Source organism: Geotrypetes seraphini, chromosome 6 (assembly GCF_902459505.1).
Source record: "Geotrypetes seraphini chromosome 6, aGeoSer1.1, whole genome shotgun sequence".
Classification (NCBI taxonomy): Eukaryota; Metazoa; Chordata; class Amphibia; order Gymnophiona; family Dermophiidae; genus Geotrypetes; species Geotrypetes seraphini.
This window is the reverse complement of record NC_047089.1, coordinates 103,042,192-103,114,280: the sequence shown is the minus strand read 5'-3', so window position 1 is coordinate 103,114,280 and position 72,089 is coordinate 103,042,192.

Genomic DNA, 72,089 nt, shown 5'->3' with positions numbered 1-72,089 from the left:
CACGATCATCGTCCCCATCTCTACACTGTCAACTGAAACCAGACACTTCATCTCATCAATCATCAACCACATAGAACAATGGTCAACAAACTCCAAACTAAAGCTAAACCCGAAAAAAAACAAGATATTTATGGCCTCCCCAACAAACAAACCAACAGAATCAGCTATCAACCTAAATGGAATGGACTTCCCATTAACCCTACCATCAAAATCCTAGGAGTTACCCTAGATCAGTAACTGACAATCGAAGCCCATACCAACATCCTAATCAAAAAAAGCTTCCAGTTATTATGGAAACTATGCACACTAAAACCATACTTCGATTTCACATCATTCAGACTGTTAGTCCAGTCTCTAGTCTTGAGCTCACTGGACAACTGCAACATAATCTACCTAGGATTTCACAAAAAAACCATCAAGAAACTGAGACTCATCCAGAACACATCCATCTGACTAATCTTTGGCTTGAAAAAATCTGAAACATCACACCATACTACAAGAAACTTCACTGGCCAGAATAATCTTCACAAGGCCAGAATAATCTTCAAATATGCTTCAAGACCCTCCTCGGCACTGCACCCACCTACCTCCTGAAACCCTACAAGACAAACTCTGCCTTTCTCGCAGAACATTGCTCTTCACATTTCCTTCTCCCAAAGGATGTAAATGCAAAAGATTCCTCAACAGGACACTCTTCTTTCAAGCAGGGATTTGGAACAATACCTTAAGCGACCTAATCCTGAATGCACTAACATACCATTCATTCAGAAAATCACTAAAAACCCAATTATTCAACAAATGTATCTGATCCTTCAATTCCGCTCATCTCTTACCTCTTCATACACGCTCCTTCTTCCTACCCTACCACTCCGTTCACTCAACTGTCTTCCACACCTTCCTAAATCTAACTGATGTAACCTCGCTGTCCTTACGCCATCTCTTGTTGTATACTGTCTTGAACTGAAAAGACATGATGGGATATAAATAAAGCTATAATTATGATGAGAGTCCAGGAATCATTGCCACAAATTCACAGGCATGGTCATCAACATTTATCCTGCTCCAGGAGCCAGCACTCGAATCTGCCCACTGGAAGCTAGAAAGAGTATCTGCAATTTCATAAAAATGCCCAGGCACATGCTGCACTCCCAATGTCAAATTCAAATAAAGTCAAGACTAAACCACCAAGTGCACCAATTCCACTAAAAGGGGGCAACACATAGGCTGCTTTGTTCAAAGTCACAACCACAGCAGCATTATCAGAAAATAAAAGCAACCTCCTATTCCACAAGTGCTCCTCCCACAGCTCAAGAGCCACCCAAACAGGAAAAAGTTCAAGTAAAGCCACATTTGTACACCATCTTTTAGCCCACCACCAATTTGGTCAAGCCTCTGCAAATCAGGCATCCTGAAAATAAATTCACAAACACACACACAGCATCAGTAAATAAATGCACATGGGTAAAAGATATTGGAGGTTGAGGTCACACACATGGCATTAAAGATTGCCAAAAAGCCTGCTACAAATGCAAATCTTCCCATACCCTCCTAGGGATTGAGTAGGATAGGCTACATATCCTACTTAACAGAGAATGACCACCAGAGATTTACACAAGTATTATGAAATTTCTCTTTTATTTAGCAATTTAAATGATATTAAGCAATTTAAATGACATTAAGCCAATTATAAATTGCATGCAACAAATATATTCTGTATATAGTTGTGCCAGGGGGATGTCTCTCTAAATCTCAGAGCTGACTATCTCAATTCTGTACTGCTGTGCTGTTTTATATTTTTTTGATGTGTCCCTGCCTAGTACAGACTGAATTTTTTTTTTGCTTACTGGAATTTTCTAGTTTCACATTTCTCTATTACCTAAACTTGTTCTATAGTAATATTTTAATTTCATTAACTTTGTTTCCATAGTTACCAACTTATCTACTTTTCCAGAGCACCTGGATTCTCATAAGATCTGTTTGCATTTCCTCAGGTGTTTTCAAGTGTTCTAAATCATTGTCATCTCTGTACTTTGATTCCCTTACACACTATTGGTCTTTTTGCTTACCTCTGTCAGTAACTAATTACGTTTCTTAAATTTTCATTGTGCTCATGTCAATGCTCTCAGAACTCCATTGTTCTCTCATCACAAATTTCAGGAGCTCACTATACCTCACCCAGCTCTATTGACTTACTTTCTTACAGCATGATCTCTTGCTAGTTTTTCTTTCTTACAGCATGATCACTTGCTAGCCCCTCAGGATGTGAATATGATAATGCTTCTTCATGAACAACAAGTAATAGGAAATAAACCATCCCATTGGAATCACTCATGAAGCAAAATTAAAATGACCAAACAAAGATTGTATTTCACCCACAGTTAAGTTTCACTTATGAAGCACCAATTCAGTTTCTGCTTTCATTGCAAAACTGTGGAAAAGGCCTCAAAATAAGCACAAGATACTGAGTACCCCATGGGCATACAGTTATCAAAATAAAATTGCCCATCAAAGTAAAAGCCCAGCAGGTAAAAAGACTGGGGGTGTACCAAGAACAGACAAAAGGCAGACTCAATGTTTGTCTTTGCCATCAGTGCATCTCTACCAAAGCTCCACAACATTTCAATGGCCTGATTAAAAGATGTATAATGCACTGAACACAAATGGGGGTCAACAAAAAAATTCATGCTCTGACCTAGGAAGTAAGACAAATTATGAATTAACCAATACTTACCAGGCTCCTTCTTTGTTACCACACCCATAGGGGATATAACCAAATTCTCAAATGGAGGAGCCTGGAAAGGTCATGCACTTTTGTCTAACTGAATTTCCTTAGCTAGCTTAACCTACACCACATCTGCATGAATATGAGCTGAAGATATATTACTGCACTGATGAAAAAGTAAAGAACCCTGAAATGGTATAATTTATCCTTCCATAAAACCATACCACAGTAAGGATGCATCCTTCAGATTGGGATACTGCAACTGCAAAGTTGTTAAATTAACAAGAGATGGTGCTTTGCCTATGCACTCCAGAGATAATTGGCCAGGGTGCCTTAAGGCCTTCCCATGCTCCCTCTCAGTGGACAGCTGGGTATGTCCTATTGCACTGGTTATATAGATGCCAGAATCAACACCCAAGGCAGTCACAAGGCCTGTGTTAAACTGGAAACAGGAGCGACCAAAAATGTCCTCCATTGTCCACTTTGAAATCCCACAATCACAGATCACCCCGTAACCATGACTCCTGGTTGCCCATTAGTCTGTGCCTAGAATTACATGTATGAAGCACCCCCAAATACACACAAAACCCCAGAGGAGACTGCACCTGAAAAAAACCAAAGAACCCCCTGAAGTCATATCAGACAACGAAAGATCAACACCGTGAGAACGGGCTACTGGGCTTGATGGATCATTGGTCTGACTCAGTAAAGCTATTCTTATGTTCCTGAAAACCTCAAACTGATCTTTAGCTAAAGTGTGCTGAAAATGCTCATCATAATTCAGCCATGCCCAGTCCCCATAAGACCATTAGGCTCTCAAAATTAAATCTCCATAATGTAAAAGCCCAGTTTCACATAAGAACATAATAATTGCCGCTGCTAGGTCATACCAGTGGTCCATCATGCCCAGCAGTCCGCTCATGCGGACCAGTGCCCTGAAACTAGCTTTACCTGAGTACATTCTGCTTCAGCAGGAACTTGTCTAACTTTATCTTGAATCCCCGGAGGAGCATTCTAGTTTTCCACCAATCTCTGGGTGAAGAAGAACTTCCTTACGTTTGTACGGCATCTATCCCCTTTTAACTTTGGAGAGTGCCCTCTCATTCTCTCTACTTTGGAGAGGTTGAACAACCTGTCTATCTACTAAGTCTATTTCCTTCATTATCTTGAATGTTTTGATCATGCCCCTCTCAGCAGTGGCGTACCAAGGGGGGAGGGGGAGGTCCACCCTGGGTGCAAGCCCTAAGGGGGTGTACAGCTGGCCACCCTCCAGTGTTCTCCCTAGGGCAGTGGTTGGGCTCGTGAGCCACATGCGACTCTTTAGCCACTTGAGTGCGGCTCGCAGCTCGTCTACAGCAAGGGTGCCCAACCTGCTTCCCTTCTCACTGCTCTCCCCCAAGCCACCGCCACCATCAGGAACAGGTCGGATCTCTCTGCTTCTCTTCCCCGCAGGGCCGACCAACTCTTGCCACCTGACATCAATTATGACATCAGAGAGGACGTTCCGTGCCAGCCAATCGCTGCCTGGCTGGCCCAGAATGTCCTCTTCGATGTCAGAATTGATGGGTGGCGAGAGTTGCTCAGCCCTGCGGGGAAGAGAAGCAGGGAGAACTTGGCGCCGGTCTGTTTCCGATGGCAGCAGTGGCATCCTATTCCCCAGCGGTGGTAGCAGCATGTTTCCCAATGGCGGTGGCATGGGGGAGGGCAGGGAGAAAGAAAAAATGAAAGGGGGGGAGACAGGGAGCCAGAAAGAAAGAAAAGGGGCAGGGTGAAACAAAGAAAGAAAGAAATGGGGAATGGAGAGAGAGAGAAAGACAGACATTGAGAAAGATAGGGGGCATGGAGAAAGAAAGAAAGAAGGGGCAGGGTGAAACAAAGAAAGAAATGGGTCAAGGAGAAAGAGAGAAAGACAGACATAGAGCAAGAAAGGGGGCATGGAGAGAGAAAGAAAGAAGGGGGCAGGGTAAAATAAAGAAAAAGTTTGGGGAGGGAATGAGGTCTGGAGGAGAGGAAGCATACAGGAGGCTGAAAGAAGGGAAGAAATATTGGATGCACAGTCAGAAGAATAAAGTGCAACCAGAGACTGATGAAATGACCAAACAAAAGTGGAAAAAATGATTTTATTTTCAATTTAGTGATCAAAATGTGTCCGTTTTGAGAATTTATATATGCTGTCTATATTTTGCACTATGGCCTCATTTTACTAAACTGCAATAGCGTTTTTTAGCGCAGGGAGCCTATAAGCATCGAGAGCAGCATGGGGCATTCAGGGCAGCACTATCGCAGTTTAGTAAAAAGGGATGGGGCATATTTGTCTATTTTTGTATAGTTGTTACTGAGGTAACATTGCATAAAGTCATCTGCCTTGAACTCTTTGAAAACCCACGAAATATAAATGATAATTAACATTTTCTCTGCGTACAGTGTGTTTTTCATTTTTAAAATTTTATTGGTAAATTATTGGTAAATTATTTTGGTAAATTATTTTGATTTGGCCACGAAGGTAAGGGGGAGGGAGGGAGGGGAGCTGCTGAAAGACATCTAGTAATCCTTGCAGGCTTGACTGTGCAAGGAATTATTTTTGTAAAATCATGTTTTGTTATGCGACTGGCATTATTTAGACTTTAATTTCTATGAATAGAATGAAAATGATATAAAATTACTTGCTTGTTTTTATGTGCGTGCACTTAAGGAAAGTGGAGTGTGGGCTGAGGACACTGAAGGGAAATGGGGAAGAGAGAGTGGGGAGAAGGAACACCATGGAAGGAAGAGGAAAGAGATGCCAAGACCATGGGAGGAAAGGAAAGGAGCTACCAGACCATGGAGGGGGGGAGAGATGTCAGGGGGGAGGGGGAGGAGGCAGATGCCAGACCAGGTGGAAGGAAGGAGAGAAAGGAAGGAGAAAAGATGCTAGATAATACAGTGGGAGGGGGAGACGGAAGGAGAGGAGATAGATGTCAGGGCATGGAGGGAAGGAAGGGAAACTAAAGGAGACATGGCCAGACCAGAAGGAAAGAAAGGAGAGGAGGTGCCAGAGGGAGAGATAGGAGGGAGATGCCAGGGCATGGGGGGAGAGAAGGGAAGGAAATAGAGATGCCAGACCATGGGGTGGAGTGGGAAGGAAGAAAGGAAAGGAGAAGAGAGAGATGCCAGAGCATAGGGAAGGGGGTGAAGCCAAAATGAATCATGTACAAAGGAGAGAAAGGGCAAAGGATATACAGTTTATTGAAAGGACATAGAAAGAGGGAAGATGCCATATGGAACAGAGAGAGGGTGGACAGTGGATGCAAGGGGCAGAGAGAGGGTGGACAGTAGATGGAAGGGGTAGAGAGAGAGAGAGAGCACAAGCTGGGTGGAAGGGGCAAAGAGAAGGCAGATGTTGCATGGAAGGGAGAGAGGACAAACACTGTATAGAAAGAAGAGAGCAAAGAGAAGTTAATTAAAGCAGAAACGACAAAAGGTAGAAAGATTTTTTGTTGCTTTACTTAGAATCAAGTAGCATTGTAACTGTATTGATAAAATTTTATAAACAGGAAATGGAAATAAGGCAATTTTTTTGACTAAACCCTCTTTTCCTCAGGTCAGGACAGGATACCATAACAGTACTTTTCTGAAGAAAGATTTGGCCTCTGAAAGCTAATTGAAAAATGGATTAGTCCAATAAAATGGTATTTTATTTCTCATTATTTGTTTTATTTTTATTTGTTAATTTGTAAAGTGGTGATTGTTATATATTAGTTTTTTCAAATTTACATCTACTGTCTTTATATTTTGCACAGTATTAGAGTTCATGTGTTACTGTTTTTGTGGTGTTGCATTGTATGCAGAGTCTGGTTTCTTGGCGGTTCAGTTTAACTTTTGTCTACATATTTCTATTTTTAGTTTGTGATTATTCCAAGGGCGAAGCGAGGGTGTATCTCTGTTCTGTATGTATGAAAAGAACATAGCTTTCAGTTGGCTTTGATTGCAGGATCAATTGACTGTGCGGGATCTGTTTAGTTTTTCAATGTATGTGTTGGTGTTCTAGTGCTCACTGCAGTGTTTAAGATGCTGCCTTTTCCTAGGTACACTCTTGTGTGATATGTGGATTGTTACTAAAAATCATATTTTTCATATAGATGGAGGGGGTGTCAAAAAATGATGGGCCCCGGGTGTCACATATGCTAGATGCCATTGCCTCCCAGCCTCCTCTTTTCAAGCAAGAAGAGGCCCAGTTTCTCTAATCTCTCACTGTATGGAAACTTCTACAGCCCCTTAACCATTTTAGTCACTCTTCTCTGGACCCTTTCGAGTTGTACCGTGTCCTTCTTCATGTATGGCGGCCAGTGCTGGATGCAGTATTCCAGGTGGGGGCATACTATGGCCCGGTACAGCGGCATGATAACCTTCTCTGATATGCTTGTGATCCCTTTTTTAATCATTCCTAACATTCTATTCGCCCTTTTCGCAGCCGTCGCACATTGCGCGGACGGCTTCATTGACTTGTCGACCAGTACTCCCAGGTCTCTTTCCGGGGCGGTCTCTCCGAGTACTGCACCAGACATCCTGTATTTATGTATAAGATTTTTGTTACCGACATGCATCACCTTACACTTAACCATGTTAAACTTCATTTGCTATGTCACGGCCCATTTCTCAAGCATGTTTATGTCACGTTGCAGGTCTTCGCAATCCTAGAGCAAACAGACCAGCCAGATATATCGGACTTTTGGTCACTTATTTCTCAACTAGGCTACTTCAAACCCCCGCCCATCAAAACCCACCAAAGAGGTCATCAGTTAGACCTGGTGACATTCTCCGCCAAAGAACAAACCAACCCCAAATTCTACTGGAAACAAGATAGCTGGACAGACTCCATATGGTCTGACCACAAACTATATAGCTTCTCCATTCACTGCCAATAAAAAACCACCAAAAACAGCAAAAAAAGAAACACCAAAACTCACACCACTAGAGGTAAGATCGACCTGGTCGAATTCTGATCCCACTATGAAACTATCACAAAACAAAACGAAGAAACGGATCAACTTATGACTTCCTGGATCAAAGACAGCACAAACATTCTAAATGAAATAGCCCCCATAAAAACCCATAGAATTAGATCTCCAAATCAGGAGGGATGGTTCGATTCAGAGCTACTACTAGTAAAGAGGGACCTTAGAAAATCAGAAAGACTATGGATTAAATCTGGAACCCAGGAGCACAGAGTAGCATGGAGACTCAAACTAAAAAACTACAAAAACCTCACCAAGGAAAAACAAAAAAATTTCTATGCCCACAAAATTGGAAATGTCACAACTAACAGCAGTTAAACTTTAAACTGGTTAACGACCTCTACAACCTTGAAACACTCACTGATAACCGTGATAATGAATCCACATTAACCACTAACACCCTAGTAGACTTCTTTAACTCTAAGATACAGAAATTAAGATCATCGTTAACTGCCCCACCCAACCCCCACGGGGACTTTCAAATTCTTCCAGACACCGACAGGACTAAACCAGACCTAGGGTCCAGAACGGACCTAAGCTGGAATCAATTCACAACTATTGACTGGCATACCTTCAACAAATACTTCAACAAATATACCTTCTGCAGACTGGATACCTGCCCCCCCCAAACATTATGAAAACTGCTCCGATCCACTTCAAAGTCAATATGTTGGCATGGGTAAACCTCCTTCTAACCACAGGTAGTTTCCCAGCAGAACAGGGCCACATTTCGATAACCCCAATCATAAAAAACATGAAAGAACCATCCAATACCCCGTCCAATTACAGACCGATCCCAAGCATTCCGCTATTCACCAAAATAGCCGAAGGGGTTGTAAATACCGAACTCTCCACATACCTGGAAAAATTCAACATCTTAAATACAATCAATCAAGCTTTCGCTCTGACCACAGTACCGAAACCATCATAGCCTCTCTACTAGATCACCTACACACACTCTTTAGCCAGGGCTCCAGCGCCTTGATCCTGCAACTTGACCTGAGCAGTACATTCGACTTAGTCGACCACAACATTCTCTTAGACTGCCTTGCATACATCGGTATCTCTGGCCAGGTCCTCAACTGGTTCCATGGGTTCCTACAAAACAGATCATACAGGGTATTTAAGAATGACTCTTTCTCATACAGCTTTGATAACTCCTGTGGTGTTCCGCAGGGCTCCCCCCCCATCCCCCACCCTGTTTAATGTCTACCTTGCATCCCTGGGAAACCTCCTGCAAAGCCTCAAGCTAAAATTTTTCATCTACGCAGATGACATCACAATAGTCATCCCGCTATCCAGTTTTACACCAGAGTTTCTCACCTCCCTTTCAAGTACACTTAATCAGATAGAACTCTGGATGCTATCCTACAGACTAAAACTAAACCCCGACAAAACAAAATTCTTCCTAGCTACCCCCAAAGACAAAATCAAAGACACCACAATTCAAGTAAAAGGATCGACCTTCCCCCTCGAACAAACCTTAAAAATATTGGGAGTCACACTAGACAAACATCTATCCCTGGAGAAACACACTGATATTACAGTTAGGAAAAGTATCTCGGTGCTCTGGAAACTACGCACCATAAAAAAATATTTTGAAGGCACGTAATTCTGCCTGCTAGTACAATCCTCCATTCTTAGCATACCGCACTACTGTAATATCATTTACTTGAGCTCCACGAAGAAAACCATCAGAAGACTCAGAATGATCCAGAACACCGCTGTCTACTTCATATTCGGCCTGAAAAAATGGGGACATGTCACCCCTTTTTACCACAAACTTCATTGGCTACCATTAGAATCCAGAGTTTTATTCAAATTCACCTGTTTTTGTTACAAAACAGTATTTGGTCTATCCCCAAGCTACATCAACCCACACTTCTTCCTGAATCACAGAAACAAGAACTCCCACAGAATTCATCTGTTTGCCTTCCCCTCCCTAAAACTCTGTCACTCCAATAAATTCCTCAACAAAACCTTCGCCTTTCAGGCTGCCAAACTAAACCCATGGATAGCCCAAATGATCCTCGATGCCCCCCCTACCTCAGCCTCTTCCAAGGCCAGGACCCTTAATGCCCCCTCCTCAAAGAACCAAAACCTCCCTCCCCCCCTATTGTACCACTCTACCTCCCCCGACCCACTCTTTCTTACTCCTTCCAAACTCAACTACTCTGTTGCCTGCAACTCTGATCAATTGATACTGAACCGTTTGTAACTCTGTTTTAATTGATGTGAACTGCTTAGAACTCCCTGGGTATGGCGGTATACAAAAATAAAGTTATTATTATTATTATTATTCTGTGTCTTCACCACTCTTAATAACTTCATATCGTCTGTAAATTTAATCACTTCGCTCGTCATACCAATTTCCAGGTCATTTATAAATATGTTGAAGAGCATGTGTCCAAGCACCAAACCCTGCGACACACCACATGTGACTCTTTTCCAGTCTGAGTATTGTTCATTTACCCTCACTCTCTGTTTCCTATCCGCCAACCAGTTTTTAATCCACATGAGTATTTTATCCTCGATTCCATGGCTCACAATTTTTTGAAGTAGTCGTTCATGCTGGTATAGATATTTAAACCCAAAAGTCAGTTGAAAATTGTTCTTGACTCCTTACCCTTCTTCTTACCATCATCTCTATGCTCCTCCCCTTTTTTTCTATCTGATCCATCCTGTTCCCATTCCAATAAAGAAAAAACATCTGCCTTTCAAAACTTTTTGCTGTAACTTCTGAGACAATTGACAATCCAGTGAAGCAATCTCACATAATATGTGACCAACCTGAGAAAGCTGTGTCACAGACCCCGAGGACCTCATCAACACCAGCATTACCCCATTATACTGGTATTATCCTGTGTATGAATAGGAACCCAATTGAAGACGATGAAGAAGAAAGGGAACACAAAGAGTCCCACAAATCACAAGACTCCCATATCCACATTGGATCACGCACTGTAAACCCCTAATCCTCTTTTCCTGGTCTAAATGCTTGACAACATGCTGAAAACTCTTTAAAAAAATTATCTTGCAAGTACTTACCCAAAGATTTTCCCCCACCCGCATAGGAGTTGCCCCATCCCTTCACTATCCCCAGGAACCCTAAACCCAACAAATCAAACACACACTGGCCCAATACAACTGGTACCTGAGTGTTCCGCATCAACTTCCCTGCTCACACTGGTACTTGGATGCTGAGCATTAACCTCCCTGCCCACAGAAGAAGTGACGGCAGACCTCCTGGATGACTGGTGCTGGCCACAAAACCTCAGGAGTGACTGAAGTCCGCCTAGAAACCTGAGCACCAGCAGCAAGATGCTGACTCACTCTATAACCCTTAGAAGTCTTAGCAGCTGGACCTAAAGAACTGACTCCTTGAGCTCTACACTGTACTCCCACACCCTTTAACACCGGGTCTGAGGTATTAAAGGGTATATTAGGTGTTAAAGGGAGCACCAGGTCTGAGGTTTCTCTTCATTGGTGCATTTAACTGGCCCAACAACAAATTAAAACCCAAACTTCTAACAACAATCACCACCACAGAAACAAACCACACAACAAGCGTCACTGGCCCCCCAAATACACATGCCCTGACCCCAGAATCCATACAATGCAAGATAAAATGTACCTGAAGCACAAAGAAGAACACCATTCAGCTCCAGAGAACTGCAACTACAAGAAGACCTTGGCAGCCCAGGGAAAAACAGCACAATCAAGAAAACAGTAGGCCCCCCAAGCCTAATGATAATGCACCAATTGCGATGGCCACCATGCCATCAAGCAGCACAACTGTGAAGCAGCAAAACATCACTGTCACAAATGGCCGTCTGCTCTAAACTCCCACCACAAACAAAAAACACCTCCCAAGGAACCATGAAAACCAAATGTCGTGGCTATCCTTGGCTTTAAAGGCCAGCATGGGATGCCATCAGTAAAAGATATCAGAGCCTCTGACTGAAGGGGAAAAGGAAACAGACTGCCCTAACAACTGCTAAGCTAAGACAACACCCCAGCATGAAAACCACTCCTCCCCTTTGTGACAACCCCAAACAAAAACCAATCTAAAGGAAAAGGTGAACTACAGAACACAAATCACATTTCTTAAAACCCAACCTTTCCTACCAACCCAAACCTCTCAAGCCTACCACATCAGGTCCTACACCTTTCCACCACTCAACCCACTCAAAAACCAACTTACTCTTCTCCCACCTTCACTTCTTGCCCAAACTCACCACCAATTATATTCCCCCATACCTCCACCAACCACCACTGCTCCTTTCCTTGTCAACTCTACCTAATCTACCAATACCAGTGAATCCCCACTTCTTATTACCCTCACCCAATTGTAAACACCTTCTCATCTGATTCTTTTTCTGAAAACTTCACCCTCATTCCATTTCTCACCCCCCCTCCCATTTTACTCTATCACTCATCTGCTCAGTCATAATTATGAGCCCAGTACTTAGGTTGGTGGGCTTCTTTATATAAGCATAATTTTCACATTTATTCTGTGTTCATATAGCTAAGGTTAACCATTATTTACTTCTAATGTAATTATTGTAATTATTATAAACTCATGCTTGGTTGAAAAGCTGAATTAAGAATGAAACAAATATCATAGTAGATATGAAATTAACATTTTCTTTTTTTTCTAGTAGAAAGTATTTTCTTGTGTAGATACAACAAAATGAATGTTACACCATTAATTAGATGTTATTATTGACTACAGATTAATTACTAAAGTTCATGATTGATCTGCAGAAATATAATTTATAAAAATACAATTTTAATGCTGTGGAAAAGGATGTTCTTTTTTGTTTAGACTTGCAAGTTGCTAAGCAACAGAAAACCCCTTCAGCAGTTTCCAAAGTCCAATTTAAAGACACACAAATTAACCATTACTGGATCAATATTAAGTTTATGATTGATGTTTTCTATGATAGTTTATGACAAGTATGTCAGGGTAGAGAACTTATGAAAGAAAAATGAGTGATGATTAGAGATATTTTTGATGTTCATTGAAAGAGGAGTTGAGAACTGGGCATTTATTGGAATGGTTGGTAGAGAAGATGAAAAAAGAGACTTTTGTTTAATTGTAGTCCTTGGCTTTGTAGATTTTTCAACTTTTCCAAATACAAAATTAAAATAAAATCCTACAGAGTTAGAGACTTTCACTATTTCATTATTACTTCTTTGGCTTTAATAAACTATTTATTAAGCAAAGTTAACAGTTTAACTTGGGAATTACTGCACATTGCAAGCATAGGTCTGCACTAACAGTTAACAATGAGTTAACTGTTAAATCACTAATTCCTGTGATATACAGCAAATGTTGAAAATGTTATTTGGGGATATAGAACAGGCAGGGAATGAGCAGGGACTATGCCTTATGGCTAATGCAGAGTTATAACTGCATTGTGATTCTTCACACAGCAGATAATGCAGATTATTTAAGGCATATGTTCCCAACTTACAGTACATGCACCCCAAGGGGTACAAGAGAAAACAAGGTAACCAGTGCCTTTCCTCTCTGCCACTACTTGCTCACCTGTCAGGCTTCTGCTTTTCTGTGTCTGCAGCAGCAACAGAAAATGCACACCGTGTCTTTTCTCTCTCTGTCATTTACCTGTTCTATTGCCTGCTGCCTCCTAAAGGGACAACTAGAGCCAAAAGCAGTTCATACTGTAAAATGCTGTGGCCCCACACCTGGTTTCAATTTGCTAGCAGCCACAGAAATCCAGAAAGCAGTGAGTGAAGGGAATGAAAGTTTCTGCCCTACACCCTGAATTGACCACTTTGCTCATAAGAAGACAAGTGATTTTGCATGCCCTCAGGATGCACCCTCCACCTTGAGAATGCCCAAAAAAGATATTACTCACACTACCTTTTGTGCCTCTGGAACCAATTCCCTACCTACATAAGAATACGTATTAGAAGGTCTACTGAATTCAGGAAGGCAATAAAAACCCACCTCTTCCTCTGACCTTCTATGAGAGTGCACCAATTCCATATTGCATGCCATGTTTTGTCATACAATGTTCGACCACACTATGGTGCTCATTTTCAAATATCATAGGAACCTTTGAAAGTCTAAGTGCTTTGAAAATTCGCCTCTATGTCATACTAGAAACATAGAAACATGATGTCAGATAAAGGCCAAATAGCCCATCCAGTCTGCCCATCCACAGTAACCATTATCTCTACCTCTCTCTAAGAGATCCCACTTGCCTATCCAATGCTTTCTTGAAATTAGACACAGTCTTTGTCTCTACCACCTCTTCCGGGAGACTGTTCCACACATCTAACACCTTTTCTGTAAAAAAGTATTTCCTTAGATTACTCTTGAGCCTATTACCTTTTAACTTCATCCTATGCCCTCTCATTTCAGAGCTTTCTGTTTGCTGTCCTTGTCCTACTATACTATACCATACAACATATTTACCATACTATGTTTGCTATACTATGTCTGCCATGCTACGAACTCTCATATCATGTTTGCCACACAATGTTCTCCGTTCTATGTCTCCCATGCTATGTTTTGTCATGCATGCTTGCCTTACCATTTTTGCTAAGTTATGTCATACTATATTAGCTATGCTTTGTAATACTATGTTTTGCCGTGCTATGTTATGCCAAACTATATTTGCCATGCTGACTCACCATACCATGTTTTGTCATATTATGCTTTTTACCATACTTTGTTAACTATGTTTTGCCATCTTTATCAATGTTTGCCATGCTATATTTTAATATACTATGTTTGAGAATGTGGCACAGTGGTTAAAGCTGCAGCTTCAGCCCCCTGAGGTTTTGGGTTCAAATGTAACCCTGGGAAATCACCTAATCCCTCCATTTCCCCCACAAACATTAGATAAATTGTGAACCTGCCAGAATAGACAGGGAAAAATGCTTGAGTACATGAATAAATTCATGTAAACTATTCTGAACTTCCCTGGGAGAACAGTATAGAAAATTAAATAATTAAATGAGAGAGACACAGAAAAAGAAGATGCATGATGGATAGGAGACCCTAGCAAAAAAAATTAAGAGAATACAAAAGAAAGTACAAATACTTGAACCAATATGATTAAAAAAAAAATAAAATGACCAGACAAAAAGGTAGAAAAAGTCATGTTATTTTCTATTTCATGATTAGAATATGTCAGTTTTTGGAATGTTTGTTTGCCAATGCTGATTGGTGCTCAAGAGTACTCATTGAAAGTTGTTTTAATTAAGGCAGTACTTGCCTTGAAGAAGGTGGGGAACGCTCATTTAGGACAACCTCAAGAAAGCTTGCTTCATTGTAAATTACCTATTGTGCAACTGACACATAGTAACAAGTTTGGGTTTTTTAACTGCACAGCAGCCCTCTCAACAAAACTGTGAATACCACAAAATTAACATGGAGATTTTGTACTTATTATGTGTTAATTCAGGAAATTATCATGGAGTAAGTATAGAACCTTATTACATTTTAGTAAATAAAGGCTGTGCTTCCATCTCAACATTATACTTTAATTCATTTTTTCTATAAATTTTTCACCTTCATTTTCTTCTGGATTTTTCTGATTCAGTGAGGTTCTTTTACTATTTTGAGTGCATGATCTAACAACTTTGTATATTAGATGACTCTTTTCCACACATCTACCACCCTTTCTGTAAAAAAGTATTTACTCAGATTACTCTGGAGCCTCTTAACTTCAGCCTATTCTCTCTCGTTGCAGAGTTTCCTTTCAAATGAAAGAGACTTGCCTCATGCACACTTAAATTATGTAGGTATTTAAATGACTCTATCATATCTTCTCTTTCCCGCCTTTCCTCCAAAGTATATAAATTGAGATCTTTAAATCTGTCCCCATACGCCTTATCATGAAGACTACATACCATTTTAGTAGCTTTCCTCTGGACCGACTCCATGCTGAATGGCCCGAGCAGAATGGGTCATTCAGCGCGGCTCTCTGTGCTAAAAACTGCTAGCGCAGTTTGATCGAAGAGGCCCTGATATTTTAGATTTTCATCCAAGTTATATGATACTTCTTGGCAAACTTCAGCTGCCCCAGGTACATTAGATAGATTGTGAGCTTGCTAGGACAGACAGAGAAAAATGCTTACGTACCTGAATAAATTCATATAAACCGTTCTGAGTTCCCCTGGGAGAACAGTATAGAAAATTGAATGAATGAATGAATAAATAAACAGCACCTAACACATCAATTGGCAAGAACACCCCATAGTGTATCTACAAAGAGAAAGACAAAGGACATCCACAATGGCATGAACAGCTCAAATTACTGAGAAAAGGGGCAACTTGGCACAAATAATATGGACACCACAAACAACATAAGAGGGGAAAGGACATCAACAACTGTGACATGAACACGCCAAGGCGCAGAGGGGCTAATGTGATAAGCTGGTGCAGTAAAATGGTATGCAAATAATCTGTATTCAAAAACTGTGTGAAAAGAGAGGAAAGTGTGCCAGATTTCCATGGTAACATGCATACAGTTTATTGCCTCCTGTATTAACCAGAGAAAATAGATGTTTTGTGCAGAGATTGTAACATGACCTGGAGGAGTGTTGTATGTGTAAAAAAACAATGACAAATGTTTTTCTGCAAATTAAATTGTTATGGGTATAATATCTGTGTTGTTATTTTATCAATTATCATGACACCTTTGTCTTTTTATCTGTGCTGAGCATGCAGTTGCTCAGATTCTGACTCCCTTATAGCAATACAGAGTGGTTCTTTCAGGAAATTTCAGGATGTGTGGGAGCCATTTACAAAGTATTGTACTGATTAGATGGCACTTTATTTATTTATTTAATTTTTTTCCCCTTAAATTTACAAGTTCGATTGTGAGGGGAGAGAGAAGGGTAAATTTATGTTACATATTGTATAAGGTATTGATTATATGATAAGAAAGGGTGGGAAGGTGTTATTTTGTTTGAATAATTTGTTACACTTATTGTAAATTTGAAAATGAATAAAGAATTGGGAAAAAAAAGGAATACACATTCACATGGAGCTTAGATATCTTGCAGTGCATGCAGCTTGCTGTTTGGTTACTGCAGGACCTATCTACATTTAATCTGCATGCAAGAGATGACACTCTCTTAGGCTGCATAGGGAAGAAAAATCAGCTTTGCTCCCTGGGACATCAAAGTTTTGGCAAAACTGATTGTTGCCCATTTCTGGCAATTCGAGCAGCAGCATGCTCAAGACAGCCTTTGCCTCATTCTGATATAATTTCCTGGTCACGAGATCAGGAAGTGACATCAGAGGGACAGTGTGAGCAGTAGCTAGGAAATGTGGGAGTATGCGGGGGTCATGCATTGTGGGGAAAAATGCAGAGGGACAAAGCACAGTGATGCTGAGTGCCACTGCTCTAGGTGACTCCTTCCCTTGCTACATCATTGATGGGTTCCCTTTCTCCCTAGTAAATAGGTGTCAGTAAGGGCTTCCACACTAATGGCCATACACTAATTGGAAAATTAGCACATGACCATTAATGGAGGAAATAAGAAATGTGGCCATTTTACAGCCACATAAATTGGCCTCAGTACACATGAATTGCAGTCAATTATACTGCAGATCTTTCTACACTGCTCCTGTATAGTGCAATTATTGTCTCATGGAAGATAATGGGATAAAACATTTGTCAGTATACAACTTCCAGTCATGAAAAAGTTTAGTGGAAATTCATGTGGATCTATACAAGCACTGACAGTTTGAAACATGCAGCCCAGTCAATTCATTGTCTATGAAACCTTGTAAGTGAGAAAAAATCCAATGAAATGTATTCAAGCATTATTTCATGTCCAACTATAGCTAAAGCTTTCTTCTTACCATCTAATGCTAATAGTAAATTTTCTTTTCTCCATTTACAGGTTTCATTTACAATACACTTTCTAGTACATTCAATAAAACTATAAATATTGAAATGAGTATAGTGACAACAATCCTCAAACAACTGTAATCATCATAAACAAAATTATTTTCTGTCATGTAGCTGAAGTAAAGAAATTAAACACAAGTGGTTCTACGATAGCTATATATCACTCTGAACATGAGTGCAAAAATTATTTTGACACTTACAATTTTGACACAGAAGATTGATCAATATTTTTATAAACTCAGATATGAAGAAAATTAGTGTTTTATCTATTTATTTACCTCAGGAGCCACACAGTGACAACTTGAAGAGAGAAACAAATATATTTATGTACAGCAAATATCACTGAATAGCTATTAACAGCTTTGTATTCTGTGTTGCAATTAAGTATTTACCACATATCATCCCAGCTAGCGAAGAAACAATTGGCAATATGTGGGGACCGACTTTTATACTTCCATTAAACAACCGTAGGACTCCTCTAACAAAGTGGCATTACGAATTAGTGTCATGCCCATTTAATTCCTGTGGGCTTCTTTGAATTCAGTACATGCTAATCAGTAGTGCTACTTTTTAAAAGGAGCCCTTAGCTGGAGTGAATGAATGTAACAATGCTTCTTTTTTTATTCCAATAAACTCCAGCAAAAACTCACTGTTGCCTGACCCCTAATAACGGACACTCATTTACTGAAATTATTATGAAATACTAACTCAGGGGAAAAGATCTCAGAAGCTACGGGGCTGAATTTGCCCCGCAGCTATGAAGGGGAGCTTAGGTTGCTCACTGTCTCCACCGCCCCCCCCCCCCCCCTCCCATGCTTCTTCACTGGCCAGAAAAACCCCTATGCACAGCTTAAATTTACACTGGATTTTCAAATAATTCTAATGCAAAACTCGCAGTGTCAAAACAGTAATCCTCTATAATAAAATCCTAAGCGTGCATGCGCACTTAGGATGGTGTGTTCCCTGACAGCATGATGAGTCCCTCCATGGTGAATTCCATTTTCGAACATGGAGGCAGGGAACACACTGGCGACTCCCCCCTCCTGCCCTCACTCACCGCCAGACAAACCGCTGCCGCCGCTGATTACATAGGGGTCAGAATGGGGTGGGGGGGCACAGGGGCCATGGCCTCCCCAAAAATTGCCCCTCGTATAGGTGATCCAGTGGGGGAGAACCCCCACTTCTTCCGAGGCTGGGAGCTTTTCTATGAAGTTAAACATAGCAGGCGGATGAGCAGGCGGGAGGGAGGAGGGGGGAGTAGTAGATGCTGGCAGGGGTGCATTACAGAGTATCGACCATCAAGCACACTGGCAGATTGCTAGGTGTAGAAGGGAGGAGCATATAGGACTGGGGGAAGGGAGAGATATAGACAGAGGAAGTAAGAGAGGGAGAGATGGATAGGAGAGAAGCAGGGGGAAAGGAGAAATGGATGTGGAGGAGGCAAGATGGGAGAGGGAGAGAGATTCAGGGAGGGGACAGAAAGGGGAGGGAGAGATATGGACAGAGAAAGTAAGAGAGAGATAGATGGACAAGAGGTTTGTGCCGGTGGGCCAGAAGGGGTGCTGCTGGACAGGAGGAGCAGGAAAGAGGTGCTGCTAGACAAGGGGGGAGGTAAAAGGAAGGGAGAAGGCCTACTGCTGGACAGGGGGAGCAGGAAAGAGGTGCTGCTGGACAGGGGGGAGGTAAAATGAAGGGAGAAGGGCTGCTGCTGGACAGGGGGTGCAGGGAAGAGGTGCTGCTGGACAGGGGAGACGTAAAACGAAGGGAGAAGGGCTACTGCTGGACAGGAGGAGCAGGGAAGGGGTGCTGCTGGACATAGGGAAGATAAAAGAAAGGGAGAAGGACTACTGCTGGACAGGGGAAGCAGGCAAGGGGTGGTTGTGGGCAGCCGAGAAAAGAGAAAGATAGAAAGAAAGAAAGACAAACAGACAGAAAGTGGCCAAGGAGAGAGAGAGAAAGAAAGACAGACACACACATCTATTCTAGATGTAAAGGGCTTAAAGGCTAGTAATAATAATAATAGAAGAGCAAGCAAGGCTTATCTTATCTTTAAGTTAGACTAGACGCCTTAGATAATGCTTGCTCCTCCGTGTCTTCTCACTTCACCGACGATGGCCAACGTTTCATGATTCAACAAATCACTGTATCAGGGCTCTGCATAAAAGAAGACAAAAATTAAAGAAAAAATTTTCAAAGCAAACTTTTCCAAAGGTAACATTCACTACCTGAAGTGTAAGAGATGCTTAGGGGCTCATAATCTATATATATAAAATCGGAGGTATGTATGTGTGTGTGTATGTGTGTATGTGCCGCGATCACGCAAAAACGGCTTCACCGATTTGAACGAAACTTGGTATGCAGATCCCTCACTACCTGGGATGATATATTCTGGGGTCTCGCGGCCCACCTGAACAAGTGGGCGGAGCTACAAACAGAACATCAGATTTCACCCATTCATGTCAATGGAAAAAATGTAAAAAGCTGCCATTCTCACAGTAATTCAAAAACGGCTTGACCGATTAGAACGAACCTTGGTATGCAGATCCCTCACTACCTGGGGTGATATGTTCTGGGGGTCTCGCAGCCCACTTGCACATGTGGGCGGAGCTACAAACAGAACATCAGATTTCACCCATTCATGTCAATGGAAAAAATGTAAAAAGCTGCCATTCTCACAGTAATTCAAAAACGGCTTGACCGATTAGAACGAACCTTGGTATGCAGATCCCTCACTACCTGGGGTGATATGTTCTGGGGGTCTCGCGGCCCACTTGCACATGTGGGCGGAGCTACAAACAGAAAATCAGATTTCACCCATTCATGTCAATGGAAAAAATGTAAAAAGCTGCCATTCTCACAGTAATTCCAACTACCTGGGGTGATATGTTCTGGGGGTCTCGTGGCCCACCTGCACACGTGGGCGGAGCTACAAACAGAACATCAGATTTCACCCATTCATGTCAATGGAAAAAAAGTAAAAAGCTGCCATTCTCACAGTAATTCAAAAACGGCTTGACCGATTTGAACGAAACTTGGTATGCAGATCCCTCACTACCTGGGGTGATATGTTCTGGGGGTCTCGCGGCCCACCTGCACACGTGGGCCGAGCTACAAACAGGAAATCAGATTTCACCCATTCATGTCAATGGAAAAAATGTAAACAGCTGCCATTCTCACAGTAAATCAAAAATGGCTTGACCGATTTGAACAAAACTTGGTATGCAGATTCCTCACTACCTGGGGTGATATGTTCTGGGGGTCTCTTCACCCAAGAATTTATATGTTCTTGCTCCTGGAGGTGAAACTAAAAATGTTGTTTATAATCAAGTTTTGTGTTAGTTGTATTATATTCATTTTGTCAAATATTTCACATTATAATTTGAATATTGTAATTTTTATAAAGCTGTAAACAAATAATTTAATTCACCACTATAAAGTATCTTTATTTGAATCCATTTACAGTGTTATTGCTATAATTTAATACCCGTGCAAAGCCGGGGCATCAGCTAGTAATAATAATAAAAAAACAACGTACAGAAAATGGCCTAAGTGGCCTAAGTCGGTACTTGAATGATCAAAAAGACAGTTCGTCCAAGTACCTTTACCCTGCCTCTGAATGCCTAGAGCAAAAAAGGGCATTTTTGGAGGAGTGGAAAGGGCAGGAGGTGGGCGGGAGGTGGGCCAACTTAGACTGAGTCATCTGGCAGCCATAACCATAAAGGTTTGTCAGGTTGCCAGATGGAACTTATACGTTTTGACTTAGACCAAGTCAAAACAGGTATAAGTTCTGAATAGAGGCTGCTGAGCTGATCGCAGCTGCCGCGATCAGCTCAGCAACCCAGGCAACTTGCCCCCCCTCACCGGTAACAATCACAGCAGGAGAGATGCCTAATCTCTCTTGCTGCGATCCCTACTAACCTCCCTGGTAGGAGAGATCCCAAAGATTTTGTTGGCCCATATGCCTAAGGCCCCACCCATAGGAGGGGCCTTAGGCAGGTGGCCCAATTCCAGTTGGCCCAGTTGCCCAAGGCCCTGTCTATGGGCGGGCCTTAGGTGCCTGGGCCAATCAGGCCCTAGGCCTCTCCCTGGTGCATCCCATAATGCACAAGGAAGGGACCCATCCAGCCGGGGTCCTGGGGGTTTAGGGGGTCCATGGGGGATGCCCAGTTGGGGGGTTCATGGGGGATTGCCTTCTGGAAGAAGGGCTTGGAATTCCTCCTGCCGGTTTGGGATCTTGGCGGGGGTTGACTTCCAGCAGGAGGGCTTGGGATCCCTCCTGCTGGTTCGAGGTCTTGGCAGAGGGGGTTGCATTCCAGCAGGAGGGCTTAGGATCTCTCCTGCCAGCGATTGCGGTTTTGTCGGGGGGTGCCAGCAGGAGGGCTTTGGATCTCTCCTGCTGGGCATCAGTGGGGTTCAGGGTGGATCACGATCGTGGCAGGAGAGATTAGGCAGGTATGTACATTTTTATTTCAATTTTTATGGTGGTTTGGGTGTGGGGGGGGGGTCAGTGATCACTGGAGGAGTGTGTGGGTATCTGTACTTTGGCTGGAATTCACTAATCTGCCTGATCCTGCTTTAAACCCATGAATCTAGCCCTTATATCTGTTTTTAGATCACCTAAGTCACAAGGCTGGGATTCACTAACATGCCCAATTGGGCCCGATCCGGGTCTGATCTGGGCTGGTCTGATGAATTCAGGAACAAAAAATATGCAGATGGGGGTGATCGGTGGAATGCCTCCATCTGCCTGCATGGATCACTCTATAGCGATCCCCGCGCATGCACAGACCAACTGTAGATAGTCTACGCATGCCCATCTGAGGCACAACCTTTTTTTTTACTTGAAAACTTTTTTTTGTTAGTTTTTAGCCCTGCAAGCCCGTGGTTTTAACCTGCTTTAAACCCGCAGGTTAAAACCACGGGCTCGCTGGGCAGGGAAGGGCAGGAGAGCTTCGGGGAAGGGCAGGAGAGCTTCAGGGAAGGGCAGGAGAATAGCGATGCGGCAAGAGAGCTTCAGGGAAGGGCAGGAGAGCTTCGGGGAAGGGCAGGAGAGCTTCAGGGAAGGGCAGGAGAATAGCGATGCGGCAAGAGAGCTTCAGGGAAGGGCAGGAGAACAGTGATGCGGCATGAGAGATTCGGGGAAGATCGAGGCAGAGCAGGGCAGCATTTGGGGTGAGCAGGCAGGAGAGATTGCAAGGCAGAGAGCAGGGCTTCCAGTTGGAAAGACGTTTTCGACTGGTTCCCAGCAGTCGCTTCTTCAAGTGATTGGCCAACCCAGTTGGATCGGAAATTTGGTGTTGTGAATCACGTCCCAGCCTACTTTGCATGCATTTCACTTCATTTGCATGCATGGATTTGAAGCGGATCGCAGGAAAGGTAAGTGAATCAGGCAGGATGGAAATTTGATAGTAAAGGGGTCGCAAACCGATCAGTACACGATCGGTTTGCTTTGTGAATCTAGGCCAGATGTATAAGTTCCATCTAGGCAGTCTCGTTAAACTTTTGATTATCACTGCAGGACAATTAAGTCTAGGTTGGCCCACATCCCGCTCACCTCCCGCCCTAACCACTTTTTGAAAAATGCCCTTTTTACTCTGGGCGTCTAGCGGCAGTGAAAAGGCCTAAGGTGCTTTAAGATACATCTAAAACCCATTTTGATTATCTGCCCTTGGATGACCTGTCTTTTTGATCATCCAAGTGTCAATTTAAGTGGGTTTTTAGACGTATTTCCGTTTTGATTATAAGAACATAAGCGTTGCCTCTGCCGGGTCAGACCAGGGGTCCATCGTGCCCGGCAATCCGCTCCCGCGGCGGCCCCCCAGGTCCATGACCTGAAAGTGTTCCCTACCTAACCTAAAATATCCATACCCTATTCGCTCAATGTCCTGTAAGGTAAACCTCTATCTGTACCCTGTTATCCCCTTCGCTTCCAGGAAGTCATCCAGTCCCTTTTTGAAACCCAGAATTGTACTCTGTCCTATCACCTCTCCGGGAAGCGCGTTCCAGGTGTCCACCACCCTCTGAGTGAAGAAGAACCTCCTTGCATTCGTTATGAATCTGTCTCCTCTCAGTTTTTCTGAATGACCTCTTGTTTTAGTTGTCCCTGCTAGTCTAAAGAATCTGTCCCTCTCCACCTTCTCTATGCCTTTCATGATTTTATAAGTTTCTATCATGTCCCCTCTCAGTCTCCGCTTCTCCAGGGTAAAGAGCCCCAGCCTGTCCAACCGTTCGGCATATGAAAGGTTCTCCATACCCTTTATCATCCTCGTTGCCCTCCTCTGGACCCTCTCGAGTATTGCCATGTCCTTCTTGAGGTATGGCGACCAGTATTGGACACAGTATTCCAGATGTGGGCGCACCATTGCTCGATACAGTGGCAGGATAACTTCTTTTGTTCTGGTAGTGATACCTTTTTTGATAATGCCCAACATTCTGTTCGCTTTTTTTGAGGCCGCTGCACATTGTGCCGCCTGCTTCATTGTGTTATCCACCAATACCCCCAGATCTTTTTCTTGGCTGCCTTCCCCGAGTACCCTCCCTCCCATCGTATAGCTGTACATGGAGTTCCCCTTCCCTATGTGCAAGACCTTACATTTCTCCACATTGAAGCTCATCTGCCATTTTTTTGCCCACTCACTCAGTTTTTTCAGGTCGCTCTGTAGTTCTTTGCATTCCTCAACAGTTCTGGCCCTGCTGGAGAGTTTTGTGTCATCCGCGAACTTGATAACTTCGCACTTTGTCCCCGTTTCTAGATCATTAATAAATATATTGAACAGCAATGGTCCCAGCACTGACCCTTGCGGAACACCACTTGTGACCCCTATCCAGTCAGAGTAGTGCCCCTTTACTCCTATCCTCTGTTTCCTGTCCGCCAGCCAATTTTTGATCCATCTGTACACGTTCCCTTCTACCCCGTGACTCCACAGTTTCTTCAGTAAGCGTTCATGGGGCACCTTGTCAAAGGCTTTTTGGAAATCTAGATATATAATGTCTATATATATATTATGAACCTCATAGTGTTTGCTCAGTTCAGATGCCAGAGATTATACATTCTATTCAGTTCCACATTGCTCCTTTACCCAGATAGATTACTTTTTTCTTTCTGGTTCTTTGACAAGGGCTGTGCAGAATGTCAGAATACAACCTATTGTGCTATCCATTATGGTTTGTTTGGAGTGGAAGAAAGCACTGCAGGCTAGAAGTCCACAATGGTGTTTGAATGCACAATAGCTAGCAGACCTTGAAGTTTTGTTCCAGATGACTACAAATACAAATTATTATTAAAATGACTCATGATATGCTTTACACTACGGCTTGAAATGCCTTCAAAGTATATCTAATGGGGGAGTTTGTAAGTGTGACAACACAAACAAACACAGGCTTATATTCAGTCAGCAGCACACATCAATATTTTGTCTGCTTCTACACTAAAAACGGAAATTCAATACCGGGTCCTATGCAGGATTTAGTATTGAATTTCTGTGTGTGTTTTGTTTTTAAACCATCTAGTATAGACTAGTTAACAGGTCATTTTACTAAAGGAGACAGCACAGGTGAGCACAGTAAATACTCCAAAGCCCGTAAGACTATTTGCTGCATGGCACCTGACTACACAGCTTTGTAAAAGGCGGGTGGGTAAATTAATATTCAGACTAGGCACCTAAGGCACCATCTAGAATCCAAGATGGTGAATGCTAGCTGTGTCTGAAAGCACCACTTTTCCTTAGGTGTTACTTTAATGGAGAGTTGGTGTTCTCCTTGACCATAACTGTGCTTTTGGTCTTAATGGACAACCATTGGATGCATGGCAGCATGCAAGAGTTATGGTATGTACAAACTCTGGCTTTGTTATTGGAGGGAGAGAGTGGCACATCACTTGAAGAGGTTACACTGAGTATGAAACTGAAGAGCGATTCTTCCACTGCCTAGACCCCAGACCTCCCCTTTATCATCTTTGGTGGCATTGAATCAAGAACATGATACCACCTTTGGAGCAGATATGGATCCTAGTGAAGGTCCATCTGGGCTAGGTGGGACATGCCAAATAATGCCAGAGAAGGATTTAGGAGTTACTGCAGTAGATCTTCAACATCATGAAGCCATTTTGTCAGCATTTAGAGAATAAGTTTAAGCTATATCTAGTCCACAATTCATGGAAAGGAGTTCAGGTTTGTTGATAGAACCTAACGGATGTAGCGGTATATAAGAAATAAATTACATTACATTACATTGATACTGCCTGTGCTTGTTACCCAGTCTGCTGTTATCAGTTTGGAAACAACTTGGGATATATTCTCTGAAGAAACTAAACTTTTGCTTCCTAAAGTTTATGAGCTTGCTCAGCAGACTGAGAAATTAGAAAAAAGTCAAGTAGCACAATTCAAAACTGAGTTAGGTCAAGTTAATGGAAAGGTAATTGAATCAGAACTAAAAGTTTTTCTATGAAAAGTCTACAAGTAGAGATGGTTAAGGATTTATCTGCTTTAACATTTTAAAATGAGACTGTAAGAAATGTAGTACAGTTATATGTTTACTGAATTTCCCAAGGATGCCAGTAATTTTAACAAAGGAGATATTTAATAATTATTTCATTGAAATATTGAATGTTCCTAATTTAATTTTCCAACATTGGTATGGACTTATTATTTACCATCAAAGAAAAGAATTCTGCAAAATCAAAATCCTGGTTCTGTTCAATTAAGTTGGATGTTTCAAATTTATTAGAAACTTTATTGTCTTAAAAGTGTTTTTCTATTGCATTGATAGTGACCCTAGCAGTATCATGAGATAGAGACTGGCTCCTGTATTGAGAGAAGCAAGAAGCCATTTTTGTGTGCAGCCTGAGCAAGAACTTTTGTGCTGGATTACATCATTAATACAGAGTTTTCTAATCTTGTTAGCTAAATGGGCAATTTAGAGCATTAAAAGGTCATAAAAGTGGGGGAAAAGCCTGTTTACAAACCATGTTCTTAAATGGACCTTATTTGAAAGTGTCAAAGTTCCAAATGCAAGCAGTGTCTCACAGCCGGCTAACCACACAATTGTTTCCCACGTACTCACCTTTATAGGACCCCCAGGGACCCCTGAAGAAGACTTTTTGTCGAAACGTGGACCGTGTTGGGTCCTGTATCCCTAGCGGACTAGGTCCTTTAAAGCTCTTATGTGGATGATTTATTTTTATGTGGATGGAATTATTTTATGTGGATGATTTTAGTGTACCTTTGGAACTTTGACACTTTCAAATAAAGTCCATTTAGGAACATCGCCATTCCACAGAGTTTTTTTGGTTTTCTCTGGATTTTCTTCTTTGTGGATATTTCGGATCAATTCCTTTTGTTTTTTGTTTACAAACCATAACAGGAGCCGTAATTATATTTCAGGAAATATAATTGCAATCAGACAGGTGGACAATGACAGTCCACGTTTTCATGTAGCCAAGAGCAAAGTAATTATGTATGCTTTTCGTATTAGTAAAAGTTTTAAGTGATATTTTGCGGTGATAAAAGTACCTAATTATGAGTTATAAGCTGCTCCTAAAAGCGGAGCTTGATTGATAATGTATATTTACGAGTGTTGAACTTAATTATAAAGTAGTGCAAAAAACTTCACTTAAACGTAGCTTAGAGTCTGATCAAATGGAAGAAAAAGCCTCAGGTTTTATTGGCAGAGCTCAAGCTCAAACCACCACCTCCACATCGTTGGCTAAAAAAACTTCCATAGAGTGACAACTCACTGTTGAGGTTTAAAGTCCACTGTTGAGGACTGAGATATTTTGCAACTGAAAAACTACTGTACGTGTTTAAAGCAGTCTGTTAGAATGCCAACTTTTCACAGCACTAAGCCGTTTCTTCAGGGCTAATATGGCCTTGCTTGAATCTTCACAGAGTGACAGTGCTGTGCTCATGATCTCACCAGATAAAATATGTTCAAGAGCAATCAGACCACTTTTTGTTTTTTCCTTTTTCTTATTTAGTTAAATATTTTCAGCTCCTGTTTCTTATACATGGTGGACTAACTATACTTTGTAATATGTGGTTTATTTCCTGAAAGTGAACTGTATGTTATTAGATTGTGTTTTTTCCCTTTTTTGATGATAAGAATTGTCAAAATGTGAAAATTATAAATAAAGAATTTTTTTTTAAAAAAGAAGCGTAATGGAGAAATATACTCCAACAGCGATCTGAAGATCCTTATTAATATAAAATAGAATATATTTGCATTTTGGTTCAACAAGTTTCACTGGAGCACTTTGAATTGGATGAATCAAGGTTACTTATACATAGTAACATAGTAGATGACGGCAGAAAAAGACCCGAATGGTCCATCCAGTTTGCCCAACCTGATTCAATTTAAATTTTTCAATTTTTTCCTCTTAGCTATTTCTGGGCAAGAATCCAAAGCTTTACCCAGTTCTGTGCTTGGGTTCCAACTGCCGAAATCTCTATTAACACTTACTGCAGCCCATCTACACCCTTCCAGCCATTGAAGCCCTCCCCAGCCCATCCTCCACCAAACGGCCATATACAGACACAGACCGTGCAAGTCTGCCCAGTACTGGCCTTAGTTCAATATTTAATATTATTTTCTGATTCTAAATCCTCTGTGTTCATCCTACGCTTCTTTGAACTCAGTCACAGTTTTACTTTCCACCACCTCTCTCGGGAGCGCATTCCAGGCATCTACTACCCTCTCCGTAAAGTAGAATTTCCTAACATTGCCCCTGAATCTACCCTCAACCTCAAATTAAGTCCTCTGGTTTTACCATTTTCCTTTCTCTGGAAAATATTTTGTTCTACGTTAATACCCTTCAAGTATTTGAACGTCTGAATCATATCTCCCCTGTCTCTCCTTTCCTCTAGGGTATACATATTCAGGGCTTCCAGTCTCTCCTCATAAGTCTTCTGGTGCAAGCCTCCTATCATTTTCATTGCCCTCCTCTGGACCGCCTCAAGTCTTCTTACTTCCTTCGCCAGATACGGTCTCCAAAACTGAACACAATACTCCAAGTGGGCCTTACCAATGACCTGTACATGGGCATCAACACCTTCTTCCTTCTATTGATTACGCCTCTATTTATACAGCATCCTTCTGGCAGCAGCCACTGCCTTGTCACACTGTTTTTTCACCTTTAGATCTTCGGACACTATCACCCCAAGGTCCCTTTCCCCGTCCGTGCATATCAGCTTCTCTCCTCCCAGCATATACGGTTCCTTCCTATTATTAATCCCCAAATGCATTACTCTCCATTTCTTTGCATTGAATTTTAGTTGCCAGGCATTAGACCATTCCTGTAACTTTTGCAGATCTTTTTCATATTTTCCACTCCCTCTTCAGTGTCTACTCTGTTACAAATCTTGGTATCATCTGCTAAAAGGCACAATTTTCCTTCTAACCCTTCAGCAATGTCACTCACAAACATATTGAACAGGATTGGCCCCAGCACCGAACCCTGAGGGACTCCACTACTCACCTTTCCTTCCTTCGAGCGACTTCCATTAACTACCACCCTCTGGCGTCTGTCCAACAGCCAGTTTCTGACCAGTTCACCACTTTGGGTCCTAACTTCAGCCCTTCAAGTTTGTTCAACAGCCTCCTATGAGGAACTGTATCAAAGGCTTTGCTGAAATCCAAGTAAATTACATCTAGCATATGTCCTCGATCCAGCTCTCTGGTCACCCAATCAAAAAATTCAATCAGGTTCGTTTGGCACGATTTACCTTTTGTAAAGTCATGTTGCCTCGGATCCTGTAACCCATTAGATTCAAGGAAGTACACTATCCTTTCTTTCAGCAACACTTCCATTATTTTTTCAACAACTGAAGTGAGGCTCACCGGCCTGTAGTTTCCTGCTTCATCCCTGTGACCACTTTTATGAATAGGGACCACATCCGCTCTCTTCCAATCCCCAGGAATCACTCCCATCTCCAGAGATTTGTTGAACAAATCTTTAATAGGACTCGCCAGAACCTCTCTGAGCTCCCTTAGTATTCTGGGATGGATCCCGTCTGGTCCCATCGCTTTATCCACCTTCAGTTTTTCAAGTTGCTCATAAACACCCTCCTCCTTGAACGGCGCAGAATCTACTCCATTTTCTCGTGTAACTTTGCCAGACAATCTCAGTCTTTCTCCAGGATTTTCTTCTGTGAACACAGAACAGAAGTATTTGTTTAGCACATTGCTTTCTCCTCATCACTCTCCACATATTGGTTCCCAGCATCTTTTAGCCTAGCAATTCCATTTTTCATCTTCCTCCTTTCACTAATATATCTGAAAAAAAATTTTGTTTCCCTTTTTTACATTTTTATCCATTTGTTCTTCCGCCTGTGCTTTTGCCAGATGTATCTCTCTCTTGGCTTCTTTCAGTTTCACCCTGTAGTCTTGTAGTCCTTTCTGCTCTCCTCTTCTTGGGTTTTTTTTATATTTCACGATCGCCAACTCTTTCGCCTTTATTTTCTCAGCCACTAGGTTGGAGAACCATATCAGCTTCCTTTTTCTATTATTTTTATTGATTTTCTTCGCATAAAGGTCCTTAGCCATTTTTATCGCTCCTTTCAGCTTAGACCACTGTCTTTCCACTTCTCTTATGTCCTCCCATCCTAACAGCTCTTTCTTCAGGTACTCTCCCATTGCATTAAAGTCCGTACGTTTGAAAACTAGGACTTTAAGTATCGTGCGGCCGCTCTCCACTTTAGCTGTTATATCAAACCAAACCATTTGATGATCGCTACTTCCCAGGTGAGCACCCACTCGAACATTAGAGATACTCTCTCCATTTGTGAGGACCAGATCAAATATCGCTTTTTCCCTTGTGGGTTCCGTCACCATTTGTCTGAGCAGAGCCTCTTGAAAGGCATCCACAATCTCCCTACTTCTTTCCGATTCCGCAGACGGAACATTCCAGTCCGCATCCAGCAGGTTGAAATCTCCCAATAGCAGAACCTCCTCTTTCCTTCCAAACTTTTGGATATCCACAATCAGATCCTTATCAATATGCACAATTGCCCCTCATAATAAGCAATTTACCAAGTAAAATGCACTTTGATAGAACATAGACCCGCATACAACATGGACAGACTATGAATCCCAATTTATCATCCAGCCTCTTCAGATCCTGCTGTTTTTATTTCATCTTATTGGAGCCTATTGAGTTAAATTGGTAAAGAACACAGTTCAGAATCAGCTGGCTCAATTTGCAATATTTTGCAAGTTGTGCCTATAACTTTGCACTGGCCATTGTGAAAACACAGCTAAATGCTGATTTCTATTGCTTTGAAAATCTTCAAACACATCCAAACACTGTCTAAACACTTTCTTCATAAATTTGTCACACATCTATTTAAAGCAATGTTCTTAGAAGCTGTATTTGTAACATTTAAGGCTCAATTAAAAGCTTATTACTTTTCACAGGCATTCTGTTTATAGTCTTACTTTCAATTTTTGCACTGAATGAATGATTTTATCACTGAACAAAAATACTTTACCCTAACATCTCGTCTGTTTCCTTCCTCACCCTCTTTTGTTTTTGCCTTATAATTTTATTGTAATCTTTCCCTGTTGTTTCCTTCTTTATATTCTTGTGAGGTCCGTAATGTTAGCAGCATCAGTCTTCCAGTTTTTAAAAATCTTCCCACATTTTATTTTATTGTACATGTCTTAGATTTTAACCTTGGTTTTATATTGGTAGTATACCAAATAAATTGAACTTGAGCATTTAAAAAAACAAAAGAAAACATGGTTCTGTAAACAGAATTGACTATGACATTAAAATAAGAGATTGTTTTTAAATGTAAGCAGTTACCCACATGTGCTATCAATAAAATTGTTGGATCTTCTATTAATTTTCATATTCATCATATGGTACAATTCATGGACGCACTATACATAGGGCTCCTTTTACAAAGCCGCACTAGGGCCTTAACGTATAGAATAGCATGTGCTAACTTGTTGCGCGTGCTAGCCACTACCACCTCCTTTTGAGCAGGCAGTAGATTTTCAGCTAGCGCGCGCTATAGCACATGCTAATCCGGTGCATGTGCTAAAACTGCCAGTGCGGCTTCGTAAAAGGAGCCCATAGTGTTAAGAACATAAGAACATAAGCAGTGCCTCCGCCGGGTCAGACCATAGGTCCATCCTGCCCGGCAGTCCGCTCCCACGGCGGCCCAAACAGGTCACGACCTGTCTGAATCACCAGAAGGGGCTCCCTTGCCACCTTGGTTTCTCATTTGAAGTCCTATCTTCCCATCGAAGTCCTAACCCTCCGGTCTTGCACATGCACGACCTGGTTGGGTTTCTATACTTATTACCTGGTTAGCTTTCTATACTTGTGTTACATCCCAGCTCCTCCCTCAGTATCCCACGATCCCTTTATCCCTCAGGAATCCGTCCAATCCCTGTTTGAATCCCTGTACCGTACTCTGCCTGATCACTTCCTCCGGTAGCGCATTCCAAGTGTCCACGACCCTTTGTGTGAAAAAAAACTTCCTTGCATTTGTTTTGAACCTATCTCCCTTCAGTTTCTCCGAATGCCCCCTCGTACCTGTTGTCCCCTTCAGCCTGAAGAATCTGTCCCTATCCACCCTCTCTATGCCCCTCATGATCTTGAAGGTCTCTATCATATCTCCCCTGAGCCTCCTTTTTTCCAGAGAGAAGAGCCCCAGCCTATCCAACCTCTCAGCGTATGGGCAGTGTTCCAGCCCTCTTACCAGTTTCGTTGCTCTCCTTTGGACTCTCTCAAGTACTGCCATGTCCTTCTTGAGGTACGGTGACCAATATTGAACGCAGTATTCCAGATGTGGACGCACCATCGCTCGATACAATGGCATGATGACTTCCCGCGTCCTGGTTGTTATGCCCCTCTTTATGATGCCCAGCATCCTGTTGGCTTTTTTCGAGGCTGCTGCGCATTGTGCAGATGGCTTCAGTGATGCATCCACCATCACACCCAAGTCTCTCTCAAGACTGCTGTCTCCCAACAATGCCCCCCCAATTTGTAGTTGAACAAAGGGTTCTTTTTCCCTATATGCATGACCTTGCATTTTTCCACGTTAAAGCGCATTTGCCATTTGTTTGCCCAGTCTTCCAGTTTGTCCAGGTCCCTTTGTAGGTCCTCACACTCCTCCCTGGACCTAACTCTGCCGCACAGTTTGGTATCGTCTGCAAATTTTATAACCTCGCACTTTGCTTCCTTTTCCAGGTCATTGATAAATATGTTGAAGAGTAACGGCCCCAGCACCGATCCCTGTGGTACACCGCTCGTGACTCCCCACCAGTCAGAATATTGCCCTTTACTCCGACCCTCTGCAGTCTACCCGACAACCAGTGCTCGATCCATCTGTGCACATCCTCTCCCACCCCGTGGTTCCACAGCTTCCTAAGCAGCCTTTCATGTGGCACCTTGTCGAAAGCCTTTTGAAAATCGAGGTAAATGATGTCTATAGGTTCCCCATTGTCCACCCGACTGCTTATTCCCTCAAAGAAGTACAGAAGGTTCGTTAAGCATGACCTTCCCTTACAGAATCCATGCTGGCTTGTTCTCAGTAGGCCATTTCCCTCGATGTGCTCGCAAATACTGTCCTTGATCATAGCTTCCACCATCTTCCCTATAATTGAAGTCAGGCTCACCGGCCTGTAGTTCCCGGGGTCACCCCTCGATCCCTTCTTGAAGATAGGTGTGACATTCGCCAATTTCCAGTCCTCTGGTATCTCTCCAGTTTTCAAGGATAGGTTGCAAACATGCTGGATTGTGCCCGCTATTTCTTGTCTTAGTTCCTTTAGAACCCTTGGGTGGATCCCGTCTGGGCCCGGCGATTTGCCGCATTTTAACCTGTCTATCTGTTTGAGGACATCCTCCTTACTTACCTCTATGTGTTCCAATTTTTCAGCCTGTTCCCCACTCATGAGCTCCTCTGAGTCCGGTATATTAGATGTGTCTTCTCTCGTGAAAACCGACGAGAAGAACGTGTTCAATCTCTCAGCTACCTCTTTATCCTCTTTAATCACTCCCTTCCTATCCTCATCGTCCAACGGCCCCACCTCCTCTCTCGTTGGTCGCTTCTCCTTTACGTAACTGAAGAATGCCTTGAAGTTTTTCGCCTCCCTGGCCAGCCCCTCTTCGTATTTCCCTTTTGCTTTTCTAACCTCTCGATGGCATTCCTTTTGGCATTTCCTGTGCGCCTGGTGATTTTCCTCCGTTGGGTCCTTTTTCCATCTCCGGAAGGATACTTTTTTGTCATTTATTGCCCTCTTTACTTCTGTTGAGATCCAAACCGGGTCCTTTGACCGCTTGTTCTTGCCGCCTTTCCTGAAACTGGGGACATACATTCTTTGTGCTTCCTGCAGGGTGTCCCTGAATAGGGTCCAGGTGCTTCCTACAGTCTCCATCCTAAGGATGTTTCTGAGCTTCCTCCCCACCATTTCCCTCATAGCAACATAGTTCCCTTTCCTGAAGTTAAGCGCAGTTGTTGCGGTCCTCCTTACTGTGGGTGTCCCCCTTTCTAATGTGAATCTGATCGCGTTGTGGTCACTGTTGCCTAGTGGTCCTCCCACTTCTACCCCTCTTGCAGGCCCCCCTAATCCGTTTAGGATGAGGTCAAGAGTAGCACTCCCTCGCGTCGGTTCCCTGACTAGTTGCTCCATGAAGCAGTCCCTCACAGCTTCTACAAATCCTGTTTCCCTAGTGCAGTTGGAGTGACCCATACTCCAGTCAATCCCTGGGTAGTTGAAGTCCCCCATCACTGTTACACTTCCAGTCCTGCATTCTTGTCTCAGTTCAGCTTCCAAGTCGTGTCCGACTCCTTCCGGCGTACCAGGTGGGCGATAGTACAGCCCCAGTTTTATGCCTGCACCCTTGTTTCCCGGCAATTTGACCCATAGCGATTCCAGACCCTCTGCCTTCTTTGCCATATCTATCCCGACCGAGTAGATAGAGTCCTTTATATATAGTGCTATGCCTCCCCCCTTCTTGTGGGTCCTGTCCCTCCTGTAGAGCTTGTACCCCGGCAGCGCCACATCCCATTGATTCTCCTCTGTCCACCATGTTTCTGTAATTCCAATTATATCCAGGTCTTCCCCCTTGGCCACGACCTCTAGTTCACCCATCTTGGCCATGAGGCTTCTTGCATTTGCGTACAAGCACCGCAGGTCCCGTCATTTTTCCTCCACCTCTGTATTTACCTGGGCCGCCTCCCCTTGAACTTCGGGCAGTTCTCCTGTTCCCTGTGCTTCTGCTTTGCCCTCAGCCTTTACCCTCATATCTTTCGGTTTCCCCACATTCCCGCCACCCCACTTCCCCGCTTTTCCTCTGGGTTTTCTAGCCCTACCGGCCCCCTCCTGGGCTATCATCCCTTGAGCCTCCGTTTGATCCTCCTCGCCTTGTGGCACCCCTATATTGCCCTCAGCTTTCGCCCTCGTGCCACCCAGTCCCCTAGTGTCTCCATGCCCCTTAGTCTCCTCCCAGCAAGCTCCCTTTACCTGATGTTTCCATCGCTGTCTGATCTTAAGATCCACCGGTCTCTCTACTTCCTCCTTGCAGGCAGCCCGTTCAGCATCTGTTCTGGATACTGTTGTCCTAAGCGTCAACATCAGATCAGCTGTCAGCTTTCCCCCTCTCCTCAGTTTAAAGCTCTCTCGATCTCCTTCCTCACATTGGCTGCCAGTAGTCTAGTTCCCGCTGTGCTCAGGTGCAGGCCGTCCCACCGGTAGAGCTTACTCTTTCCCCAGAAGGACGTCCAGTTCCTCACAAAGTGGAAGCCTTCCTCCTGGCACCATCTCCTCAACCATGCATTCACAGCCTGGAGGTCTGCCTGCCTCTTTGCATCTGCTCTCGGTACAGGCAGGAACTCTGAGAATGCTATCCTCCGGGTACTCCGCTTCAGCTTTCGTCCCAGGACCCTGAACTGGTCAGTCAGTGTGGCCATGCTGAAGTTCCTCCGGCTCACATCATTCGTTCCGACGTGGATTATCACCGCAGTCTCCTCTGTCTCTGCTCCGTCCAGGATCCTCTCGATCCTATCAGTGACGTCTCGTGTCTTGGCCCCTGGGAGACAAGTCACCAGCCGGTCCTCCCTTCCTCCAGCTATGTAACTATCAACCTCTCTCAAGATCGAGTCTCCCACCACAATAGCAGACTTCCCTTTCCTCAGCAACCTCCTCTGTCTCAGGTCCGTGTCCTTGGTGTAGTGCGATGTCTCTCCCTCGGGGTCCCGGTGAGTTACGGTCTCCTCATTTTGCGTGGTTCCTCCGCTAGGTCCTTCCCCGGTGTCGCCTTGTGGATCCTGGGTCTCGTCTGCCGACATCCGTCTGTGAAGCTGCTGGTCCTGTTCCTCCACCTTCCTCCTATAGGCCTCCTCGATGAATCTCTCAAGGTCCCTCACCTGGTCCACAATGGGGCCTGCTCCGTCTGTGTCCTTGGTTGACCAGCTCGTCTCCTCTGTGTTGCGCAGTCCCTCCAGTCCCTCCAGTTCCTGGACCCTGACCCTCAATCTGCCGACCTCCATCCTCAGGCTTTCCAGTTCCTGACACTGACTGCATATGTACTCCCGCCTTCCCAAGGGGAGGTAGTAGTACATATTACACTCTGTGCAGTATACCGGAAAGTACCTCTGGGATCCTGGGTCCTCCATCGCTCTCGTGAAGTGCTGGTGTGCTCCTGCTGTGGGTAAGAGAGAGAGAAAAGAGAAAGAGAAAAGAAAGTGAATTACTTGGCGTTTCTGGTTCCCTCGCAAGGCTCCTTCGCAAAGGCGCTCTCGCTAAGGCGAGCGCCTTTGCCGCTCGCCTTCGCCGCGCACCGAATGGCTGGGCGCCGTTGGCTCCCTTCTTCTTAAAGGGGAGCCCGGGCGCCGATGCGACCTATGATGCTGTGAGGGGGCGGAGCTATCTCTCGCCGGTCCTCCTGCCTGCTCTGGCTTCCTCCCTCTCGGCTTCTCCTGCCCTCTCCGGCTCTGCAATAAGAAGAAAAAGCAAAAAGAACAAAAGGCAGAAACCGCCGAGGTCTGCCTCGAGCCCTGGCTTCCCTTCTTCTTAAAGGGGAGCCCGGGCGCCGATGCGACCTATGATGCGGTGAGGGGGCGGAGCTATCTCTCGCCGGTCCTCCTGCCTGCTCTGGCTTCCTCCCTCTCGGCTTCTCCTGCCCTCTCCGGCCCTGCAATAATAAGAAAAAGCAAAAAGAACAAAAGGCAGAAACCGCCGAGGTCTGCCTCGTGCCCTGGCTTCCCTTCTTCTTCTTAACAATTTGATAACTTGATAAGTATTGACTACTATGTGACATGAGTTTTTCATACATGTAATAGAAAGAGTTCCTCCTTACAATACTAATTCATGTAAAATGGGATTAAATTTATTGGACCCTAAAGATCAAGTTATGTCAAGCAAAAATAAAAAAGAACCACAAAAGAAGGAAAAGAACCAAAAACAGTGGTTGAGTGGAACAGATGATCTGGATGAAAAGATCTTTATTGGATGTCTAGCAAAGTTCAAAATCTTCCATGTATGTATTTTAGTTCAATATACTAGAAAACAAATCACTCCATTAGATCAGTACACACCAACGCCCAAAAAAGTATTTTAAGGTGAAATAATAACCTCAGACATGGAGAGTTGTTCCCACTCTCTTCCACCCAAGCATCACTGGCAAAAACGTTCACATATAACTTATTACTTGCAGGTGGGAGCCTGAAAATAGTGAGAACTAACTAGAAAAAACAGGCTAGTTAGAAAACAGCCAAGCCGATGATCGTTTCATGGCTTTTAAACCACTGCTTCAGGGCCGTGACACCAATGCTACAGATTATCGATATGCAGAGTAAAACTCCTGATTGTAATAGCGCTGGAGTGATATTTGCAATTACTTGTCCTTGTGACTTAATATATATTGGACACACTAATAGACCAGTTAAAATCAGATTAAATGAACACAAGTCACGAATACTTACTCAAAATCTACAGGCTCCTATGGTAAATCATTGGATCCTTATGAAATATAGGGCTCTTTTTACTAAGGTGTGCTAGCGTTTTTAGCGCATGCACAAGATTAGCACGTGCTAGCTGAAAAATTACTGCCTGCTTAAAAGGAGGCAGTAGCAGCTAGCGTGCATGGCATTTTAGCGCATGCTAAGCACCCGCTAAAACTACTAGTGCACCTTTGTAAAAGGAGCCACTAGTATTGAGGAGTTGAAATGGCAGGTCATAGACCAACTAGATGTAGGGAGGGAGGGAGGTAATTTAGAACGAGTCTTGAATTTTAGGGAGCAAGGTTGGATACATCATTTAGATACAGTAGCCTCTAGGGGCCTAAATGCTGAGGTAGAATGGGCTATGTTAATTTAGCCACGTCCACGAAGCTGGCAGGTAGATCAGCTGATGTTTGAATAATATATAAAGAAACAAAAGAACGCTGCCACCATCTTACTTTGAAATTAGGGTGAGTCAGATGACAGCTGCGGCACTGGTAAGCACAAGTCTTTTTAGAGTTAGCTCTGTGCTATTCATTTATTTTTGGTGGTTGGAGTTTTATTAATATACTATTTAATATAATAACATTCAAATGCTTTTTCGCTGTTTTGTAGGGGGATCCTTGATAAAGCAAGTTTATTGCGAAACATGTTGGATCTGTAGCTCCCAGGTCAAACCAAAGTTGAGATGAATTTAAGTTAAGTGTGAAATTCATCATTTAAATAGTATTGTATATATTAATCTTTTGATACTGAAGATGAATGGATAAAATATTTTACTAGAAAAAATAATTTAAGCACCTATAATGTTAGAATGAATTAAGGCCGGTGAGGATAATTTTACACCCACCAGATACAAATCTATTATCAAGGGCGGAGGAGGTGTTTCTGAGGCCTTTTTTCTATATAAAGATTAATAGTATAATCACAAAAATTTTTATTATATGATATTATACAACAACAATTGAACTAAATTGAGCATTTGAATACTCGGACGTTGGATTGAGAATACATTTTCAAAACAGGAACATGTTTATCTTTCTGTTTTGAAAATGTCCATTTCTTAGATGTTTTTGTACTCAATGTGTTTATAATTTTAAACTATAAAAAAATTCCAAAAGAAAAATGCACATAAATAAGTTATTTGGATGTAAGAAAGGCCAGCATTCTTAGTAAAATGGCCACATAGATATCCCAGCAGAGTAGTGGGACACCCTAGGGAGCACTGCAGTGAATTTCACATAAAAAATCTCAAGTACATACCTCATCATAACACCCTAATATTGTATAGTGAGTCTTCTAAAACCCACCCAAAACCTTCTGTACCTAACTGTACACCACAACAATAGCCTGCAGCTGTCACCTATAAGTACGTACAGTAACATAGAAACATAGAAAAATGACGGCAGATAAGGGCCATAGCCCATCAAGTCTGCCCACTCCACAGACCTACCCCCCCTGAGTCTGTTCTCCTGGAGATCCCTCTCCTAATGACCCATCCTTAACTCCACCCTCTTAAGGATCCCACATGGGCATCCCATTTACCTTTAAAATCTGGCACGCTGTTGGCCTCGATTACCTGTATTGGAAGTTTGTTCCAATGATCAACCACTCTTTCGGTGAAGAAATACTTTCTGGTGTCCCCAAGAAATTTCCTGCCCCTGAGTTTAAGTGAAGTCCTCTTGTGGCTGAGGGTCCTTGGAGAAGAAAATTATCTTCTTCCACCTCGATACGTCCGGTGATGTATTTAAATGTCTCAATCATGTCTCCCCTCTCCCTACATTCCTCGAGAGAGTAGAGCCGCAGTTTGTTCAGCCTCTCTCTGTATGAGAGATCCTTGAGTCCCGAGACCATCCTAGTGGTCATCCGCTGAACTGACTCTGCTCTTAGCACATCTTTACGGTAATGTGGCCTCCAGAATTGCATACAGTATTCCAGATGTGGTCTCACCATGGTTCTGTATAATGGCATGATGACCTCAGGCTTCCGGCTGATGAAACTTCTGCGGATACAACCTAACATTTGTCTTGCCTTAGATGAAGCCTTCTCCACTTGATTGGCAGCTTTCATATCTGCACTGATGATCACTCCCAAGTCTCGTTCTGTTACAGTCCTAGCCAAGGTCTCACCATTTAAGGTGTAAGTTCTGCACGGATACTTACTGCCGAGGTGCATGACCTTGCATTTCTTGGCGTTGAAGCCCAGCTGCCAGGTAGATGACCAACGTTCCAACAAAAAAAGGTCATGCGTCATACTATCGTGTAAATCAGAGCCGCTCACTATGTTACATAGTTTGGCGTCATCGGCAAATAGTGTTATTTTACCTTGAAGCCCCTGAGTCAGGTCCCCTATGAATAAGTTGAAAAGGAGCGGGCCCAAGACTGAGCCCTGCGGTACTCCACTTGTCACTTCTGACGTTTTAGAGAGGGTACCGTTTACCACCACCCTCTGAAGTCTACCACTTAGCCAATCCTTGACCCATGCAGTTAGCGTTTCATGCAGTAGGTTTAGGAGATCTTACATGTTCCATTAAAAGTGTACTAGTTAGAGTGGGATATGAACCTGGGTCCCCATCTCTATAGTCCACTGCACCAACCACTAATCTGTTTGCTGCTCTAAAAGGACTAATTATAATATCTGATACTGTCATACAGGCTGGTAGGCACTGTTTCTTTTACATCCTTAAGGGGTGAGAGAAAATTAGTGAACATTGGGGGAGTATGGTGGGATCATGCCTTAATCTTTCTATTGGTTTTCTGATCAATTTTGGCATCCTTTTGCCCTTATTTATTATTAAAACAGGTCTAGCCTCAAATGTACAATTTTTGCTCTAGATGTTTTCTATAAGGTTTCAATATTTCAGAAAGATGTCCAAATCATAAGCCCACTCTACTTATACCCCCCTAATATGTCCCTTTGAGATTTAGACACATTGCAGACAAACAGCATAGATAGATAACCAGTTACAAAATGGGTTTTGAAATAGCAATCTGGACAATTTTGAAAAAATATATCCATCTGCTACTTTATGTTGCATTTTAGACTTTTTGTTCTGTTTTGAAAATGAGCACCATAATAATCTTATTAATTAAAATGCCAGCACCTTTTTTTTTTTTAATTAATGTGGTGGTCGTCTGCTAGTTGACTATGTAATATTTTAATAGAGTTAAATAAAGAAAGTGTACACTTGTTCAAACTATATATGCTATAGTAATAATCTGCAATTTAGAAAGTAAAATAGTTTAAGTTCCCCAGTGTCCACATTAAAGTTTTCACACACATGGATTTATTTAAAAGCTTATTACTCATTAGTACTAAGACTTCCATTGGGGCCAGTTTTCTTTTCAGAATCGTTACAGCAAAACCTGAATGAAATTAAAAATTAAATAAGGAAAATTTAAAAAAATAATACTGGTTTATGTATTAACATTTATGGAAATGAGCATAAAGAATTTATTTTTCACAAAAGGGAACATTTCCAAATATTTAGCCTGTATGTAGAAATATCAGATTGGTACTTAGACCTTCAAGTAACCAAAATACTGAACTTTCAAAGGCTGGTTTATCTATATCTATATTAGGATGATTTATTCTTTAGGGTCATAACATTAGCATTCGTACTTCGTTACCTGAAACTGAAAGCTAAACACCATCAACCAATAATCACACAACTTAATTTTATTGAAATAAATATTTGGCCACAGATTTATTATATATCTGAATATTATCTCCACTTACAATACAATCTGTGTCCAAAAACAACAAACCCCTAATACATATTTCACACTGTCCCAGGGAGCTATTCATTGTCAAAACTATCTCCCGTTAAGTCTTTAAACTTAAAACATTCCCCAAAACATGACCCACAGTGATGCCAGGCCATGCTTCCCTTCTGTCCAAACATGACCCACGATAATGCCAGGCCATACTTCCCCTCCCCCCAGATGTGATCCCCAGTGATGCTAGGTTATGCATCCCCTTGCAGCAGTGTTATCTATAAGTGTTACATTTATTTATTTATTAACTGCTCATCTCCCAGATCCAACTGGGCCAAACCCTATTTTCCACCACAAGCGGTGACAGTCTCGAGTTTGTCATCACTCCCACCCCACTTAAGCTGTGTCCAATAGCTTTAAAAACAATTATCCAACAAATCCTAAAGAGTACCCAAATAAAATTGGCCAAACCTATGCTTGAAAGGTAGACAGTTTCAGGACAATAATGTCTAGGGAAAACAGCTGTCATGAACTCATTAGATACCACTAAACCTCCAAAAGCTATCCATAACTCCAAAAGCTCATCTACGCAAACATGTCCCGATCCTCCTTACACACTCTATGAAGGAAACATAGAGGACCAAACAAAAAGGGGGGGGGGGGCATTAGGGAAAACACAGACAACAGATCCTGTCTCATGGGCAGTATGAAATCATCTCCCTTTGCTGAACAAATGTCACAAAACACCAAAAGAACTAGTAGTAAAGCAGAATAGGAAAAATGCCTTTGCTGGAAAAAGGATTAGCAAGAGTCACTCCCAACAAATGCTCCAGAAACCCAACCATACAATCCAGTGTCCATGCTACACTAGAATAAGAAACAGCTAAGACAATCCTCCCCAGCCCAATAGAATGGTTCACAAGATACTGCACAGTCCGTTACTCTGCACATACATACAAAAGATTCTGAATTCCTGATCCTTCCAAAGCAGGTGACCAGGGAAAATGCAATTGCATTTAGCCTGCAGTCAACCCAAGATTTCCCGGCTGCTACCCTGTGAGCACAATAGCAGGTCAAGAAGGTGCCATCTCTCCCACTCGACCAGCTGCCAAGTGCTGCAAAAAGGCTAACCGCCAGAACACCACTACAAACCATGTTGTGCACACATCAGGCAATAATGCAAACAAACATCACCAGACCCTTATACAAAAACAAAAGTAAACCCTGCACCAAGACACCGGATCACACATACCCACAACCACTTCAGAACCACATACCCTCACAACTTCAATAAAATCCCAACACAAACAAATGACCGGTGAACCATCCCCAAAACTCATTCTATTATTAAAGGTGTGGGTGAAGAGCCAGGCTTTCTTCTGCTTCCCAAAGTAAAGGTAGTCTGGAGTTAGACTTAGCACATCTGGGAGTAAATTCCAGAGCATGGGGGCTACTCCTGAGAAGGCTTGCTGTACAGTAAAACTGGTGTATCTAATATAATAAAATGGTATTCGTGCGTCCGTTTTCCGTGAGCTGTAGCGACCCATAGGAAGTGCGCATGCGCGGTTTATGGTCTAGTCTCACGCGAGGCAAGACAAGTGTGCATGCGCGCCCTTCCCTGCTCTCCACCTGAGGAGCGGCGGTTACCGGCCGCTAGCACCCCCTGCCCTCTCCGTTGCCTCCCGGCTCCAGCGGCATAGGCAGCACTATAAACACGCTGCTTCGCGCCCTTCTCTGCCGTGTCTCTGATGACATCATCAGAGACAGATGCGGCAGAGGAAATCGCCAGTAGAAGGCCACGAAGCAGCGTGTTTAAAGTGCTGTCTACGCAGCTGGAGCCCCGAGGTTTGTCGGCGGTGGGAGGGTCAGGAGCAGGCCGGATCGACAACGGCAGTAAAAGAAGGGGGAGGGGCCAAATGGAGCAGGGAAGAGAAGGGAAAGGGGGAGTGGGGGAAAATGCTGCTATTGCTTCTACACAGGAAAGGGGGGATAGGAGGGAAATGCTGTTGCTGCTGCATAGGGAAGTAGGATGGAAATGCTGCTGCACAGGGAAATGGGGAAAAATGACAGACAGACAGAGGGAGGGAGGGAGACAGAAAGAAAGAAAGACATAGGGGCAGGGAGAGGGACAGAAAGACAGACAGAGAAAGGGGGCCAGAGAGAGAGTCAGCGGGAGAGGGAAAGGGGGCTGCTTTGGGGGGAGGGGTGTGCTTGGGGCAAACAGCTTTGCTCTGGGGGGAAGACAAAAGGGGCCATGGAGAGACAGGGAGAGGGACAGGGGGCTGCTTTGGGGGGAGGGGTGTGCTGGGGAGACAGAAGGGGCCATGGAGAGATAGGGAAAGGGGGCTGCTTTGGGGGGAGGTGTGGTGGGGACAGACAGCTTTGCTCTGGGGGGGAAGACAGAAGAGGGCCATGGAGAGACATTTGGGGGGGAGGTGGGTGCTGGGGGCAGACAGCTTTGCTCGGGGGGGGGGAGGGGGAGACAGAAGGATACAGACAGTGGCCAAGGAGAGAGAGATAAAGAAACACAGACAGACACATCTATTCTAGCACCCGTTAATGTAACGGGCTTAAAGCCTAGTAGTTCAATAAAACTGTTAAATTTTTGACATATTTTTATTCACAGCAGTCTTTTTGAAATTTTCCTTGGAGAAAAAAAGGATAACCCCACACATTAACACTTTTATTCCTCAGGTGGAAGCACCAGGCGCCAACTGTTCAAGCAACCAACAGAGCCTGCCATATGGGGAATCCAATCAGATCAGGCTCTGGACTCAGGGACTCCCACAAGGAGGAGTTACAGAAACATGCAATTTTTGCTCATGTTGATGAATAATATTTTTAGAAATGGGCAAATCATTGCAAAAAAAATCAAAGGACACCAATCTATTTAAGGTAGTCTTAGCAAAAATACTTTATAATTTTAAGCATGGTGGAATTAATATTTAAACATAATGATAAAATCTGTGTTAGACTATTACAAATTTGTCATTAGAGAATTACTAACATTCAGAAGGCAGAACAAGGCAATAAACTGCTTTAGTGTTCCAGCATGAGCTTTGAAAAAAAAAAATAATAAAGACAGTCATAAAGTACAAGGATATGCTGTATGTGAAGAACAATAAAAGAGAGAGAAAAAAATCATTTTATCAATGATAAAGAAGGACAGATAGTGATGAATGGACTGAAGGCTGAATGATAAATGAAGATGAAATAGTCTGTTTGACTTTGAAACATAACCATAAGCAATTTGTCCAATCATTGCAGCTTTATGATCAATGAGGCTTCTAATGATTAAGTTTTATTATTACCTATTTACAAGAACATGCTGATTGGATGCACTTATAAAGACTGGATGGAGTATGTGGAATGTCAATGGCAGAAGATGGCAATATTTTAAAAAGTGACAATGTTAAACCTCTTGTAAAAAAGATGTTAAAGAAAGAAACTGATGTAAAATAAAACAAAAAGAAAACTTTTATGCAAGCTTTTTTTTACATTGACAAGATACATTATTTGCACTTTAAACCAAGTAGTGAAGTTTTCAGAGTGAATCTGAATTTGACATGTTAAATTTGGGGTCCTCTACAAGTAGTAGAAGGCTACCTTCCTGTAAGTATCAACACCTTCCTCTACCCCTTAATGCAGACAAGCTGCCAACTGGCAGCTTCAGCATCTATCACTGTGCCAAAGTCTGAGGTGGTACAAATTCTTCAGGTATAGTGACAATCACAGGTGCTGAGATGGGGGTGGGGGGGAACCACAGGTCCCATGGCACCCTCTAAAATCAGAGCCAGGCACATATAGATTGCCATACTCACCCACATTCAGCCACCATTGCTGCTGTTTCTCTAGACGAGCATCAGCAGTGGAGATAGCAAAATAATAAAGCCATCATGGGGCTGCTCTGTTCATCTTTGTGGGTGCAGGTTCTGTCCCAGAACTGGACGTGATGTCAGAGAAAGGTGGGTCCAGCAGCTGCAAGGATAAATGGAATGGCCCCACAATGTTTGATGTCTGAAGCCTGAGAGATTACCGTTCCTGCATAAAGTAACCCTGAAGCAGCGGATGAAAAGATTTTCCTGTGAAACACTGACTACTGTGAAAGCTTCTGACTCATATAAACTGGAAGTGATCTACTTCTAAATGTAGCAGATAAGATAAGTACTGCTGTTTTACTGACTTCTCATTTGTAAGAAGTGCCATGCATCCCAATGTAAGATAAGTGACTGTTTAAATATTACTGAAGCATTTGAATGTTTGAATACTGCTGAAAGATCTGAGAAATGACTGTTTTAAGAACCTGATACAACCCTGCCCTTACATCTGCTCCTAACTTTGGGATTTTATGAGACTAATAGATAAGAAAATCTGTATGTATAAAAAAAAGTGTTAAAAAATAAAAAAGAAGAAAAATTAGTAAGATGTGAAAAGAAAATTAATAAAAAAATAGAAAAAGAAAAAACTAGAAATATAGCCAGAGTATATAGGGGGCAGGTTGGTGGTTTTGGCCAATAATTGAAGGTAAGAGTGATTAAAAGCCGGATACTAACACCGGATAATATATGCACTCTATTTCTGAGACTTTTGTCCCACCTGATAGAAAAAAATTAACTTTGGGGTGGTTGGTTCTTTCTTCAATGGAATAGAAGGTATATATATTTATCAAGTTATATTGTTAGTTCCATTGTATTTGAACTGAGTTTTTTGCAATAAATTTAGCGGCAGCAATAGGGGCTGCCCGTTCCCCCCCCTCGTATATCACCAGCAGGAGGTATGCTGAATTACTCCTGCTGGAACCCCCCACCCCCTGAACGATAACGGTAGGAAAGGTACCCAGTCCCTCCTGCCAACACCCGCTATAACCCCTCCCCCCCCCCCGAACGATCGTGGCAGGAGAGATGCCCAGTCCCTCCTGCCCAGTACCCCTGAACACACCCCAATGTTCCCCAGCAGGAGAGATGTCCAGTCTCTCCTTCCAGGATCCCATTCCCCAATGATCACAGCAGGAGAGATGCCCAATCTCTCCTGCCGGAGTCCCCCATCCAACGCCCCCACCACAAGCCCCCACCGCAAGTGAGCGGCGCGGGACTAGGCAGGCGTGTGAAAAGCTCACACCTGCCTTGTGTGCCACTCTGTCGCTGCTGGAAGACATCAGGACAGGAGGCAGCCACCAGGATTAAAAAAGGTACCGGGGGTCCGGGGTCCAGGGAGGAAGGAGTTGTTCCTGTCCCATTTTGTGGGAGAAAAATAAATGGTCATGTTAAGCATACATCCAGGGCACAATTTGGATTTTTGCAAAAAGGTACCCAAAGTGACTAGATGACCACTGGAGAGATAAAGGCACGACTCTATCTTATTCCCCCTGTGATCAATGACCCCCTCCAACTCCCAAAACCTGAATGAAAAAGTCCGTACCTGCCTGTATGATAGCTTCAGATGTTTTGGCCAGTTCTATTAGAGCAGAAAGCAGGTTCCTGGAGCAGCCTGGTGGTTGGTGTAGTGAACTAAAAAGATGGGGACTCAGGCCCTACTACACATATGACAGCATATTTAAGTCTTTAAACCCTAACCTAATCCCAATGTACCTATGTATAGGTGACACCTGCAGGCATAAGGGCTATTGGTGTGGTGTACAGTTGGGTACAGTAGATGTTTGGGTAGGTTTTGGAGGGTTCACCATACAATATAAAGGGGTTATGGTGAGATGTGTACCTGGCTCTATGTTGAACAATAATAGGAAGATATACTATACTCTTCTGTGAACAATTATCAATCAGTTTTCTACTAAATTTCACAGACTTGACTTTTTATATTCATTTATGTTTTATCCTTATCTTAGATATATATCTAAAATAATTACGGTGATGTGCTCAGACCTGTAACCCAATAAATAGTGAAGCCACTTCCATGAGTTTAACAAGGGGACCATCATTGCAACCACCTGTCCCCAACCCTCCCTAAATGATCTTATGACTGCTCAAATGCTATGGTAGTACTTATCTGAGCGGAGAGGTTTTAGTTGTTAATCTTTATCTTGTTAAATCTCGGTGGTGACTGTGTTCTAACCAATGACGTGAAGCTTAAAATTCAATGATGATTGTGTTGGTGCTCATCAATTCTAAACAATTCCCGTCCCCCCGACTCGAGTTTCGTCTTCTTCGTCGGGGAGGGACATTCGAAATCTAAATCAAAATATATTAATTAAATCTACTTTTTTTGAAAATCTTATAAATTATTATAAAATATAATCCAAGCTACATCTGTTCAAAATATTCTTTATATTCTTAACTATTAGAATTATCATAAGGTATTACCTACTACCGGCTTGCTGAGACCAGATTCATTCAAAATCTTCGGGCCATCTGGATGAACTTTGCTCTGCCTATGTGTTTATATGAGAAACTAAACGGAAAGGGCTGGACTTGTAAAAATCCCCGGATGTAAACGCCGCCAGGGAAATTCCTTGTTTTCCTATATAGCTAACCACTCTATGTCAACATTCAAACCCTGTGGATGCAGGGTCTGCCAGTTATATATGAACCTCTGTTCTTTTTGAATTAACATTTTCGAGATATCTCCTTCTGTGTTATGAATTTGTATTAACACTGTGTATTTAAAGTCCTCTAATACATGTGATTTTTCCATCCAATGAGATACCAGGGGGGCGGAGACACGATTTTTTCTTATGTTGCTCAGGTGTTCTATAATTCGTGTTTTAATCATACGAGCCGTTTGGCCAATATATAGTTTTTTGCAGGGACATTGTATACAATAAATTACTTTTTTAGATTCACAGTCTGTTCCTGTATTTAATTTGAAGTGTCGTCCTGCCTCCCCCGGTATTTCAATGTTATCAGTTATCAGTAGTAGGTAATACCTTATGATAATTCTAATAGTTAAGAATATAAAGAATATTTTGAACAGATGTAGCTTGGATTATATTTTATAATAATTTATAAGATTTTCAAAAAAAGTAGATTTAATTAATATATTTTGATTTAGATTTCGAATGTCCCTCCCCGACGAAGAAGATGAAACTCGAGTCGGGGGGACGGGAATTGTTTAGAATTGATGAGCACCAACACAATCATCATTGAATTTTAAGCTTCACGTCATTGGTTAGAACACAGTCACCACCGAGATTTAACAAGATAAAGATTAACAACTAAAACCTCTCCGCTCAGATAAGTACTACCATAGCATTTGAGCAGTCATAAGATCATTTAGGGAGGGTTGGGGACAGGTGGTTGCAATGATGGTCCCCTTGTTAAACTCATGGAAGTGGCTTCACTATTTATTGGGTTACAGGTCTGAGCACATCACCGTAATTATTTTAGATATATATCTAAGATAAGGATAAAACATAAATGAATATAAAAAGTCAAGTCTGTGAAATTTAGTAGAAAAGAGATGTGTACCTGGAACATTTTAAGTAAAGTTCACTGCAGTGCCTCCTAGGGTGCCCCACTGTTCTACTATGATGTCTGTGAGGCCAGTCTACTAAATATGCTGACCCCTCCTACATCCCAATATCTTGTTTTGTGCAATTTTCTTTTGGACATTTTTTTTCAAAAATGGTTCGTGAAGATTGATGCATTAAAGATAAACATATTTGAGAAATGTAATTTTTGAAACAAAAAGATGGATGTTTTCTTTTTTTTTTTTAATGGTCATGTTCACTACTGGATTTTTGTGCATGTTTCACAAAACATCTAAACTCGGATTTTGATTTCATATTGAAAATGCCCCTCCATGCTTCCTAGATCCTGCAAACTCAGATTTTCTGCTTCAGACTTATGCCTCCTGGGCAAACTAGAGGATATAAAACAAGAGATAGTGTTTCCTGGCTCAGGGGTAAGTATCACTGGCTGCATGCATGTTATACCCTTAGGAGAACATGACTTTTGCTTCACAAACACATGCAGCTAATATCACTCACACTTCAGAGTATTAGGATGCTTCTCTAGGCCCATATTGCTTGTTTCATCAAACTCTCACAAACTGAGGTCCACATGGTTGACATGTTTTTCTTTTAGAATGCCAGCTTCTTACTTCACATTGTAGCTATATGAGGGGGTGCTAAACCCAGTGGTGTACCTAGCATATGTGACACCCGGGGCCCATCATTTTTTGCCCCTACCCCCCATCTGTACGAAAAACATGATTTTTAGTAACAAGCCACACATCACACATGAGTACCTAGGAAAAGGCAGCATCTTACATATTGCAGTGAGCATTACATCAATACACCCATTGTAAAACTAAACAAGCCAGACTAGTACAGATCAATCCTACACCGTCAATCCTAACAGAAAACCATGTCTTTCGAACACACAGAACACAGAAAACACCTTCGCCTAGTATGGAATATGTCATCACAAACTAACCCCTCCCCCTTTTACAAAACTGTAGTGTGGATTTTAGCCATGATGGTAACAGCTCTGACACTCATAGAATCCTGAGCATCAGAGCTGCTACCACCACGGCTGGCGCTAAAAAACGCTCCACAGTTTTGTAAAAGGGGGGGGATAAAATAGAAATACATAGACAAAGGTTACCGTATTTTCACGCATATAACGCGCGCGTTATACGCGTTTTTACCTACCGCGCATACCCCTCGCGCGTTATATGCGTGAGCGCGGTATACAAAAGTTTTTAAACATAGTTCCCACCCCGCCCGACGCCCGATTCACCCCCCCAGCAGGACCGCTCGCACCCCCACCCCGAACGACCGCTCGCACGCGCTCCCACCCGCACCCGCATCCACGATCGGTGCAAGAGGGAGCCCAAGCCCTCTTGCCCGGCCGACTCCCCGACGTCCGATACATCCCCCCCGGCAGGACCACTCGCACCCCCACCCCGAAGGACCGCCGACTTCCCGACAATATCGGGCCAGAAGGGAGCCCAAACCCTCCTGGCCACGGCGACCCCCTAACCCCACCCCGCACTACATTACGGGCAGGAGGGATCCCAGGCCCTCCTGCCCTCGACGCAAACCCCCCTCCCCCCCAACGACCGCCCCCCCAAGAACCTCCGACCGCCCCCCCAGCCGACCCACGACCCCCCTGGCCGACCCCCATGACCCCCCCACCCCCCTTCCCTGTACCTTTGGTAGTTGGCCGGACAGACGGGAGCCAAACCCGCCTGTCCGGCAGGCAGCCAACGAAGGAATGAGGCCGGATTGGCCCATCCGTCCTAAAGCTCCGCCTACTGGTGGGGCCTAAGGCGCGTAGGCCAATCAGAATAGGCCCTGGAGCCTTAGGTCCCACCTGGGGGCGCGGCCTGAGGCACATGGGCCCAACCCGACCATGTGCCTCAAGCCGCGGCCCCAGGTGGGACCTAAGGCTCCAGGGCCTATTCTGATTGGCCCACGCGCCTTAGGCCCCACCAGTAGGCGGAGCTTTAGGACGGATGGGCCAATCTGGCCTCATTCCTTCGTTGACTGCCTGCCGGACAGGCGGGTTTGGCTCCCGTCTGTCCGGCCAACTACCAAAGGTACGGGGAAGGGGGGTGGGGGGGTCGTGGGGGTCGGGCAGGGGGGTCACGGGTCGGCTGGGGGGGCGATCGGAGGTTCTTGGGGGGGGCGGTCGTTGGGGGGGGAGGGGGGTTTGCGTCGAGGGCAGGAGGGCCTGGGATCCCTCCTGCCCGTAATGTAGTGCGGGGTGGGGTTAGGGGGTCGCCGTGGCCAGGAGGGTTTGGGCTCCCTTCTGGCCCAACTACACAAAGGTACGGGGAAGGCGGGTGGGGGTGTCGTGGGGGTCGGCCAGGGGGGTCGCGGGTCGGCTGGGGGACGGGCGGAGGTTCTTGGGAGGGGGGCGGTCGTTGGGGGGAGGGGGTTTGCGTCGAGGGCAGGAGGGCCTGGGATCCCTCCTGCCCGTAATGTAGTGCGGGGTGGGGTTAGGGGATCGCCGTGGCCAGGAGGGTTTGGGCTCCCTCCTGGCCCGATATTGTTGGGGAGTCGGCGGTCCTTCGGGGTGGGGGTGCGAGTGGTCCTGCCGGGGGCGGGATGTATCGGATGTCGGGGGGGGCATCAGGCTTTCAGGATGGGGACAGACCTTCAAGGGGGGACAGGACTTCAAGGGGGGACAGTGCACGGAAAGTCAGGGGGGGTGAACGGAGAGTCGGGACAGCGCACGGAAAGTCAGGGCAGTGCACGGAAGTCAGGGGGGGTGAACGGAGAGTCGGGACAGCTCACGGAAAGTCAGGGCAGTGCACGGAAGTCAGGGGGGATGAACGGAGAGTCGGGACAGCGCACGGAAAGTCAGGGCGGGCGAAAGGAGCGTCGGGCATCATGCGCGGTATACCCGTGAGCGCGGTATACAAAAGTTTTTGTACATATCATCGTGATTTCTGCGCGCTATACCCGTGTGCGCGTTTTACACGGGTGCGCGTTATTTGCGTGAAAATACGGTAAATTGAACCAGCAAGAAGCTGGACTCTGCATACAATGCAACCCCACAGAAACAGTGACACATGTCTCCTAAAGCAATAAATAAATAGAAAATTTTTGTTCTACCTTTGTTTTCTCTGGTTTCGGCTTTCCTCATCTTCTTGTTACTCTCTTCCTTCCATCCACTGTCTGCCGTCTCTCTGCCCCTATATGGCATCTTCTCTCCTTCTATGCCCCTTCCAGAAACTGTAAGCCTCCCCTTCCATCTCTCCTTTCACCCCCATTGGTCTGGCATCTCTCTCCTCTCCTTCCCTCTCCCACACCTCTCTTCTGCAATCCCTTTCTTCCCTCATTTTCCTTTTCAATTTATTTTCTGCATCCATCTAGATTACGTTCTTACTACCCTCTCATCAATTTCCTTTTTTACTGTCTACCTACAGCTCGCCACCTCTTTCCCTCACCCCCTTCAGTATTTCCCTAACTTAATCCTTTTCCCCCATCATCTGCCCTCTTCTCTCTCCCCACTTCAATCATCTGTCCCTTCTCCCTTCTTCCATTATCTGCCCTCTTCTCTCCCCCCCTTTCTCCCCACTTCCATCATCTGCCCCTTCTCTCAATCTCTCCATCCACCACAGGCCCATCTTTCTCCCTTGCTCACCTTTCTGATTTTGGCAACAATATCTGTAAGCCCCCACCCCCCCACGATGACACTTAAGATTGGCAACGGGCCTCCTTCTACCCCTGCCATCAACAGAACTTCAGATCGGCAACGCAGTGCTCAGTCAAAAGCAGAAACAGGAAACTGAGTCAGAGGGAAGCTATTGATGTGAGCACTAGAGAATGACACGGGGAAAAAAATCTGTCCCCATCACTGCATTGTCCCCTTCACCGACCCGTCACCACCATCCCATTCACCGCCCCATCACCGTCCCCACAGCATCCATACAAGTCTTAGTACTGCAATATTTAGCTTATTCCTTCCTTATAAATCAAAGTTCTGGCTGCTGAACTGGAGAAAGAGATGTTCAGCTGGCAGGGCTTTGTTTATAAATTTTTATCAACACAACTAATATACTACTTTATCCTAAAGCAAAAAAAAAAAAAAAAAGAAATTGAATTTTTTTTTTTCTACCTTTATTGCCTGGTTTCTGCTTTCCTCATGTTCTCATTCAATTCCTTCCATCCACTGTCTCTTTTCCCTCTGCATCTTCCATTTGCTCTGTTACTGTGCCTCTCCCTTTCTCCCCCCTTCCAAATTGGTCTGGCACCCATCTTCTTCCCTCCGCTCCCCCCATAGTCTGGCATCTATGTGTTCTTCCCTGCCAGCATCTTCTCCCCACTTCCCACTTTCTTCCCCATTTCCTTTCAGCGTCCTTCTCCCCCCCCTGCCATCTTCCCCATGTCCTGTCAGTGTCCATCTCCTCCCTCTTTCTTCCCCTATGTGCTTTCAGCATCCTTCTGCCACCTCTGTCTTCCCCATGTCTTTTCAGTGTCCTTCTCCACCCCTCTGTCTTCCCCATGTGCTTTCAGCATCCTTCTCCCCCTCTGTCTTCCCCATGTGCTTTCAGCATCATTCTCCCCCCTCTGTCTTCCCCATGTCCTTTCAGCGTACTTCTCCTCCCTCTGTTTTACCCATTTCCCTTAAGTGTCTTTTCCTCTCCACTCCACCTTTCCTCCCTTTCTCCCTCCCTGCCCCTTACCTTCGTGGTGCTTCCCTCCTCCCCCGCCTGCCTGCCTGACAACAGGCCCGGTCCAACAAACCTCCCTGCCCTGTGGCCGTGAGTCTAAATTACCTTCTTACAACAGCCGAAGCATTGTAGTTGTATATGGCTGCCGTAAAGGTCATCTCTGTGCAACTTCCGGTTGTGTCAAAGATGACCTTTACGGCAGCCACACGCAGCTTCAATGCTCTAGCTGCTGTAAGAAGGTAACTCGCAGCCACAGGGCAGGGAGGTTTGTCGGACCGGGCCTATTGTTGGTCAGTCAGTTGGAGGGTGGGGGAAAGCGCCACGAAGGTAAGGGGACTTGGCCGGCTGTGCACCCCCCCAAGGCTGCAACCGGGGCGGACCTCCCCCCCTTGGTACGCCACTGGCTAAAACGTTTTCAGCCCAACCAAGAAGAGATTGTGGTGAATATGGTTCAATCAATGATCTGAAACAATGTCAAAATATAGAATTTTGTTTCTGTAAATTGACACTTAACAAAATAAGATAACATTATTTTCAGCTACAGTGGCAAAAAATGCTCAGAGTTTAGGAAGTTGATTGGGCTGAGAACTTTTCAGCACCTCCTCGTATAGCAGGATAAATTTTAATATGATTTATAAGTAACATATCTAAATACATTCTAGCATGATAGCTTACTAAATTCATATCAAGATTAAGACAATAAATGAGTTACTGAATTCTTGTCAGGTTCCAGAATGAAAATAACAAATAAAGTCCCTTTGTTCTGAATCTCTCAGTGGATGACATTTCCAATTCCTGTTTCAAAGAAAACTTTTTTCTGGGCTGTAGAAAAAAACGAAGAGAAATAAATTACCTTAGCTATAGAAGGCAGCTTATCCTTTGTAAAATGAAAGCATTCAACCAAATTTTTAAATATTTCTAAACCTGCAATGGATTTCCAAACATGAAACATTTAAAATCTTGACATTTTTCAATTGGGCATAATTCTGAAGTTATTCACTTCTTCAGGTAATTGATTTTTCTTTGGCATCCAAAACCTTTAATGAATCCAGTTCACCCATTTTATTTCCAATTTGTGCCTAGTTTCAGGCAGCAAATCTTTTCTTTAAAAATGTATAATCTTTTTTACATTTTCTTAGTAACAGACTCTGGAATATCACAGCCTATTGGGATTTTGTAACTTTTTTTTTTTTTTACTCCTCTATCAAGAAGTTTCCTTTAACTCCAAACCTAGGGTTTGAGCATATGAACAGAAATTGTCCTTTCTACCTGGCCATGGAGGGCTCCACTAATGGCTAAAGTCCCTCTAAGCAGAGACTCCTTGATGGAGGTTTAGACAAAATAAAGACTTGACAAAAATTTATATGTACCCTTTGGCCCTCTTTTACAAAGGCGCATTTTAGAGTGGATTTAGCACATGCTAATTAAACATGTGCGCTAACTGCTAACCCATCCATAGGATAATATGTACATATTAGCGTTTAGCATATGTTTAGCGCATGCTAATATTTAGTACACGCTAAAAAACTTAGCGTACCTTTGTAAAAGAGGGGTTTAGGTTTTACATCACTAGGATACAATTGTACCATCCCATTCACCAACTCTGCGACTATTACCAGTATCAGCATCTTGGGTTTTAAACATCCTGTAGTACAGCTGACAGAGGAAAATTGCCAATAGGGCCCAGGAGTTTGGCAGGAACTACATTGGTACTTTCTTGTATTAAATGTTATTAAATAAAGAAATTAAAACAAAAACTAACTAGTCAATATTCAGCTGACTAGAAGCTGTGGTAGCCATTTCTACTCTGGAGCCCAATTCCATATTTTCTTTCTGCTGCCCCAGCAACAACCTAATTAAACCTATGTGTCATGGGCTCAGCAATATTATGATATCAGCAATTGCACATATTTTATATTACTCAGGGTTAAAAAAAAAAGAACATAAGAATTGCTGCTATTGGGTCAGACCTGTGGTCCATCGTACCCAGCAGTCTGCTCACGCACGGCTCCCAAGTCAAAGACCAGTGTTCTAAATGAGTCCAGTCTTACCTACATACGTTCCAGTTTAGCAGGAACTTGTCCAACTTTGTCTTGAATCCCTGGAGAGTGTTTTCCCCATAACAGACTCCGGAAGAGCGTTCCAGTTTCCTATCACTCTCTGGGTGAAGAACATCCTTACGTTTGTACGGAATCTATCCCCTTTCAACTTTAGAGAGTGCCCTCTCGTTCTCCCTAGCTTGGAGAGGGTGAACAATCTGTCTTTATCTGCTAAGTCTATTCCCTTCAATATTTTGAATGTTTCGATCATGTCCCCTCTCAGTCTCCTCTTTTCAAGGGAGAAGAGGCCCAGTTTCTCCAATCTCTCACTCTATGGCAACTCCTCTAGCCCCTTAACCATTTTAGTCGCTTTTCTCTGGACCCTTTTGAGTAGTACCGTGTCCTTCTTCATGTATGGTGTCCAGTGCTGGACGCAGTACTCCAGGTAAGGCACACCATGGCCCGGTACAGCTGCATGATAACCTTCTCCGATCTGTTCATGATCCCCTTCTTTATCATTCCTAGCATTCTGTTCGCCCTTTTCACCGCCTTAGAAAAGAAAACAACACAGTCTGAGAAAGTGCATGAAATGTATCTCTTTTTCTTACCCCAATAAGCCGCAGCTTCAGAGAGTCCTGCCAGCTCAGCTAATCAGGGAGAAAATACCCCTGCCACAATTAGCTGAGCCAGCTGTGGCAGGGGACTTTCCCGCCAAGTACCCCAAAAATCATCAGGAAGGATTCCCACTGCCTCCTGCAACTGACCCTCCTCAACCCCTACCCCCTGAAGTAGCCTGGCAGGAGGGATGCCCACCCTTTCCTACTGCCACCCCCATGGAACCCCTGATCCTCTGCTCCCAAAGTAGCCCAGCAGGAGGGATGTTCACTCTCTTCTGCCACCACTCCCTGAAACCCCAGCACCCTCCCAGAACCCCTGATACCCCACAATCCTCAACACCCCCTGACACCCCCCAAATCACCATACCCCCACCCATACCCTTAAGCCCCTCCCTGTCATCCCCACCCCATACCTCGCTGTACCTTAGGCATATGAGTCAATCAGGGCATTAGGGTAGGGATCTGGAGGTTTAGGGGGTTTGAGGATTACAGGGTATCAGGAGTATTGTAGATTTAGGGGTGGTGGCAGTAGAGAATGGAATTCCTCCTGCTGATTTTTGGGGTAATTGTAAGGGCTAATCACGGCAGGGGTATTTTCCCCTGATCAGCTGAGTCGCCAGGACTCCCCAAAGTTGCGGCTTCACGAAGGCCTACAGGTTCTGCTGATCAAGGATTCTCTTGCCACAATCAGTTGATGGCAAGGGACCCCTCAATCAGGCAGATGCCAGTGCCAGTAACATGGGCACCAGTTAGAGAATTGGGGGTAAGGCATCTGTTGTTTAAGACAGACGTAATTCTGTATAGGACGCTAGTGTGTGATTCTCAGCCACTTTTTAGGTGGCCACTGAGATCTCTGCCCTATACAGAATCAGCCCCATAGTGGCCAGGCCTGAGACTAAAACTTAGGTGTGACCATTTATGCCAACCAAAACCTGGTGGAAATGCCTGCGCCTAAATTCTGCACTGGTCAGGCATATTCTATAACAATGCTTATAATTTTTAGGAATGCCCATGACCTTCCTATGCCCCTCCCATGGCCTTGCCCCCTTTTGAGATCTTTGCTTTAGAATTTACATGCACCATTTTATAGAATACGCTTAGAAAGTTGATCACATAAATTCTAATTAGTGCTGATAATTGCTTGTTAATTTACAATTATTGGCTAATTTACTTGCTAAACAATTAAGTTGCATGCATGTTTTGGCAGCATGGCCTAATTTATATGCACAACTTTATATAGAATACAGGGGATTTTGCCATATTTGCTTTGAAAGGAACAAATACTACCAGTCACAATATACAAGCAACATAAAGCTGCTTGAGCATCCAAAAGGGACTATCACAGTTAGAAACATAGAAGATGACAGCAGAAAAGGGCCATAGCCCATCAAGTCTGCCCACTCTAATGACCCACCCCCCTTGATTCTACCCCCCTAGAGATCCCACATATGTATCCCATTTCCTTTTAAAATCTGGCACACTGCTGGCCTCAATCACCTGAAGTGGAAGTTCATTCCAATGATCAACCACCCTTTCAGTGTAGAAAAACTTTCTGGTGTCGCCATGAAATTTCCCACCCTGATTTTCAGCGGATGCCCTCTTGTGGCCGAGGGACCTTTAAGACAGAAGATATCATCTTCCACCTCGATGCGGCCCGTGATATTTTTAAACATTTCAATCATATCTCCTCTCTCTCTACATTCCTCGAGTGAGTATAGCTGCAATTTGTTCAGTCTTTCCTCTTACGGGAGATCTTTGAGCCCCGAGACCATCCTGGTGGCCATTCGTTGAACCGACTCAACTCTCAGCACATCTTTTTGGTAATGTGGTCTCCAGAATTGTACACAATATTCCAGATGAGGTCTCACTATGGATCTATACAACGGCATTATGACATTATGTCTTGCCTTTGATGAAGCCTTCTCCACTTGATTGGCAGTTTTCATGTTTTCACTAATGATCATCCCTAAGTCACTTTCTGCCTTAGTCCTAGCTAAGGTCTCACCATTTAGTGTGTAAGTTCTGCATGGATTTCTGCTGCCAAGGTGCATTACCTTACATTTTTTAGCATTGAAGCTTAGCTGCCAAGTCGAGGACCAATGTTCCAATAGAAGTAGGTCCTGCGTCATACTGTTGAGCAAAGTACTCTTACTTACTATGTTGCATAATTTGGCGTCATCGACGAATAATGTGATTTTACCTTGAAGCCCCTGAGTCAGGTCTCCTACGAATATGTTCAACAGGATTGGGCCCAAGACTGAGCCCTGCGACACTCCACTGGTCACCCCCGACGTTTTGGATAGGGTACTGAGCATGAGTAATTGGACGCCAGCGCACTCATAAAGCTGCAGTTGCCAATTAAGCTGCTAGCTTTCACTCAAGGTGTGCAAAATAACAAAAACATGGAAATGACGCATAACGCAAGGTTTACCAAAATAATTATTTATTGCTTTTATTTTTCCATCATGGAACTCAAAAGGCTAGTTGTGTTAGCGGGAGGTCATTATAGTTGCCAAAATGCTGGCCTTATGATAACGATCTCAGCTCAATAATGCATTGCTTCCCAATATATACCTTCAGTCCAGTTTGACATCATTGGCTGTCAGCCAATCCACTAAGAGAGGCTGTACTTAATTTAGACAAAGACCATCTTTTTAACATGGAATAAAAGTTCCAGAAATCATAATTTTTTGTTTACATTCATTTCTGAATATACATAAACATTTTATTAATATCCAATATTCTTTTTGTCCTTTTAAAAAAGTATATTAAGAGAACCTGCATTTGTTAAAAAGTGCTGAGAAATTCTCAGCTCTCCCAGTCAGCACAGTTAAGGAGAAGGAGGGGCTGTTTCCCCCTCTCCCTGAAACCTGACAGCTTCATGTTACACCTACACAGTCCTAAGTGTGGGCTTCCAATGCCTCCTTCCTATGCTGGAAACTGGTACAGCAGTTTCTGACTCTAATTATTTCCAGATGTTACCTTAGGATTTTTCCTTAGCGTTCCTTATATAAAACATTTTACTTTAAGTACAAATTCTTTCATATATATCTTTCATATATCCATTCATTCGTCCATTCGGTCGGGGCCCCTTCCATACTTCCATACTTCAGTATTTCATTCATATTTAATGCAAGAAAACTTTCTCTATTATGCCCAGTATACCCAGCTCAAGCCCATCTGGTATCAATTATACCACGAGGGAAGCTCAAGGCGGGCAAAAACCTGAACAAAGACTAGGGACATAGGCTGAACACAAAATGGAGTAAAGCCAAGCAGAAGACATAGAAAAACAGAGATGGAGTTCATGTATATCCTGATTTCCTCTATGAGCTAGCTTAATAGCAAAGTACATAAAAAGAATATTATTATGCTTTTCCTTAATATTAATCTGTTTGTTTTTCGGGCCTTGGCTACATCCATATTCAGATTTTTATTCACCAATTTTTCGTACACTTCTATTGGGCGTGGCCTTAACTAACACATATGTTTGTAGCTAACTAGAGTTACCCCGAATCATACGAAAATCAGGCATTTTGTAGAAAAACTCCACAAAATACTGCACTATCATGTCCTGACGTCCATTCCATTATCGTCCCATAGACATCGCCCCCTACTGGCCACGAGCCACTATTCCTCAGTACCGTTTACCACCACTCTCTGAAGTCTACCGTTTAGCCAATCCTTGACCCATGCAGTTAATGTTTCTCCCAATCCCATCGATTTCATTTTGCTCAATAACCGCCGGTGTGGGACACTATCAAAAGCCTTACTGAAATCCAAGTACATGACGTCTAGGGACTCCCCCGCATCCAGCTTTCTTGTTACCCAGTCAAAGAAGCTAATTAGAATGGATTGGCAGGACCTTCCCCTGGTAAATCCATGCTGGCGAGGATCCCGTAGATTCTCCTCATCCAGGATCGTATCTAATTTATGCTTGATTAGTGTTTCCATGAGTTTACTCACTATGGATATGAGACTCACCGGTCTGTAATTCGCAGCCTCTGTCCTGTAGCCCTTTTTGTGGAGTGGGATGACATTAGCTGTTTTCCAGTCCAAGGGGAAAGATTGAAGAGCATGGATAACGGCTCTGCCAGGACATCACACAACTCTCTAAGCACCCTGGGGTGTAGATTATCCAGTCCCATGGCTTTGTTCACTTTGAGTCTTGATAGTTCGCAGTAGACGCTGCTGGGTGTAAACTCGAAATTCCAAAATGGGTCTTCTGACCTTTCCCTTACTTGCAATTGTGGATCGGACCCCGGCGCCTCACAGGTAAAGACTGAACAGAAGTATTCATTTAGTAGTTCGGCTTTATCGAAATCCGATTCTGCATAATTCCCGTCTGCTTTCCTAAGACGTTGTATCCCATCTGTGTTTCTTTTTCTATCACTGATGTACCTGAAGAAGGATTTATCCCCCTTCCTAATGTCCTTTGCTAGATTCTCTTCTATTTGAAGCTTGGCCTCTCTGACTGCCATTTTGACAGCTTTAGACCTGGCCAGATAGTCTTCTTTTGCCTCTCCCTTTCCTGATTGTTTGTAGGAAATAAATGCTTTTTTCTTTATTTTAACAAGGTCCGAGATTTCTATAGTGAACCACTGGGGTCTATTATTTCTCTGTCGTTTGCTTACTGTTTTTATATAGCGTTTTTATATATACTGTTTTTATATAGGGTAGATTTCAGGGTTGACCACATAGCCTCTACATTATCTGTTTCTGCTTGGTCTTGCAGCGCCGGACGGACAAAATCTCCCATTCATTTGAAGTCAGTGCCCCGAAAGTTGAGGACCTTTGTTGTTGTGTTTGATCTAGTGAAACGTTTCCTGAGGTTGAACCATACCATGTTGTGGTCGCTGGAGGCCAGTGTATCACCTACCAAAATTTCTGATACGCTTTCTCCGTTGGTGAGTACTAGGTCCAGTATAGCCTGGTCCCTAGTGTGCTCCAATACCAATTGTTTGAGTCGTGCTCCCTTTATGGAGGTTAATAACCTTCTGCTGTCGCTGGTTGTGCAGCAAGTGTGTTCCAATCTGCATCGGGTATATTGAAGTCCCCTAACAGTACTGTGTCCCCACGCAAAGTGATGTTCTCTATGTCTTCGATTAATTCCATATCCTCATCTTCCTGTTGTCTTGGAGGTCTGTATACCACACCAAGATACAGGCATTTTTCATTTTCTCTTGCCAGATTCACCCAGAGGGATTCCTCGGTGTACTTGACATCTGTGATTCTGGTAGTTTTGATGTCTTCTTTAGTGTATAGTGCTACCCCTCCTCCTAACTTGCCCTCCCTGTCTTGACGAAGTAAGTTGTAACTTGGTATAACCATATCCCACCCATGTGAGTCCGTGAACCAAGTCTCGGATATCCCCACTATGTCTACATCGGCGTTCGTTATTTCTGTCACTAAATCCAGAATTTTATTGCCCAAACTGTGTGCATTAACATACATAGCCCTCCATACCTTGTGTTGCTAATTCCCTGTGTAGAGTTTCTCGCCTGAGTTAATGTGACTCCTAAAGTATTGTTTTCAATGTGTTTGCTAAGTCCCTGTGTAGAGTTTTCCGCCCGAGTTAGTGTGACTCTTAAAGTATTGTTTTCAGTGTGTGAACTTACCTCGGACTCAGAAGTGTAATTGGGACTCACCTCCTCTGGATAGTTGCTTACTGCGCTGGTATGTTAGTGGGTACCCTCCCCCAACTTACCTAGTTTAAAGCCCTACAAAGTAGGCGGGCTAGTCGATGTCCGAAGACGTTCTTGCCTCTTCTGGTCAGGTGGAGTCCATCTGGTCCCTGAAGTCCCTGCAGTGCCTCTCCATGGTTTAGGAATCCGAAGTTCATCTCCTTGCATCATCCGTGTAGCCACTCGTTAGTCCTCTGGATACGCTCCTCCCTGGCTCTACCCTTGCCTCTTACTGGGAGGATCGAGGAGAAGACCACCTGCGCTCCCATCCGCCTCAGCTTCTCACCCAGGGCTCCAGTCTTTGGGTATGTTCTCCGGGGTGTTCCTGGCAGTGTCATTCATTCCGACATGGATGAGAAGCATGGGGAAGTAGTCCTGGGGATTGAGAAGTCTATCTAGACAGGTGGTGACATCTCGGATTCTGGCTCCAGGCAGACAGCAAACCTCCCTTTATTGCATATCCGGTCTGCAGATTGGTCCCTTAGTGCCCCTCAGCATGGAGTCCCCAATGACTATCACTCTGCGCTTCTTCGGGGGGAGGCGATCAGTTGTCCCCAGAACTGGAGCCATGTGTTGGACATCTTCCTGTACCTCATCGGCAGTCTCTTCCTATAAGATCTGGAATCTGTTCCTCAGGGTGATTTGTGGGGTTGATGTAAAACTGCCCTGTTTGAGAGAAAAAGAAGAAGTTGTGTCTAAAGGGGATATATCAACCAGAAGGCTAAAATCTACATAGAAACTCAAATAAAATTAAAATAGGAACCAAATGTCAGGGTTAAAATTAAGGGTTCTTTTTAAAAAGCTGCATCAGAGCATTTACCTCACCAGCCTGTGGTAGAAACCTCTACTGTGGCTTGGTAAAAAAGCTATACATCAGACTAAACGATCAGAGGAAAAATTAAAGAGGCCTGAAATTGCCCAAAGAAGATTTTTTAAAAACCAAATAATTAAAATTAGATAAATAAAACTGAGGATCAAAGTAAGGGGCTCTTTTAGAAAGCCACAGTAGTGATGCTGCTGCAGTAAATACCCTGAAGCCCATAGGAACTGAATAGGCATCAGTGCATTTACCACAGTAGCATGCTATTGTGGCTTTGTAAAAGGGGCCCTAAGATTTGAATGACTACAAGGCTAAAACAAAGACCAAAAATTATATTTAGAGCCCTTTTACTTAAATCGTGGCAAAGATGGCCTTATTGTGCCCCTTATGTGGGTCTTTCCCACAAGCTAAGGCCACTGTTCCCATTTTCCAGGTTAACAGCCACAGGCTAATTATGCACGGCTATAAAAAAAACTTACCAATGAGCCCCTACTGCTACCTATTTTGTAGGTGGTAAAGGCCCCCACACTAACCCTATGCTAATCAATTAACATGTGACAATGCCTCACTCACTCTCTATCCTGAAACACACACCCCTTCCCATAAAATAAAAAAAACTTTTTTATAGCATGTACATATTGGCAAATTTACCACTGGATGCCAGTGCACATCCTGCATTAAGGGGTCCTTTTACTAAGGCATGCTAACGATTAGCGCATGCTAAATATAATGGGCGCATTAGCATTTAGCGCACGCTAATTGTTAGCACAAGCTAAATCAGCATTCACAAAAGAGGGAGTAAGTCTTTTCAATGTGTGATAAGTGAAAGCCCCTGCAGCTCTCTCTGGGGTTCAGTGCTACTCTAACCCAATGCAGCAGCTATTTAGCTGAGGTCACAGCACTGAATGGTAAGTAAAATTTCCCCAGAGTCAGAGTACTTTTCCTCCCGAACACACTGCAGTAGTATAAAACTTTACAAAATCACTGGGTGGTCTGAGCCACAATGTACACCTGGTATAGGAAAATGCTTTCACGGATGCCAATTCAAAATAAATTAAATATTTAGGCCCCGATTTTGCAAACTGCGCCTAACTTTAGGCGTGGTTTAGACGTCTGTGGAGCGCAAGTTGGGCTCCGTGTTACATAGATGTAAGATAGGCGTCAGATACGCATCTCCAATAATATTTATTTTTCACTTGTAGATGCCAGGTGGACGTCCCTACAATGTATTTAATTATTGTTACTTGAACTCGGAACATCAGAGTGAATGTTGAAAAAATGTGACATGCTAACATGCTAACCTTCATTCTAATTCGCTGTGCTAGACAACGAGCCATACAAAAATAGAATTATAGTTTTACTATACTGTTCCATATAGGCAGTTAATTCTGCTAGGATAGATGCCAGGAGACAACATAAGCTTGATCTTACTGCTCTGTCATATTCTTTTCCTTCATTATGTCAGGATTGTTATAATAAAAATAAAAAAAAGTAACAAAGTATGCCATCTTTAAAAGGATATTTATATTTCATTTTCAGTGAGATATACTGACTGGGAGTTGAACTGGAAAAAGCAGTGTAGAAAGGTGTAACTTTAACCACTGTGCTACATAGAAAGCTGTATAGCAATTGTAAACTGAGCTACTTGAAGCAGTGTAAGAAATAGCTTTTTGAGCGTTGTTTGTGCTTTAGATAGACGTGGTTTGGGCTTCAGAAATATGGCAGTCATAAAGATGTTATTTAGGCAGCTCTGTAGGTCATCCGTTGAGCTTTGTTTGGGCTTTAGATAAACGTTTCTCTGAATGGAATTTAGGCAGATTTTGGATGTTTCCAAAGTGATCTAAATACAGTTCAGGGATTTTATTCTGTGATTCAGCCAGCACATAAACAGGACACATTCATACAAGCATATTGAATTTAAAACTGCTTAAAGAACCAATGTTATTAGCTAATTACAACACATGAAAATCACAGCTTTAGGGTTTCTTGCTCTACATAACACTTTCTTTCTCAGTAAACATTGTTGCAATCAGCTCATTCTTCAAAGCAAAGAAAGCCCATAACTTCATTTGGCAAAGCTTAAAAACAATAAAACATATAACAAACCTGAATGTGGTTTCTAGTTCATTGCAAAGGGAGGTGTGCAGCTGCACAATGCTGACCTCATTGTGAGATCATCAAGGTGCAACTGCAAGGTACAATGCCACAAGTAAAAGACGCAGACTCCGTCAAATATATAAAGTGAGGGCAACTAAACTCAAGGTGATTAGAAAAGGTACATAGAAAAATAATAAAGTAATCACTCTTATACTGGTTCCAATATCGACAATTTCAATATTGTATACACATATTGGTAGCCTGTCAACATAGTGTTCCTTTGAATGAGATGAATGTACCAGCATGGGTGAGCAAGCGTAAGTCAATTACATTTACTGACTGTAGTTCAAGTGGCGTGGTATACATCATTCAATGTCCATGCAAGTTACTATATATCGGACATACTATAAGAAGCATTCGTGTCCGGATTGGAGAGCATATAAGTAGAATTTCTACACAGGTTCCGGAAGCTCCACTTACCTGACATTGGCTCAAAGAAAACCATCCAGTAAGTTCATTACGCTATTCTGTTCTAGAAGCCCCTAGATTGCCTCGGGGAGGCAATAAGTTGGATTTACATGCTGGGAACTCTACATCTTCATGGACTCAATGGTGATATTGAATGGTGGGCTTTTTATAACATGAGCCATTATCATCTTTGCCGTTTTCTTTTTTTAAAGATTGAGTGTGTAGTAGTTAGATCAATATAGTGGTATTTTTGAACTTCCCTCCTGAAGTGGCTCTATTTTCCTATTGGCCACATTGACGTCCTCATGCTGCCTTTCATTTTTTGGATGTGATCATATGGTCACGCGCTTGATAAGAACATAAGAAGTCGCCTCCACTGGGTCAGACCAGAGGTCCATCGTGCCCAGCGGTCCGCTCCCGCGACGGCCCATCAGGCCCATGACCTGTGAAGTGGTTTCTGACTATTTACATAACCTACCTCTACTTCTATCTTCATCCTTTAAAAGACTCTTCATAGTCCCTCACGGCGTTCTAGTGCCGGTTGACACAAGAGGAAGCTTTAACACCTTGCTCGATTATGTAAATGAATTTCATTCAGCAGTGAGTGCCTCCTAACAGCCTAAAGATAGAGTTAGTTCAATAAACTGTACATTTTTAATGAGTTTTTGCATCAATAAAGTATTAATTCATTTAAATTTTTCAACTTTCAGAGTCTACACCGCTCATAAGCAAAAATCATTTTCAACTTTGTGGGATCCCTGAAGCAGATACGAAACGTGTCACGTCGGAACCTGATACCTACAATTTACAAGATAAGTTTTTTGTGTTTTGAATCAATAATTTTAAAGAAGAATAAGTAGTTTGCCGGTTTGGCACCTAAGTTGATCATTTGAATATTTACACTATCTACAAATGGTGCTTGAAGATGCGATAATTGAGAAACATCAGGGCATTAGTGTCCCTGTTATCATCTCTATGATTCTGAGCACTGAAGCTACCAATATGTGTATACAATATTGAAACTGCCAATATTGGAACTAGTATAGGAGTGATTACTTTATTATTTTTCACAGGTAAAAGACGGGCTGGGAGTTAAACTCACAATCTCTGCAAGATCAGCCCAACACTTTTACTCATTGAGCTACACCACCTTCCACTCCAGTTTCTCTGACTCCCCTGTCATATCATAGCTTAGTGATCTGCTAAGGTATCATCTGCTCAGCTATCATATCACAGTTAACTGCAACAAAAGACTGGTAGCTCAATAGCTTAAAGCATTGCTTTCATTGTCCCTAAAGCCAGAATCTCAAGTATGCTTGAATAAATGTGACAAGGAGTCAAATACTGCTGTTTTTATCAATTGCAAATTCTACTTTTGGAATTGAATGCTTCTAGTATTGCTAATGTTGTGTTCTTTGAGATAAAAATTAGATTTGATTGGTCTGTAGCTTGTAATTTTTATTAAAATTAGTATTGTGTCAGCTGAAGTACATGAGGGAGCCGAACCCACACCAGGCTCATACGCCAACCTTCATTCTAACCGCCATAAAATCATAGCAATTCAGGTTTGATTATACTGTTCCGTTTAGGCGTTGTTAAGGCATGCGCCCCCCCCCCCTCCAAAACATAGCACAGCTACCCTGTTTTCCACCACCTAAGGGCTTCCCCACTTCTCTCCTTTGCAACCTGGGCCTCATGGAACACTAGATAAGACAAAGGTCAATGTGATGAAGTAGCTGAAGTGGTGCTTATTAAGGAAACCTAATGCCCGGCTGTTACTCAATGTAAATAAGCACAAGGTGAAAAATGGTTTAAGATTTTTATTGCACAGTCTAGGAAAGCAGCATGCAAGTGTAATATCAGGCAACTGCAGTTCGATGAGATGGATGACAGGCATGCAGAGTAAGCCACTCCTAGGTCCAAGTTGTTACTGTGGTAGAATTGTTTCACACTTTTTCCTTCAGACAGGTGTAGTTATTGATGATTTTCTGAGAGAACAGTAAATTGGTAAGTTTTAGGCTCTCTTTTACAAAGGTGCGCTAAATCAACGCATGAGCTAACTGTTAACACAGCCATAGGATAACATGCAAGCGTTAACATTTAGCACACGCTAACGGTGACCTAAACGGCACCACTTTAAGTGTGTGGTAAATGTTAACATGTGCATGTTATCCTATGGACGCGTTAACAGTTAGCACATGCGTTGATTTAGCGCACCTTTGTAAAAGAGAACCTAAAACTCACCAATTTACTGTTCTCTCAGAAAATCATCAATAACTACACCTGTCTGAAGGAAAAAAGTATGAAATATGTTAGTATTGTGAAAATATATATAACTCATCACAAGGGCAAACAAAGCAAAGGTTGCAGTACATCATTCTCACCTATTCTTTCTGTTTTGGTATTTGAGCTGCTGGCTCTTTGGCCAGGTGCAAGCTGGTGTGCTGAACCCAGTTTTAACAGACCTGCTCAGGCCTCTGGGAAACACAAGGGGAGTCATTAGCCACTCTGGGAAGATGAGCATAGTCAACCTGAAATCAGGAGAAAAGAGAAAATATGTTAGAAAGACATCTGTGGCAAAAATAAAAATAAGTTGTGGGAGAATATGTCACAGCACAGTCTCAAAATAACAGTTAGAATGAACAGAAGCACAAACACTGTTCCCTTTTTATAACAAGGATGCCTAACAATTATGACTCTGAAAAGATTTACCTTTAGCTTTATGAGTAAAAGCACTGCTATAGGTTCCATATATTCATGTAACTTGCATATCCATTTTCCTGGCACCAAAGTTTCAAACAGCATGAGTGTTTTTTCAGCAAACAAACCTGGAACAAATTTTTATCATCACTAATTCTAAGATCTGCTAATGATCTTATTATGAACCTTATTATAAAAAGGGAACAGTGTTTGTGCTTCTGTTCATTCTAAGCTGTGGAACCACGGGGTGGGAGGGGATGTGCACAGATGGATCGAGCACTGGTTGTCGGGTAGACTGCAGAGGGTCGGAGTAAAGGGCCAATTTTCTGACTGGCGGGGAGTCACGAGCGGTGTGCCACAGGGATCGGTGCTGGGGCCATTACTCTTCAACATATTTATCAATGACCTGGAAAAGGAGGCAAAGTGCGAGGTTATAAAATTTGCAGACGATACCAAACTGTGCGGCAGAGTTAGCTCCAGGGAGGAGTGTGAGGACCTGCAAAGGGACCTAGACAAGCTGGAAGACTGGGCAAACAAATGGCAAATGCGCTTTAACGTGAAAAAATGTAAGGTCATGCATATAGGGAAAAAGAACCCGTTGTTCAACTACAAAATGGGGGGGGGCATTGTTGGGAGAAAGCAGTCTTGAGAGAGCCTTGGGTGTACTGGTGGATGCATCACTGAAGCCATCTGCACAGTGCGCAGCAGCCTCGAAAAAAGCCAACAGGATGCTGGGCATCATAAAGAGGGGCATAACAACCAGGACGCGGGAAGTCATCATGCCATTGTATCGATCGATGGTGCGTCCTCATCTGGAATACTGCGTTCAATATTGGTCGCCGTACCTCAAGAAAGACATGGCGGTACTTGAGAGAGTCCAAAGGAGAGCAACGAAACTGGTAAGAGGGCTGGAACACTGCCCATACGCCGAGAGGTTGGACAGGCTGGGGCTCTTCTCTCTGGAAAAAAGGAGGCTCAGGGGTGATATGATAGAGACCTTCAAGATCATGAGGGGCATAGAGAGGGTGGATAGGGACAGATTCTTCAGGCTGAAGGGGACAACAGGTACGAGGGGGCATTCGGAGAAACTCAAGGGAGATAGGTTCAAAACAAATGCAAGGAAGTTTTTCTTCACCCAAAGGGTCGTGGACACTTGGAATGCGCTACCGGAGGAAGTGATCGGGCAGAGTACGGTACAGGGATTCAAACAGAGACTGGACAGATTCCTGGGGGATAAAGGGATCATGGGATACTGAGAAAGTATAGAAACCCAACCAGGTCGTGCATGTGCAAGACCGGAGGGCTAGGACTTAGATGGGAAGATAGGACTCATCAGGAAACCAAGGTGGCATGGGGGCCCCTTCTGATGATTTAGACAGGTCATGACTTGTTTGGGCCGCCGCGGGAGCGGACTGCTGGGCTAGATGGACATATGGTCTGACCCGGCGGAGGCACTGCTTATGTTCTTATGTTCTTATGTTATCCTGCGGAATGGAGAGAGTTATGGCAGATATCAGGAGAACAAAAAGTTAATGGAGATTCACCATAAGCAATAACACAGAATGGGAGTCCAAAAGAAAAAATCAGTTCTGCCTGAGCTTTTTTCTAATAAAGACATGTAAGTAGTTGCAATATAAGATTCTCATCTAGAGGTCAGAAGAGCACGGTGGTCAGGAGCAAAGTTTTCCATGTTCCTGCTTGGGCCTGCGCTGTTTCCTAAATGACTGCGATCAGTTCTCGTGGGACTCGCATACTCCTGACCGCCGTGCTCTTCTGATCTCCGTGCCGCTGGCTGGGAAATAAGAAGAGACAGCTAGGGAGGGAGGGATCACACTGGACCACCAGTTACTGTAATTTGTAAGTGGTTGGGCGGACGGCGGCGGCGGCGGGCGGACAGTGGCGGGAGGGTGGCTGGGTGGAGTTTTAAAAAGGTGTGACCGACAGCGGTGGGTGTGCAGGGGGTAGAGTGATTTAAAAAGGTTTGGCGGTGGGAGGTATGTTTTTAAACAGTACGTGTGTGTGTGTAATTTTTGTACGTGTTAGCATTTAGCGCGCATGTATATTTAGTGTGCGTTAAAACACGTAGTGCACCTTAGTAAAAGAGGGGGTTAATGTTTCCTGCAGATATTAAAATTTCTTATCAAAAACTCTTCAGATCAAGAAAGAATCCTCAACCAAAACCAAAAATGTTGGATAAGTGCTCACAAAACAAACTTCTTAAATTGAAACCTTTATTCTTTGGGCCTTTCATCGCTTGCTTATTTGGGCTACTAGGAAGTCTTTGCTAGACTGCTGTACTTCAATGCCACTGGTGAAATGAATGCACTGGAATGCTGCAGGGCCTCAGGATCTGGATTACCTACTTAAAGTAAATTAAAAGGAGGCAAAACCCTCACTCCCTCTCTGTGTGTTACTTTATCAGTATTTTCTTAGGTGAAAAAGCCTTGTATTTTTATCTGTTTTAAAATAAAATTAACTATAATTCCCTAAGCTAAACCAACTAGTATGTAGATATGGAGAAATAAATGTAATACTCTACCAAAGTCACAATAAAATTCACAGAATAATAAATTTGATTTCAACAGTCACCAAAAATCACAATTCTAGGAAAGTTACAAACAGGCCTTTTTCTCTTTACTTCAGTTAAAACCAGAACATTCTGTAAAAGCTTGGATGATTAACAGTGCAACACATCTCAGCACACAAGCACTGCTTCAACATTCCAAGTCAGTTTTTTTATTTTTAAAACTTCCTCTCCTTCTCTCTCAAATGATAGGAGATCCACAGAATTACTTCAGGTAATACATTTTATAATATTGCTTTTAGACTCCATATAGTGAATCCAAGATCTCTCTACTCCCTGTCCTTATTTCCCACCCCCCAGGTAGGTGATTTTTTATTTACCTCCTTTCATAAGCATGTGCTAGCACTTACCACAGTGTAGTAAAAGGACCTCAGAGTGCATTAATATGAGTGGCCGCTGATACCTGTATTTTCTTTCCTTGTTTGTATTGTTGTATTAAAACCCTAATAAAGAGATTTTAAAATGAAATGAAAAATTCTCAGCCCAACCGAGAAGAGAATGATGTGGAGCCATGAAACTTACAAGTTATTCCACGCTTTTCTTGATACTTTTTGTTTTAATGATATGAAATGAAACAAAAAGTGTTATGAAAAGTATAGAATAACCTGAAAGTTTTATGACATCACATCATTCTCTTCTTGGTTGGGCTAAGAACTTTTCAGCAGCCCTTCATAAAATTAGCATATGCTAAATGCTAAGATATACATAGGTATAAATGCTAAGATACACATAGGTAAAGGTATGAAGGTGTTTGTTTTTTTTTTTTTTTAGTAAGGTTCACTAACCAATTTTGCATGTGCTAACAATTGGCACAAGCTAAATGCTAAGACACCCATTGGGATCCAGGATAAACAATATAAAATCAAAATTAAAAATAAATGCTGGTATTCTTTTTTTTTTTTTTTTTTTAGTTCAGAAAATTTTTATTGAGTTTTCAGGAAATACAGACAAAAGCAATAGTTCAAAATGGGAAGCATGAGAATAAATGCATGCCTAGTATGTAAAATTACATAATAAATAATGCATAAGAATCAAATACAGAGGATAAACATATACTGCCAATATATAGGAATGTTCATTTATCCATAAAAAGGATAGGAGTCAAACGGTGAGAAATAGATCTATAGGGATTTAATTCAAAATAAGCAATTGAATCTATGATAAACATACATTAAAGGCCAGAACCACAGTATTCCTGTAACGGAGCCCAAGTTTTGTCATAGGAGGAAGTAGATTTATGCTTTTCAGCTATGTATCGCTCATATTTGACATGTAGGCATACAGAGTTCCACCAATGATTAAACTCAAGTTTCAAAGAGTTTTTCCAGTTCTGGAGAATTAGTTTAACAGCAATGAACAGCAAGAATCGCAACAATCGATCATGATATATCGACATAGGGGACAGATTCAAGACGAATGCTAGGAAGTTCTTCTTTACCCAACGTGTGGTGGACACCTAGAATGCGCTTCCAGAGGATGTACTAGAGCAGAGTATGGTACTGGGGTTGAAGAAAGGATTGGACAATTTCCTGCTGGAAAAGGGGATAGAGGGGTATAGATAGAGGATTACTGCACAGGTCCTGGACCTGTTGGGCCGCCGCGTGAGCGGACTGCTGGGCACGATGGATCTCAGGTCTGACCCAGCGGAGGCATTGCTTATGATAATGCTTTTGTATTTGTATTTTGTAAAACTTTCAATAAATTTTCAAGGAAAAAAAA